Consider the following 72,089-nt stretch of genomic DNA (forward strand, 5'->3'; position numbering starts at 1 on the left):
TTCACAAATGGAAAATCGCCGGCATGCTCCACATGTAAAGCTCAAGCTAAGTGATTCTTGGGAGTATTCAGGGAGTCGGCCCTCCATGAGTGTTCAACCAGTGTAATGTGTCTAGCAAGCCACTAATAGAGCTCTCGGCAACGAATGGACAAGCATAATAGGCAACCGTATATCAAGGAAACCCGGTAGTACTGCTTGAGTGGTTGACCAGCTGCGCTAATAGGAGCAGCACATGTGGTTGACCAGATGGTATATTAAATACATAGCATGTATTTGCCACTAGCAAACGTGCATTGAACTTGGTTGTGTTGGGATAAACAACCGGCATAAGTCCGAATGATTTCAGAGCAGGCGGCCTCAAAATAACCGAGACGCTAATGCTCCTCTTTGATACAGCCGGCCCAAACATTTCAAAAATAGGCGGCCAAATGCCGAGTTTGAGGCGAGAAACCGAGCCACACTTGAGAATTGAGAATAATAGTGCGGCACTCCAAGCATTTGGCCCTTTAAGAGCAAAGCACCATATGAGTCGACTGTACGAGGCCCTGTTTCAAGGAGAAACAGGCGGCACCTACCCAGCAAAAACAACCGCAACTACATAGCAACCAAAATCAACGCGCGGTTGGTTTAATACAATCGGCTCTATAATCATTCAACGACAGCCGAGAGAATTATTTTAAAATAAAGTGCTTATCTCATACTATCAGCTAGCCTACAAGAAGGATACCGGCCATTAAAACCATTCGCAAAGAACGAAGCGGCATTCGCAACCATTGATTATTAAAAGCATAGCTAAGCTCAAGTTCTTATAACCATGGAAGCAGCCGGCCTGCTCCTCATGTAAGTTCAGGCTATGTGATTCTTGAATTTCGAAGGGTCATGGTCGAGTAAATTCAGGCTATGTAAGTTCAGACTACGAGTTTTGTGCTTGGACTGAGCAGGGGCTTGAGTAGGCGGCACCAGCCCTCATCCCAGCCAAAACATCGTTCAGCCATATTTTACCCTAAACATTCGGCTCTCCGCTATTGAAACTTGTAAGCGAGAGCTTGATGGCTCTCATCTCAAACACATACAAACGTTAAATCAAGACTCGAATGGCTCGAAACAGCCGGCACTCTTTTATGGACAGCTACAAATATCTAATGGGCAGGAACGATACGGAACAACCGTCACCTCATAACAAAACCAGCTGGCCTTCATCATAGTTGTGTTACTTGCAAATTCTACCTAGCTTGCATTAAGAAAACTAGGCAAGTCTGGAGGGCCGAGCATCTCACATCTCAATGGCCATCGCAAAAACAGTCGACTATGGTTTACAAGAGTCGTCTAGTTCATATAAGCAGGCGACATTCACAGCTAACTCAGTAAACGAATGCGGGACTATGGAATGCGTAGCATACTTCCCTACACCTGGGAGTTTAAGAGTGGTCGCACAGGTTGTGATACGGCACTTCAAGGACAAGCGTCTCTAATAAGCAGCTGAATGGCTTCGCTCATATAAACAAGGGCTATTTGATGTAATTGTCTCTCCTAGACGCCTGATATATCAAAGCTCCCAAGCAGTGTGGGTCCTACGCTCATAAAACTAAACCAATGAACCATTGAAATTGCATAAATTTGTGCCACAAGCTAGCAAGCAAAGGCACAGCAAGACAAGAGTGTGTTCGTTATGCATGGCAAAAATAAAATTTAATCATAATACACAAGACGGGAGTGGACGTCTAATCTTGAGAGTTTGTAAATTTTCATAACAGGCGGCTCTCGCTACCATCACAAGTCAGGCTATACGGCAATTAAAAACAGCCGGCACATCACGGCAGAACCAGCCGGCCTTTGAAATCATTAAGAAATTACAAGGTGGAGCATGGGCACCTATGATTAAAGCATCCGGCAGTAGCACAAGCAAGGGGCGAAAGCCGTATGTTTGATAGACTCCTTGCTGAGTGGAAAAATGAAGATGAATTAGAAACACAAGCGGCATAATAAGCCACCTGTGAATATGCAAGCTATATACAAGTGGCTCGGCAATCGACATCATACAACAGGCGGCATGCCAAATGATTATTGAAAACACCCCCTCGTATCTTGGTGCTATGAGAGAGCCAGCTCTCTTTGATCAACCACCAAAGGAGACCGGCACCATGCTTGGCCGGATGTGAAGCTTGAGCAGGCGGCATGTAAAGCGTCGTAGCTCAAGCAGCCGGCCTCAAAACCCAAAGAGTAGTCGATTGCTTGTTCATTGCAAGCATGTGTGGGGCTTGACGCCTTGCATATCGTATAAAACCTGCCGCATGATTGTTCAGGAAGTCTCATCTTATGTGTGAGTTGTCACCATAAGCACATTATCATTATTATGATTGCAAGTAAAAAAAAAATAAAAAAATAAAAAAAATAAAAATAAAAAATTGCCTAAGGTTAGTAAAACCGGCTGCTTAGGCGGCACCCTATTGAAGACCGTCTCCCTTCTGTTTAGGCGGCACCTTACTGAAGACCGTCCTCCACTTATTTGTGTGACAATCTATCAAGCAAGAGAGGCGACATGAATAGTAGTCGGCCCCCTATACGACGAAGTCTCGAAGCTATGAAAGCAGTCGACCCTCATTAATTTCACTAAGGGGCTAAAGACCGGCGGACAATGTGTGGGCCGAACAGCAAGGTCGCAAACCACATTAAAACAACTGTTCCCATTCGAAGAAAGTAGAGTCACCAATTTTCCATGGAAGGGAGCTAAGTCTTCCATGGAAGGGAGCTAAGTGATCTATCTACTCTAACACTTGAAATTATTTCAATACTTGATACTAATTCAGAGGGGCATGTCGCTTGTACCTTTACAGTCGGCTACTCTCCATTGAGTATTTCACTCTATCATCAGAGGGGCATGCTGTTGTACCTCTAAAGTCGGCTACTCTCCATTGATTATTTTACTCTATCACCAGAGGGGCATGTCGTCTGGACATATAGTTGGCTACTCTCCATAAGAAAGGGTCGACTGGTTCCAAAACAGACAGCTACTCCACTATACTCAGTTCACCAAGAACTATCAAAGGCTCATGGCTGAAATGATCAGACCAGGCGCCAAGCCAACTAATCCAAATATAAGTTTAATTCGACCTGTCCCAACATTATAGCAGGCGTCCGACGGCATCCATCCAGATGTAATTCGTCGCAGAGAGCAGCTCCCTTTTGGGTGGAACATTGTTCTATAAAATCATTACACGGCACCTATACGACTGTCCCCAAGTGCAACCACGTAGCCGCTTTTGAGACAAGGATAACTCTATCACTAACCAAACCGGTGGTAGCAGTTGACATCTGAGTCGGATGACCCCCTGTATTACTTGGGATAAATTCAGGGGGTACCTCTTGAGTTAATAGCCAACAAACATTGGCGAATCAAAAGGTTCAGCCGGCCTCCGCCGCCTGGTACCTTTACTACTCAAGCAGGAGTGACGGCGACTGAGTAACACCAAAGTTAACTCATAGTCACTCTCTCAAACTTAGTATGGAGCCTAACAGGTATGAGTTGTCCGCCTGTTTTTAGCAAACAGGGGCTCTCAACCACTACTCCTGCTAGGTTAACAACCTTTGAGTTAATAGCCAAGAAAAACTTGGCGAATCAAGGGGACTATCCGGCCCCCGCCGCCTGGTTTCCCTACCACTCAAAAAAAATAGGCAGTGATTGACTAACCGCAAGGTTAACCAGTCGCCCTCCTTAGTACGGAACCTAAAAGGTATGAGGAGTCCGCCTATTTTTTGGTAAACAGAGGTACTCGACCACTATTCTTAGTAGGTTGGCTATACTTAAAGCTGCCGTCTGTAACCCAGCAGGCGTAGCTACTTTGGTTGGACGTCCTGTCTAACGCCTGCTTCTATGCAGCCACCAAAGCAGACGACCAGCCATCCCCCAACGAAATAAACTAAGTACCAAACTTAGTATATTGAATCAAAAGAGGCCAATGGCCGAATAATGCTAAACGCTTACCCCTTATGCAATAGTTGACAGTCCACCTGATCAGGGGCTATCTGCATAGTGGGGCAAAGAATCGGCATCTGTCTAGTTCGGCGGCAATCATTATTATGATTGATTAACTTTGAAAATGTCATACCGCCCAAGGTATCAAAATTTTCTAAGTTAATCAAGTCCATCTCCCATTAGAACTAGACAAGATGCCGACCTAGCAAAGCTTCGAGGGTCTAACTTTCGAAAGGAGCAATCCCTCCTGGAAAGAGAAATTACTCCTTCCGAGGGGCAAATGTTTAGGGTAAAAATTACCCATGACAAATGGACCAATCCGGACCTGCCACGTGTCCACCACGTAGGCCAATCAGCGTCCGCCATTTGTCACCCTAAGAGGTCCAACATGGACTAATCAGGCCACGCCACGTGGCCTCCCATATGCCAAAAAGGAAAAATGGCCACCAAGGCCCAAAGTCCGAGAGAAGCCCAATTTTCCCTGGTTAACCTAAACCTAAAATTGGCACGCTTCTCAAGACTATAAATACTTAATTAATCCTCATTAAAGGGGATTCAGCAATTAATGACTCTCACCTAGAGAAAACCAAAACACATTGATCACTCCTCCCCTAGAGGAACCAGATCTCCTACCTTTACTTTCCGCATTTATCACTCCTAAAACAAGTACTAACTTGATCAACGGTCGCCTACAAGAGGCGAGGCTTTCTCACGCAGTTGAGAAGGGGGACGATTGGGCGGAGCCATGCGCCTCTCACCGAGAGCAAAATACCCCCTACTACTGCACGGTACCTCGGGGCCGGATCACGGCCATGCAAGAGAAAGTGGGGAGCTTTATCGCAAACCACACAATGGGCCCCGGCTTTTTAGTGTTCGTGCCGGATCCAGAAGACACAGTCGTCTGGCCGGCTGGTACCAGTTATGATGGCGCCTGCTTTGGCTGCTACGAGGCGGCCATCAAGGCTGGGATGCGCTTCCCACTACATCCGTGTGTTCAGCGGATCTTGGATGGGTATGAGTTGGGGTTATGGCAGTTAGCCCCGAACTCCTGGGTCAACGTACTCGGCTATGTGGCCGGGTGCGAACTCCTAACAAACAGTCGGGTACTCTCCATACTTAGTTTTCATTTTTACTTAAGAGGGGCATGCCTACTGACAAACAGTCGGCTACTCTCCATGTTTAATTTTTATTCTTACTTAACAGGGGCACGTCGCTTGTTTCACTCAACCGGCTACACTCCCATAATACAGTTCACCAAGAACTATCAAAGGCTCATAGCTAAAATGATCAGACCAGGCGCCAAGCAAACTGATCAAAATATAAAAATTCAATTCGACCTGTCCCAACGTTATAGCAGGCATCCGACGGCATCCATCCGGATGAAATTCGTCGCAGAGAGCAGCTCCCTTTTTGGGTGGAACATTGTTCTATAAAATCATTACACGGCACCTATACGACTGTCCCCAAGGGCAACCACGTAGCCGTTTTTGAGACAAGGATAACTCTATCACTAACCAAACTGGTGGTAGCAGTTGACATCTGAGTCGGATGACCCCCTGTATTACTTGGGATAAATTCAGGGGGTACCTCTTGAGTTAATAGCCAACAAACATTGGCGAATCAAAAGGTTCAGCCGGCCTCCGCCGCCTGGTACCTTTACTACTCAAGCAGGAGTGACGGCGACTGAGTAACACCAAAGTTAACTCATAGTCACTCTCTCAAACTTAGTATGGAGCCTAACAGGTATGAGTTGTCCGCCTGTTTTTAGCAAACAGGGGCTCTCAACCACTACTCCTGCTAGGTTAACAACCTTTGAGTTAATAGCCAAGAAAAACTTGGCGAATCAAGGGGACTATCTGGCCCCCGCCGCCTTGTTTCCCTACCACTCAAAAAAAATAGGCAGTGATTGACTAACCGCAAGGTTAACCAGTCGCCCTCCTTAGTACGGAACCTAAAAGATATGAGGAGTCCGCCTGTTTTTTGGTAAACAGAGGTACTCGACCACTATTCTTACTAGGTTGGCTATACTTAAAGCTGCCGTCTGTAACCCAGCAGGCGTAACTACTTTGGTTGGACGTCCTGTCTAACGCCTGCTTCTATGCAGCCACCAAAGCAGACGACCAGCCATCCCCCAACGAAATAAACTAAGTACCAAACTTAGTATATTGAATCAAAAGAGGCCAATGGCCGAATAATGCTAAACGCTTACCCCTTATGCAATAGTTGACAGTCCACCTGATCAGGGGCTATCTGCATAGTGGGGTAAAGAATCGGCATCTGTCTAGTTCGGCGGCAATCATTATTATGATTGATTAACTTTGAAAATGTCATACCGCCCAAGGTATCAAAATTTTCTAAGTTAATCAAGTCCATCTCCCATTAGAACTAGAAAAGATGCCGACCTAGGAAAGCTTCAAGGGTCTAACTTTCGAAAGGAGCAATCCCTCCTGGAAAGAGAAATTACTCCTTCCGAGGGGCAAATGTTTAGGGTAAAAATTACCCATGACAAATGGACCAATCCGGACCTGCCACTTGTCCACCACGTGGGCCAATCAGCGTCCGCCATTTGTCACCCTAAGAGGTCCAACATGGACTAATCAGGCCACGCCACGTGGCCTCCCATATGCCAAATAGGCAAAATGGCCACCAAGGCCCAAAGTCCGAGAGAAGCCCAATTTGCCCTGGTTAACCTAAACCTAAAATTGGCACGCTTCTCAAGACTATAAATACTTAATTAATCCTCATTAAAGGGGATTCAGCAATTAATGACTCTCACCTAGAGAAAACCAAAACACATTGATCACTCCTCCCTTAGAGGAACCAGATCTCCTACCTTTGCTTTCCGCATTTATCACTCCTCAAACAAGTACTAACTTGATCAACAGTCGCCTACAAGAGGCGAGGCTTTCTCACGCAGTTGAGAAGGGGGACGATTGGGCGGAGCCATCCGCCTCTCACCGAGAGCAAAATACCCCCTACTACTGCACGGTACCTCGGGGCCGGATCACGGCCATGCAAGAGAAAGTGGGGAGCTTTATCGCAAACCACACAATGGGCCCCGGCTTTTTAGTGTTCGTGCCGGATCCAGAAGACACAGCCGTCTGGCCGGCTGGTACCAGTTATGATGGCGCCTGCTTTGGCTGCTACGAGGCGGCCATCAAGGCTGGGCTGCGCTTCCCACTACATCCGTCTGTTCAGCGGATCTTGGATGGGTATGAGTTGGGGTTATGGCAGTTAGCCCCGAACTCCTGGGTCAACGTACTCGGCTATGTGGCCGGGTGCGAACTCCTAACAAACAGTCGGGTACTCTCCATACTTAGTGTTCATTTTTACTTAAGAGGGGCATGCCTACTGACAAACAGTCGGCTACTCTCCATGTTTAATTTTTATTCTTACTTAAGAGGGGCACGTCGCTTGTTTCACTCAACCGGCTACACTCCCATAATACAGTTCACCAAGAACTATCAAAGGCTCATAGCTAAAATGATTAGACCAGGCGCCAAGCCAACTGATCAAAATATAAAAATTCAATTCGACCTGTCCCAACATTATAGCAGGCGTCCGACGGCATCCATCCAGATGAAATTCGTCGCAGAGAGCAGCTCCCTTTTGGGTGGAACATTGTTCTATAAAATCATTACACGGCACCTATACGACTGTCCCCAAGTGCAACCACGTAGCCGCTTTTGAGACAAGGATAACTCTATCACTAACCAAACCGGTGGTAGCAGTTGACATCTGAGTCGGATGACCCACTGTATTACTTGGGATAAATTCAGGGGGTACCTCTTGAGTTAATAGCCAACAAACATTGGCGAATCAAAAGGTTCAGCCGGCCTCCGCCGCCTGGTACCTTTACTACTCAAGCAGGAGTGACGGCGACTGAGTAACACCAAAGTTAACTCATAGTCACTCTCTCAAACTTAGTATGGAGCCTAACAGGTATGAGTTGTCCGCCTGTTTTTAGCAAACAGGGGCTCTCAACCACTACTCCTGCTAGGTTAACAACCTTTGAGTTAATAGCCAAGAAAAACTTGGCGAATCAAGGGGACTATCCGGCCCCCGCCGCCTGGTTTCCCTACCACTCAAAAAAAATAGGCAGTGATTGACTAACCGCAAGGTTAACCAGTCGCCCTCCTTAGTACGGAACCTAAAAGGTATGAGGAGTCCGCCTGTCTTTTGGTAAACAGAGGTACTCGACCACTATTCTTACTAGGTTGGCTATACTTAAAGCTGACGTCTGTAACCCAGCAGGCGTAGCTACTTTGGTTGAACGTCCTGTCTAACGCCTGCTTCTATGCAGCCACCAAAGCAGACGACCAGCCATCCCCCAACAAAATAAACTAAGTACCAAACTTAGTATATTGAATCAAAAGAGGCCAATGGCCGAATAATGCTAAACGCTTACCCCTTATGCAATAGTTGACAGTCCACCTGATCAGGGGCTATCTGCATAGTGGGGCAAAGAATCGGCATCTGTCTAGTTCCGCGGCAATCATTATTATGATTGATTAACTTTGAAAATGTCATACCGCCCAAGGTATCAAAATTTTCTAAGTTAATCAAGTCCATCTCCCATTAGAACTAGAAAAGATGCCGACCTAGGAAAGCTTCAAGGGTCTAACTTTCGAAAGGAGCAATCCCTCCTGGAAAGAGAAATTACTCCTTCCGAGGGGCAAATGTTTAGGGTAAAAATTACCCATGACAAATGGACCAATCCGGACCTGCCACTTGTCCACCACGTGGGCCAATCAGCGTCCGCCATTTGTCACCCTAAGAGGTCCAACATGGACTAATCAGGCCACGCCACGTGGCCTCCCATATGCCAAATAGGCAAAATGGCCACCAAGGCCCAAAGTCCGAGAGAAGCCTAATTTGCCCTGGTTAACCTAAACCTAAAATTGGCACGCTTCTCAAGACTATAAATACTTAATTAATCCTCATTAAAGGGGTTTCAGCAATTAATGACTCTCACCTAGAGAGAACCAAAACAAATTGATCTCCTCCCCTAGAGGAACCAGATCTCCTACCTTTACTTTCCGCATTTATCACTCCTCAAACAAGTACTAACTTGTTCGTCGGAGGCGGAGCTCCTACCACAAGGAGTCTCTGTTTGTTTTGCAGGTACAGGCGTCCGGTTCCAGTCTCAGAATTGTAACTCTCCCGCAGGACATCAGAAAACCCCGAAACAGGTGGCCTTTAAGTATTTGGCACCGGTTTGAAGTGAACCGGGTCCTTATGTCTTGGTTCATTAACCCGCGCTTTTTTTAGCCTATTTTTGGCACCGGTTTGGCCTGAACCGGTGCCATTTGGGGGTTGCCTTTTTGTATTTTTCTACTAGTGGTAGAGTTGATTTGGTCCAAACACTCAGTTAATTATAACTTTCACGCCTTGGTTTAAGTATAGAACTTCGGGTATTGTATGGACTCCTTGGAGCGCTTAGGGGAAGTATTATGAGAGAATAGGGTGGCTAGTATTTAGGCTAAAGAGGGAGAAGAGAATTATTTTGTGATCAAGATTTTTGACAATTGAAAAAGAGGTGATATGGTCTCTATTTATAGAGAAAAAAGAAGTCCGAAGAATCAAGAAAAAGATAAGAATTCGAATCGGATAAAACTCTTGCGATAGACAGCAGCTTTGGCGCTTTTTGTTTTTATCATATCTTTTGATCCAGAAATTGTAATAAGATGAATATGGTATCATTGGAACGCTCTTAAATTCTACTTTCTAACTTAGTTAGAATCAGATTAAAATATTTTATAGAAAAAAATATATGGCCGAAATAGTGAGACGGTGTTAGTTTTTGACGGAGTTTGACATTTTATTCATATCTATTCCGTTAATGCTGGGAATTGATATTATTATATATCATTGGAAAGATAATTTCAAGGGCTATAAAACTAAATAAAATTTTGATAAAAACTATGAGACACGAAAATAATATATGTCTATCTTTGGAAAGATCTTGAAGTCTATTTTCTAAATAAATTAGAATCAGATTAAAATATTATTTGTATAATAAAATATATGTCCGAAATAATGAGATGGTGTCAATTTTGGATAGAGTTTGACATTTTATTCATATCTTTTCCGTTAATGCTCGAAATTGGTATTATAATATGTCATTGGAAAGATAATTTCAAGGTCTATACAAACATATAAAATTTGGATAAAAACTATGAGGCACGAAAATAATATCTCTCAGTCTTTGAATGTCTTTCAATTCGGATAAAATTAGGACTTTAAAAAAAAGGAGTATTATTCAATTTCAAACTCTTTAATCTTATCTTTTCAAAACGGATAATTAGGATCTTTTAGAAACTTATAAAAGCTTCCAATTAATACTAATTGGTTTAGGAATTGGATTAAATCATTTGGACCCTCCACATGATCATTTGGTCGTAGGTAAGGTGGGCTTAGGTTCGGTTTGGGTTCAGTTTAATATTTTGGTCATAACTTATTCGTTATAACTCTGATTTGGGCTTATAATATATCATTGGAAAGCTCTTTGGAATCCCCTTCCAATTATTTAATCATTGAACCCAGATAATGGACCAAAATAAACAGAAATAAACGTTTTTATAAAGAGGACATGAAATGAATGATTTTATAGGACACGAAATGAATTATTTTGGGTTTAAAGGCATGAAAAGAGGAAAATAAGTTATGGTTTGGGGAAACGGGCTAGAATTTGGGTTGGTTTATGAAATGGAAATATGGATTTAAGCACTCCAAGATTAAATACTAAACCTGACCAATAATGGCGGTGAAAGGTTGTTCATCATCGGGTTTGGATTTGGGGAGACATTTTTAGGTGTCTACAACCATGTTTCAAAGTTTTTGTCCTAAGGAGATGATAGGGGATGTTCATGGTGATCTTCAGAAGTAGGAACAACAGGAACAGTACCATTTGAAAGCTTAGCCGTTGATTCAGGAAATGGAACAGTAACTGGGGAAAATCTAGTAAATGTTACATTGGGTTTCTACTGATTTTTATTCTGAAACAGTTGATAATTATGCTGATGGGTCTTCAAATCTTCTCTAGTAACTTTACTAGCAGAAGGATGAAAAAGATGAGTAGGTGGAGTAACCAGCTCGAGTTCATCATCAACCTCTGGGATAGAGTTAGGGTTTGCAGTCACATTAACACAACTCAATCGATGAAGATCTGAGGGAGCTATGGAACCAAAAGATGGGGTTTGAGGCAAAGGAGTTGATTGCTTCTTATTGCGAGCCATGACCAATGGATGCTGAGTGAGAAAAACTAGCTTCAGCAAATCGCCATTGAAATCGCCTTAAAGGAGAGAAAGCCAACAAAAGTCAAACCCCAAAAAAGCTTTTATGTTAGAGTAGTTTATTTTCTATGGACTGGGTGTAACTTGTAAGATTGATTGATTGTGCTTAATTTGGGGATTATATTGATTAATAGTTCAGATTAAAGTGATTATAGGAAATTGTGCATATGTGTGATTCGATAGGCCTTGAGAATTATGCTAGATTGCATTGTAAGTGCTAAAGATACGAACCACTGATTTAGGAATTGTAATTGTCGATTGAGTTTGATTTGTGACTTTCCTAGTTAGTGTCTCTTGTAGTTGGCGCTAGTTAAACCTTTAGGAGATAGCTTGTCGAGCTCTTTTGATTGCTCTTACCATTAGTCTTCACAACCATTGATTTGCATCTTATTCCCGAATTGCTACAATTTTCATGATTACTTGTTGATCCATGTTCCTAGTGCGTTATTTGTTTGGTTTCTTTGTTTGGTAGTTGGTTAGTGTACTATCTTTATCTTTGTCTTTGACCTAGCTTCGGTGCATTATTGAGAGCGCTTGAACATTACCGTTCCTTTGGGTTTGACCTTGACTTGTCTCTATATTGTATTTAGGTTGGTTAAGTGTTTAAAATTTAGTTTGACCGAGGGAGGATTAGTTTCAACGACCTAGTTCCACACCCCTCGTCAAAATGGCGTCAATGTCGGGAAACGGTGTCTATGTTTGAGTGTTTTTGATTGCTTGAGTGTAGGTCTTTGTATATACTTTTCTTTTATTTTGTTTTTGTTTGCTTTGTAAAAAAATGCCATGTTTCTCACTTCCTCAATATAACAATGAGCCTTTTGTGAATGTTTCAATAGACTTTAGGGATTTCTTGACTATAATCGTTGTAGTCATTGGGAGGCTTGTGAGATTTGTCGTTTTGATTAGAATGAGGAAACTAGAGGCATAGTTGAAAGCATTTTTAATGGTAGATTTCGAGCATTGTCAATCGATGATGCTTGGGATTTTTATGTATGGTTTGCTAGAGATACGTGTGATTGTGGTCATGGTTATTCAAATGCTTCCATTGATGATTTTTATGGTCCATGTTCCATGAATGATGAATCTTGCATTCCTACTTGTTCCCCCACTCCCTAATGTGATGTATATGCTCATGATTTTAATGTTGATTCTTCCAATCTTGGTTGTACTTCTTCTTCTCTTGTTGAGCCTCAATCTTCTACTCCTTTTGAATCTCTTATTGCTACTTTGGAAACTTAAATTAGGCATATTGAGCTTAGTAATGATCTTAGGCCTAAAAAGGATTCAATTCTAAATATTATGAGAAGTCAATTGGAGATGATGAAAAAGAGTTAGGTGTGTCTTAAAAAGAGTGAGGATCATCTTAAGGAGAGAAGAAGGAGAGGTGGAGCGCTTGATGGTCAATTTTCATCTTTGATACTTGTGTGTGAAAATTTCAAATCCAATGTGTGTGTTAAGGATGATGATGATGATTTTGAGCAACTAAGAGAGTGTGAGGATACCATTGATGAGCATTTGTGTGATGGGGAAGGAGTTGAGAATAAAGAGAGTGTTCAATTTGAAAACTCCAACCCTCTCACCCATTTTGATGAGTCTCTTGTGAATGATTGTGATTCTTCTATACATGAGTATTTGGACAAGCTTGAGGTTATGGCCAATAAGTTCTTAAAGAGTCAAAAGAAAAATCATAGCCTTTTGAGCGAGTTCATTGAGAATTTTTCATGGGAGAGAGATGATTTTGAAATGAATTTGCATCCGTTCATGCATGGTTTCGAGACTTTAGGCTTTAAGGAAGTTGAGGGAGTTGTTTCATAAAGGTAGTGGAGGAGATTATGTGGTTCCTCTTGAGAGTTGGATGTTTCAAGAAGATGGTGATCATTAGTGTTCTTCTTTTGAGGATTTTATGATTGATTTCCATGCTCTTATTGGTGATTCGAGGCATGGTGGTGAGGAAGAGTTCATTTGTAAAACCATAGCCCCTATTCCCTCCTCTCATATTCCTTTTTCAAGCAATTTCAACCTTATCCCCTACACTCCTATATCCCTCCCTTCCTTTGTCAATGAGCCTATTGGGGACCCCCTTGTCTATGATGATTTGTATGTGGCTCATTTGTCCCCAATTGAGTAAAAGGGTGATGTTTCCACCCAAAATTTTGTGAGGAGAGTTTGCCTTCTTCTTCCTTTTCTTTTTCCTTTTCTTATTTTATTGAATTTTCTTTTGATTCTTCTTCTTTCTCTTGGCATCTCTTTCCTTGTAGGTGTGCACTAAGATTTTTTTCATGTCTTCTTTTTGTCATGTGCACGCTTAATTTCTTATGAAATGTGTAGTAGTGCATTTGACAAGCTCTTGCGATCATTGTAATACTATTTTACTAGAGCGGTCAAGCTTGGACCTTAAGCGAGCCTTTCTCGGGAAGTAACCCGTGTTTATTGCTTTCATTTTCTTTTCTTTATAGAAAATATATTTTCTCTCATGGAAATGTTTGTGTTCCTTTTTCTAGGTACATGACTTGATATACTTTCGTGCTTCGATTTGGATCAAGAATCAAGGAAGATTGACTCCTATTTTGCTAGCACATGGAAAACAATACTCAATTCTAGATGAACTTAGCTTTGAAATATTAATTGGGTTATTTGCGTGTATTTACACCCACCTAACATCCGGTAATATCTTTCCTTTCTCTTTTTCTAATAGTTGATGCCTTTTTGGACATGTGTTGGTATTGTTGGATTGATCTCTTTGTTTTCCCCTCCCTTGGATTATTCTATTTGTGTTTGAGCATATTTTCTTATTCAAGCTTGGGGGAGGGTATTCTATCATGTTTGATGGGATATTGATTCATATATGCTATGCACCTTTGTATATGACTTTCCATGTTCTTACATTTTGAAAAACTCCAAAAAGATGTTTGTTTCTATCAAGGAAAATTTGCATTGTGTTTTGTTTTGTTCTTGCTTTAGACATAATACTTTTGGACTTGTATAGTTGAATGCTTTTCTTCTTAAATGGTAACAGTGTGCACGATTTGAGAGTATGTTAGGTTAACTCTAGGATAGAGTATGCTAAGGTAGTTGCTTAGAACTTTTGGGATCTTAAAGCCGGATTCTATTTGTTTATGAAAATTTTCAATTGCTCCCTTTTGGTGAATTTGAAGCTAAGAGCAAGTTTTTGCTACAACCATGAGAGGTTTCATTATTTTCAAGCCTTCTACATATTTTGCATGAGCAACTTGGATCCTTGACTATTGCGGACTTAATCTTGAATCTTGACTCATAATTCTCAAACACGAGACCGAACCATCTAGGGAGGAAAAGGCATCTTTTCGGGGTGGTAATTTTTTTTTTCTAGGTTAATCTTCTTTCTTTTTAGTTCATTGGGTTTACATTTTCCTACTTGCTAACCATTTGAGCATTTTCCCTTCTTTTCAAGCCACATCTTTAGAACTTTGAGCCTTTTGTTTCTTTTTGTTCCATTTTTGGTTTTTGTGAAGAAAATGACCATGTTCTTGGAGATTGTGGTATATGAGTTTTGATATTGGTCCTTATTTCTAAGCAAGCTTGTGTTTTGTATATCTTGTGAATAATGGCAAGTGAATAAATGAAAAAGCCGTCCAAAGTTAAAAAAAGGCAAGGACAATGAATAAAGTGAAAAATGAAAACAAAAATTGAAAACAAAAATGAGAAAAAGGAAATAAAATTCAAAAAGCTTTGGGAAAAATTGAAAAAAATAAAATGAAAAATGAAAAGTTCAAAAACATTTTGATGTAGATGTTTCACCCTATGTTAAGAATTAAGGACAATGCTTTGTTCAAGCTTAGAGGAAAGCGTTCTTACGCTTTTTGTATATATGATTGTGGTTATAGCTTTAAATAAGCTTGAGGGTGTTATTTTGTTTTTGTTTTTTGAATACTTGGTTAAGAGGAGAAGGTTTGATCACACTTTTTCTTCACAAATTAGGAATACCACCAAATTCTAAAATTTAAGCCTACCCTCACCTTTTTGCCCTTATATTAAAACCTTTGGGAAAGACCTTATGACCTAGAGGTTGAGTCACATATCGGGGGAAGGCATTATGAATTTAAGCCTAAGGCGAGGGGATCAGAGTCAAGATGTCAAAAAACCTCAAATCTATTTGTTTTTTTCGGTTCCTTCGAGGAACTATAGAGATGCTCACTAAAAGGAGATTTGAAGCTAGTTAGGAGAATGTACTAAAATATTTTGAGGTGAAAGTAAATTGCGTTTCTTTAGTTCTCTATGCTTAGCATGTCCTATGTTTCAATCAACCTTATATATCTTAGAACGTGCACTCCCTTACTTGTTTAAAAAGATTTGCATTCACTTGTGTTTGTACATTTGGAAAAGTCCTTTCATGAACATTTGTTTTCTTTTCTTGTATTTTGGTTTCTTTTTCATGCTTTTCCTTGTTTGTATTATTAAAAGAGTTATAGGTTAATCTCTTAGGAAACTTTTACGAAAGCATTACTCGTCCTCTATGGTGATCTACAGGTTTAAATTGCTGGTCTTTAATTGCTAACATTGAGTATTATTCCTACGAAAGTGAGTTAGTCTATATTCTTGTCTCTTCTCTTCTTTTTGTTTGTTTGAATAAGCTCAGCATTTCTCCCTTGGTTTTGTTTTGCTCGAGGATGAGAAAAAGGTAAGCTTGGGGGTATTTAATGGGTGTCATAAATTGGCACCCATTTGATGAGCATTAAGGTTATTTTATTCCTCTTTTCATAGCTTTCATGCTCAACAAATGCCTAGTTTTTTTTGCATGTGGTCTTGGTTTTACCTTTCCTCTCTTATTTTGCACCTTTTGTGCATTTTGTTGGTTTTTCTACTCTTTTCTCCTTTATTTGCTCTATTTTTGTGGTTGTAGGTTTTGTACTAGATCCGGGTCTTGAAATTGGTGATTTACTAAGGTGAAAGATGCTTTTGGAGAAAGCTCATGGCAATTGAAAAGCTCAAGATGCAAGGAAATGGATTCTCCAATTTCTAGCTCTTGCGCTCTCAAGCCGTGCTCTCATGAAGATGGGTTGTTGAACCCACTGTCAAGTGCTTTTTGGTACTACCACTCTTAGTGTTCATCATCATCATCATCATATTGCACGTTCATCTGAAGACCTTAGCGAACGCACAAAACCGCAAGAAGAGCCGAAGAAACCCAGAGAAGCGGGGCGCGCAAGGAAAGAGCCTGGGCCACCAACGGTCGCGGGCGCGTCACCTACCAGCGCGGGCGAGCATCCTTGCCCGCTCGGGCGCGCTCTCCTGGGTATTTACTAGCTCGGTTTTTGCTTTGCGCCTCCTATTTATACCTCTTTATAACACGATTTTGGAAGAACTTAATTCACAATTTTTAGGTCATAATTTTATCTTATTTGAGAGCTTCTCTGTCTAGTTTTAGGGTAAGATTAGGAGTATATTTTAGAGAGATAAAGTGAGGAATTTCAATGGTGTTTGAGAGATTGAAGATTCAATGGTGACAGTTATGTTGGAGATCTTCTCTATTATCAATGAGCATTTCTAAACTCTATCTCATTTATTGCTTTGTTTAATATTCTTGTTTGTTTGGATTGATTTTGATGTTAGATGCTTGATTAGTGTAGTTGTTCTTCATATATTGTTGATTCTTGATTCCTTTAGTTGATTGTTGAAACATGATAATGTTAGAGTAGTTGTTTGGCTAGGGATTGTGTGAAACTTGTATGATTGATTAATTGTGCTTAGTTTGGGGATTATGCTGATTAATTGTTGAGATTAAAGTGATTAATGGAAATTTTTCATGTGTTTGATTCGATAGGCCTTGAGAATTATGCTAGATTGCATTGTAATGGCTAAAGATACGGACCATTGATTTAGGAATTGCAATAGTCAATTGAGTTTGATGACGTTCCTAGTTAGTGTCTCTCGTAGTTAGCGCTAGTTAGACCTGTAGGAGATAGCTTGTCGAGCTCTTAATATTGCTCTTACCATTAGTCTTCGCAACCATTGATTTGCATCTTGTTCCTGAATTGCTACTGATTAGGGGATTTTTCCCCACCAATCACCATCTGACAAGTGGACCAATCAGGTTCCGCCATGTGTCCGTCACATGGGCCAATAGGAGCCTGCCACGTGTCAAGCAATGATCCATCCACAATGGACCAATTACGACACGACACGTGTCCTTCCCATGACACCTGGGATAACCGGTCACCTAGGCCCAACTTCCGAGGGAAGCCCAATCAGCCCAAGGTTAACCTAAACCTAGATTGGCACGTTTCCCGAGGTTATAAATACCTCCCTTAATCCTCATTAAGGGGGGGACGCAAAAAAAACGCAGATTACACACATTAAACACTCTCACCTAGAGAGACCCAATCACTTTAATTTCCGCATTAATTACTCCTTAATCAAGTACTAACTTCACCGTCGGAGGCGGATCTCCAATCATCCGGAGCATCCGTTTGTTTTGCAGGTACAGGCGTCCGGTTCCAGTCTCAAAATTGTAACTCTCCCGCAGGACATCAGAAAACCCCGAAACATCTTGGCGCCGTCTGTGGGGAGAGTACTTCTGAGATGGCATCCACGTTTGTACCGGCTCCTGAAGAGAGACGTCCCCTGGACGACCCTCTAGTTCAGTCGGACCACGATACTGAGAATGAATTTGAAGTTGAAGCTCACACAGCTTCAGACGGGACCCTAAGGGCCCGACGTACCCGTCATACCGAAAGGAGGGAACGGGAACATCTTCAAACTGGAAGCGAGCCAGCAGGCGCACCGCCTGTTCGGCAGCAGCCGACTGATGGGTCTGCTCCCATCACAAGGAACGAACTCATGACCTTCATGAGGGACTTCAAGGGAGAAATTCAAGAGTTGATCAACAAGAAGCCGCCTGCTCTGGACAAGGAGCAGTCGGCTAAGAAACCCTCCACTTCACGGAAGAGGAAGCCAGTTCAAGGGCGAGAGGCGACCCCTCATCCTAAATCTAGGAAGTGGGAGCCACCTGCCCTTGATTTCACAAAATACCGTTTTCCTACTCCAGGAAATAGGAAACCTGTTCGTCATATTCAAGCGGACGGGTCGAGGAAAACATACACAGACGCTCGGCTACTGCTAGAGCAGAAGAAGAGTGACCGATTGTCAGAGTCGGCCTCTACTTCAAACTTCCAAGACAGTCTGCGAAATACCTCGATGAGGCATACTCTGTCGTATCATGAGAGTCAGTCAGGCGGCACCTCCCGTCAGTCCGACTTTCATAGCGACCAGGCGGTACCAAACTTACCGTTTGTACCGCAACAACTGTATTTTTACAGCCACCTCCGTTTGGTGGACATGCAGCAAAAAATGTCCAACCTATGGACTGGCAGGTACGGTTGCTTAGATTTGGTGAACAGCCGTCGGCCTTCTCCAAGGAAATTACTGAAGCCGCTCAGCCAGCCAAAGTGAAAAATGTATTAGTAGGCGCCTATGACGGCACTACTAACCCAGAAGACCATCTGATGGCATTCATCAACCTGATGTACCTTCAAGGGTTGGATGATCCCACTTGGTGCAAGTGTTTCCCAGCGACTCTCAAAGGAATCGCACAACAATGGTTCGGAAACCTGCCGACTGGTTGTGTAAATAACTTCAAGACGCTTGCTTACTTATTCACCTCCAACTTCGCCATGAACATCCCTGCGAAGAAGACGACCCTTGATTTAGGAACAATTCAGCAGGGCAAGAAGGAGGGGCTTCGTTCTTACATCAGGCGGTTTAACCTGATGAGAATACAGATTCAAGGGTTACCGGATGAAGTAGCCTATACTGACTTTTTCAGAGGTCTCAAAGACGGGTCGACCTTCAAATTTGATTTGGTCCGAAAGAGGGTGGCGACTCTTCAAGAGGCCTTGATTGAAGCGGAAGCCTATATACAAGCGACTGATCTTTGTAGTACGGTAAAACAGTCAGACGGGAAAAGGTCCGACAAAAGAGAAGGACGACAGAAGCAGTCGTCAAACAAATACGAGAAGAGAAAAGAGGTATGGGCAACTGATTCCTCTAAACAGTCGTCCCAGAAAAAGAAAAAAGAATTCAAACCATACTCCCCAAAGTATGTGTTTAACAAGGATAGCCAATTTATCCTAAAGGAAATCAAGGGACGGATCTCAATTGAGAAGCCGGTCCCCATGAAGGGTTCTGCAAACAATCGGAACCAAGAAAAATTCTGTGATTATCATGAAGATGTTGGTCATCACACCAATGAATGCATCAGTCTCATGCGGTATCTGGACCGCCTGGCTGAGCAAGGTGATCTTGACACTTATGTCAAGAAATCTACGGGGAACACTTCCTCGAAAAAGCAGTCGACCAAAAAGAATCAACAGGCCGACAGCTCCGATACAGATGATGCAGTCGTCTACACCATTGCAGGCGGCTTCTCAGGAGGCGGCCCCACTATTAGGGGCAACAAAGACAATATCAGACGGTTAGATGTAAATTCCGTTCACCAAGAACGGACCTCCAAATATTCATTTCCTGAGATTGTCATCTCTGAAGAAGATCTAGGAGGGGTAAGAGGGCCGCATGACGACCCTATCGTTATTGAATGTAAAGTGGCCAACCAGAGAGTTGGCCGAATCCTCATAGATACCGGAAACTCCTCAGATCTCATCAGTAGCAAATGTCTGTCGAAACTAAAATATCGGACTGATTGCATACATCCGGCATCCCACCCTTTAGTAGGGTTTGGAGGAGGAGGAGTCCACCCAGTGGGACGAGTGGATTTACCCATCCGCCTGGGCGAAAAAGGGGAAGGGCGACACATGGTAGTCCGGTTCCTGGTAGTAGAAGAACTCTCGGCCTACAACATGATTCTGGGACGACCAACCCTGAATAATTCCAAGGCTGTTATAATCCCATCTCTTATGTTGCTCAAGTTTGAGAGGGATAATGGAACAGTCGGGTCCCTAAGGGGAGATCAGAGGATGGCCCGAGAGTGTTATCTCTCGGATGTCAAGCCCACTGTTATGGCCACTATGTCGAGCGGTGGAAAAATAGACCTTGACAATGTCAAGGAGAGTGCGCCTGTTCAAGAAGCAGGCGGCAAGAAGAGAAAGGCATCCCAGACAGGGGCCGCAAGAAAAGACAAAAAATAGCAATCATTGGCAGAGGAGCGGTCAGATGAATTCCGCCCTCAGCCAGCTGGTGAGCATACGGACCTGATCTTAGATGACTCGCGTCCTGACAGAACAATCAAGGTTGGGACGACTGCTCTAAGGGACCTGGGTGACGACTTTCACAAAGTATTGAAAGAATACAAGGACATCTTTACATTCGAAGTCCATGAAATGCCAGGCATTAGTCCTGATCTGACGGTACATAAACTGGCCGTGGATCCAAAAAAGAGCCGGTACGGCAGAAGAAGCGGAACCATGGCGAAGAAAGAAGTCAGGCGGCAGCCGCCAAAGTTAAAAAATTACTTGATGCAGGGTTCATTCGGCAATGTTACTTCCCAGACTGGGTTGCAAATGTGGTGCTTGTTAAAAAGCCGAATGGCACCTGGCGAATGTGTGTAGACTACACAAACTTAAACAAGGCGTGCCCCAAAGACAGTTACCCTCTGCCTAAAATTGATAACCTGGTCAAAAGCCGGCCATGCTTTGATGAGCTTTATGGACGCCTACTCTGGTTTCCATCAAATTCCTTTATGGGAGAAAGATCAGGAGAAGACGGCCTTCGTCACTGATCAGGGGTTATACTGTTACACGGTCATGTCGTTTGGTCTTAAGAATGCCCCGGCCACTTTCCAGCGAATGATAAACACTGTGTTCTTTGATCAGATTGGGAGAAATGTCGAGGCATATATTGATGATATGATTGTCAAGTCTAAACTTCAGAAAGATCATCTGTCGGACCTCCGAGAAACTTTCGCCACACTCAGGCGGCACCATGTCATGCTCAATCCCAAGAAATGTGTCTTTGGAGTTGAGTCTGGGAAATTTCTCGGATTCCTTATCAATCAGAGAGGAATAGAGGCGAACCCTGAGAAGGTGCAGGCGGTCATCGACATGCAGTCGCCTCGTACCATCCGAGAGGTTCAGAAGTTAACAGGTTGTCTGGCGGCCTTGGGAAGATTTCTAAGCCGATCAGGCGACAAATGCCTATACTTTTTCCAGGCAATTAAGAAAAAGGCAAGGTTTGAATGGGGGCCGGATGCTGAGGCGGCCTTCCAGAAATTGAAAGTTCACTTGCATTCCTTGCCGAGGCTGGTCAGCCCTTTGCCCAAAGAAGTACTCTACATGTACCTGGTCGTCTCTGATCATGCGTTAAGCGTTGTTCTCCTTGCTGAAAGAGACGGCTGTCAGCTCCCGGTCTACTTTGTCAGTCATCTACTAAAAAATGTCGAGTTGAGGTATCCCTTAGTGGAGAAATTTGGTCTTGCACTCTTCATGGCTGTTAAAAAATTGAAGCCCTACTTTTTGGCACATGCAGTTGTCGTGTATACAGACCAACCTATCAAGCGGCCACTGACCATCATGGAGTCGTCAGGCCGAATGATCAAATGGGCCATAGAAATACAGAGCCTCGAAGTTACTTTCGAGCCTAGAAAAGCAGTGAAGGGGCAAGCCTTTGCTGACTTTATTGTTGAGATGACTCGTCCTCCTGACTCTCAAGTTACAGACCAAGTCTGGAAGGTATATGTGGATGAAAGCTCTACTTCAAATGGTTGTGGAGCAGGAGTCATATGTCAGTCGCCAGAGGGCGACAGGTACGAGTATGCTTTACGCTTCAGTTTTCAGGCCTCAAACAATGAGGCAGAATATGAAGCTTTACTAGCCGGAATCCGCATGTGCAAGGCGGCAGGAGCAAGAAAAATAAACGCCTGTTCCGATTCACAATTGATAGTGAGTCAGTACAATGGCGAATACGAAGCAACCCATCCGGTCATGATCAAGTATTTACAGGCGGTCCGACAAGCAGTCGGCTCCCTTGAGGATTTCCATCTGACCCAAGTGCCGAGATCAGAAAACAACCAGGCGGATGCACTTTCAAAATTAGCATCATCCGCCTCCTGTGATACTCCTCGAACTGTTTTTTGGGAAGTAATGGAGAGGAGAAGCATTGAGGATGAACCTATTGGAATCCTAGACAGAAGCTCAACCTGGATGGATCCAATCAGGGCATATCTGACAAATGGTACCCTGCCGGATGATCATCAACAGGCGGCAGCACTGAAAAAACGAGCAACCAGTTTTGAAATAATGAAGGGAGAACTTCACAAAAGGGGGTACCTTCAACCCTTCTTAAAGTTTGTTACTCCAGAAAAGGGACGAGAGATACTAGACGATCTTCACTCTGGTTACTGTGCTTCCCATATAGGTGGTAGGACGCTTGCTCAATGGGCAAGACGGCAGGGCTACTTTTGGCCTACTTTAGAAGCAGATGCAATGGAGATGGTGAAAAAATGTGACAAGTGCCAAAGGTTTGGCAAGCTAATTCACCGTCCGGCTACTGACCTCACTACCATTCATAGCCCACTACCGTTTGCTAAGTGGGGCATGGATATTCTGGGTCCATATACGCCTGCTACAGGCGGAAGGAGGTACATACTTGTTGCCGTCGACTACTTCACTAAATGGGTAGAGGCGGAGGCTGTAAAGGGAATCAAGACGAAGGATGTAATTTCATTCATCTGGAAAAATGTCATCACTCGGTTCGGGGTTCCCATGTCTATGGTTTTTGATAATGGTCCCCAATTTGAGACGTCTGTTCTCAAAAGCTGGTTGGGTGACCAAGGAATTGCACACTACTTTGCATCTGTCGGTCGTCCACAAGCAAACGGCCAGGTAGAAGCCTTTAATAAAATCATCTCAGACGGTCTCAAAAAAAAGATTGAACGAGCAGGCGGCCTATGGGCGGATGAATTACCACATGTTCTCTGGGCCATTAGGACGACTTAAAAAGGGGCGACTGGAGAAACTCCATTCCTCCTAACTTATGGTGCGGAAGCTGTTCTTCCAATAGAACACGACGAGCCGACTCTTCGAGTAATGCTATATGACGAAGAGGCAAACTGGGAAGTCATGCGCTTGGCATTAGACTCACTTCCTGAAAGGAGGGGCAATGCTGTCTTGCGCCATGAAATTTACCGCCTAAGAATGACTAGATCATACAACAAAAAAGTACACAGGCGTCCACTCAAAGTGGGGGACTTTGTACTTAGAAAAATGGAAGTAGTTGGTAGGGCTAATGAGTCTGGCAAACTAACTCCCAACTGGGAAGGACCCTACCGAATCTGTGAAGAGGTCAGGGACGGTACCTACCGTCTGGGAACACCAGACGGACAACCGTTGCCTCGAACTTGGAATGTAGATAATCTTAAGAAATATTTCTTTTGAATGATATAAATAGTCAAGGGCTACTTAATTAAAGTTTGTTGTTTCATTCAATTTTGTACTAAGAGGGGCACGCCTACTAACAAACAAACGGCTACTCTCCATACTCAGTTTTCATTTTTACTGAAGAGGGGCATGCCTACTGACAAACAGTCGGCTACTCTCCATGTTCAATTTTTATTCTTACTTAAGAGGGGCAGGCCGCCTATACATTTACAGTCGCCTACTCTCCTTTGAGTATTTCACTTTATCTTCAGAGGGGCATGTCGCCTGTACCTTTACAGTCGGCTACTCTCCATTGAGTATTTTACTCTATCTTCAGAGGGGCATGCCGCCTGTACCTTTACAGTCGGCTACTCTCCATTGAATATTTTACTCTATCACCATAGGGGCATGCCGTCTGGACATATAGTCGGCTACTCTCCATAGAAGAGGGCCGACTAGTTCCAAAGCACACGGCCACCCCCCTTATACTTAGCTAAAAATGATCAGGGCCTGGCCGACCCTGTGCCTAAACAGGCGGCTACCCTCCTCTTACTTAGCACATACGTTCACCAAGAACTAACCAAGGCCACAAGCCGAATGATCATTCCAGGCGCCAAGCCAACTGATCCAATCTTTAAACTAATACGACCTGTCCCAACATCATAGCAGGCGTCCGGCGGCATCCCTCCGGATGAAATTCGTCGCAAAGAGCAGCTCCCTTTTGGGTGGAACATTGCTCTATAAACAAATTACACGGCACCTATACGACTGTCCCCAAGGGCAACCACGTAGCCGTTTTTGAGACAAGGATAACTCTATCACTAACCAAACCAGTGGTAGCAGTTGACATCTGAGTCTGATGACCGCCTGTATTACTTGGGATAAATGTAGGGGGTACCTCTTGAGTTAATAGCCAACAAACATTGGCGAATCAAAAGGTTCAGCCGGCCTCCGCCGCCTGGTACCTTTACTACTCAAGCAGGAGTGACGGCGACTGAGTAACACCAAAGTTAACTCATAGTCACTCTCTCAAACTTAGTATGGAGCCTAAAAGGTATGAGTCGTCCGCCTGTTTTTAGCAAACAGGGGCTCTCAACCACTACTCCTGCTAGGTTAACAACCTATGAGTTAAAAGCCAACAAACATTGGCGAATAAAGGGGAACAACCGGTACCCACCGCTTTATACCTCTACTACTCAGTTACTTGGCGACTAGGTAACAATCATGTTTACTTGGTCACTCCTTAAAAATTTAGTATGAAACTAAAAAGGTGTTCATACAGCACCTGTTCACACTAGATTAAATATGGCGGGGAACAGTCGGCCTAGACGGCCCAAAGTCTCTAGCCTAAAAGCATGACAAGTAGGAAACCACTTTCCTACTTGGTTAATTTTACAAATGACAGGACCGCCTGCCTAAAGGGGATTCAGTCTTTAAAATGTTTCGAATACCGATTGGATAAATGGCCGACTGATCGTTTAGCCTGGAAACAGACAACCAGTCGTCCAGGGGCATAGGCGACGTGACTAACTATCCGTACCTGTCTGCAACTATCGGCCATGTAAAACAGTCGGTATAGTGTACAATTGGATATCAGAATATTCAATACTTAAACAAATTTGAAGCAAAACAAAAATATTCATTAAAAGGAAGCCGGTCATTAAAGACCGGCAAAATATTCAGAGCCCCGGCCCCCTGGCCGGGTAAATACAAACAAACGGCACGCAGGCCGTGGAAAGAAGACATAAAGCTTAAGAAGGGGGCAGATCTTCAATATTAGCAGCTGCCGCCTGGTCAGCACTCTTCTTGCTGGACTCGGCTTCAGCTGCATCCTTCTTTGATGCATTACCCCCAAGCGGCACAAGCGCCACTACCGGCTGCTCCTCCTCCTCCAACGCCTCTTCCTCAGCAACCGCCAGGATCTCTTGATTATATCTATCAGAACATTGGCGGTACGTTTTTTCCCATGAGGCAAAGTCGGCATTGGGGAAGAGGCGGCCCCAAGTCATGCGTTGGATTTAAGCAGAGTCTTCCATCATCTCCCGGACCAGCTCTTTCTTTTCTTTCTCGGCCTTTTCTGAGAGCTCCTGAGTAAGACTCTTCTCCTGGGTCACCAGGCGTTCCTTTACGCTCGCCAAGGATTTCTCCAAGGTTTCGTATGAGGACATCTTTTGGCAAAGAGGTCTCAGCTCGGCCTTGAGGTTGTTGATGGTCGCCTCCAGCTCGCTATTCCTCTTCTGGGCCGCCTCTAACTGAGCCCGGATAGCGGCGGTAGCCTGCGCCTGATAATAAAGAATATCAATGGTCAGAACTTCATTTTGGGCAATTTGAAACATTGCCTTATCACAGTCAGAGGCGGCCATAGCTTTTGCAGCCTTTACCTCTTTGTTCTTCCGGTCAAGGGGCTTGCGAAGGCTGTTCACTCGGAGCAAGGCCTAAGTAAAAAGGGGAACAGGCGTCAGTTTCCAAACAAAAAAGAAAACAGGCGTCCTGGAATTCAAATACTCAAAAATATGCTAAGTATACCTCAGCAAGGACCCCTGCAATCCCGTCTAGGTCAAGGGTGCCGACACCCCTGACCGCCTCCCTTTCAGCTGGAGGAACGGCCTTGATCATAGACTTGGCCACCTCGACCAAGTCAGGCTCCTGAGGACCGGCTGCATCAAGCATAAACAAACGGATTAGACCTAGTAAAGAAGGGAGCAAGTCTAAAATTTACAAGGATAATTTCATACTTCTAGGTGGCCCAGCTGGAGTTTTAGAAGAAGTGGCCGGCTGTTTCTCAGCCGCCGCATGTTTCCTGGCAAAACCAGGAGAGCTCGCAACAGTCGTCCTCCGGGCCTTGGGGTCCGGCTGTTGGGAAGAAGAAGCTCTTGGAGCGCCCGTCTAAAAAAGAATAAAAGAGTCAGTATATGCATAAACACAACTCCAAAAAGAGGGTGAAAGGTTCGAAGCCCACCAAGGGTGCCCCCTTGTTGGGGGAGTCGGTTGAAGACTGTTGCATGATGGAGGCCCGCAACATGGCCGCCGCAGTCTTGGAGGCGGTAATTTTGCTCATGGCGTCCGCTGCAAAAACAAATAGCAAAGTTAATAAAAGTCATAACAAGAAATGCATGGAACAACAGAGTATTCGACAGGCCGGCTACCTCTTGAGCACCGACTGCTGAGGCCACAGGCGGCCAAAAAGTACTCGTCGTAGAGCCATTTGAAGCTCGAAACGCAGAGCAGGGGTACTTGCTCTCGTACCCCTGAAGTAGAGTTCACCTTCGACTCTACTTTGAAGAGTCCTTTATCTAGGATCTCTTTCTTAGCCTTGGGGGGAACAGGCGGCATGCTGCGGCCGCCTACAAGAAGGGGCGGATTCTTGTTCCACCTGTTGAAGCGCTTGTTCAGCTCTGTGTCTGAACTCTCAATGATAAGGAAGGTGCTCCGCCAGTCCTTCAATTTGTTTGCTTTACCTCTCGTCATGAGGTAGCCCCTGTGGCTCGTCAATTGATACCAGCCGGTACCGCCTGCCTTAGGGGTCCGGCTGAGGTAGTTCATGTGGGTGAAAGCCTCGAAGTTCGGCTCCACCCCGTGCAGTTCGCACCCGGCCACATAGCCGAGTACGTTGACCCAGGAGTTCGGGGCTAACTGCCATAACCCCAACTCATACCCATCCAAGATCCGCTAAACAGCCGGATGTAGTGGGAAGCGCAGCCCAGCCTTGATGACCGCCTCGTAGCAGCCAAAGCAGGCGCCATCATAACTGGTACCAGCCGGCCAGACGATTGTGTCTTCTGGATCCGGCACGAACACTAAAAAGTCGGGGCCCATTGTGTGGTTTGCGATAAAGCTCTCCACTTTCTCTTGCATGGCTGTGATCCGGCCCCGAGGTACCGTGCAGTAGTAGGGGGTATTTTGCTCTCGGTGAGAGGCGGATGGCTCCGCCCAATCGTCCCCCTTCTCAACTGCGTGACAAAACCTCGCCTCTTGTAGGCGACTGTTTTTCTCTTCTGTGTCCAGAGAAGCATGGCCAGAAGAGCTAGACTCGGAATCGTCCTCTGACGAGTCCGAAGAGGACGACCCCTCCCCTCTCCCGGAGGGGCCCGCCTCCTCTCCTTTAAAAGGAGCAGGAGAGAATGTAGAATTGTCAACTGTAAAATGGGAAGGGGTCACTTTGACTCCTCCCTCAGAACTGCCGGCTTTCAAGCCGCTTTGTTTCACTACCACATCTGGCGCCTGGTCAGATGTTTCACTAATCGGCACCCTGTGGGAGGAGCCGTCTGAGTTTGAGATCCTGGCAGTCTTTTTTGTTCTGGCCATCATGCTCTGCATAGACACAGATACAGTCGGACTTTGTATAAAGGGCAAAGATGGGTCCAGAAAAGGGCAGGCGGCACTCCTAGTCCTAGATTCAGCCGTCCCCGGTGACCGGCTGATCACTAACCTAGGTCGTGTCGTGTGCTTCCGTGGTGCCATTTCAAAAAAGAATAAAGTAAAGAGAAAATTAAGAGTAAGAGAACCGACGGTTACCTGAACGAGTGACAATTGATGAAGTTCTGAAAATCCTTTGTAGTCGGCTTGTCAGAGCAGGCGGTAGGCAGAAAGGGTCCAAAATGTCAGAGCAAGTTCAGGGGTCCGAATGTTCTCTCACAAAGTTTTCAAGTGTGAAAATGACCGAAGTCAACACTCCTTTATATAGGCGAAGTGAGAAGGCGAAGGGTCACTTCCAGAATTCAAAACTTTGGCGGGAGAATCTCTCTGCCTCTCGCCAAGTGACACCTGTAGCAGGCCGTCGCCTGTTACAGGGCGATACCTGTCACATATAACACGTGACCAGTCACGTGCCACCTGTGAGGGGCAAATGATTAGTGGATTTTTCCCCACCAATCACCATCTGACAAGTGGACCAATCAGGTTCCGCCATGTGTCCGTCACATGGGCCAATAGGAGCCTGCCACGTGTCAAGCAATGATCCATCCACAATGGACCAATTACGACACGACACGTGTCCTTCCCATGACACCTGGGATAACCGGTCACCTAGGCCCAACTTCCGAGGGAAGCCCAATCAGCCCAAGGTTAACCTAAACCTAGATTGGCACGTTTCCCGAGGTTATAAATACCTCCCTTAATCCTCATTAAGGGGGGGACGCAAAAAAAAACGCAGATTACACACATTAAACACTCTCACCTAGAGAGACCCAATCACTTTAATTTCCGCATTAATTACTCCTTAATCAAGTACTAACTTCACCGTCGGAGGCGGATCTCCAATCATCCGGAGCATCCGTTTGTTTTGCAGGTACAGGCGTCCGGTTCCAGTCTCAAAATTGTAACTCTCCCGCAGGACATCAGAAAACCCCGAAATAGCTACAATTTTCATGATTACTTGTTGATCCCCGTTCCTATTGCTTTATTTGTTTGGTTTCTTTGTTTAGTGGTTAGTGTTCTCTCTTTATCTTTGTCTCCGAGCTAGCTTAGGGTCATAATTGAGAGCACTTGAACATTACTGTTCCTTTGGGTTCTGACGAGAGGAAAAACTAGGTCGTCATCTAATTCTCTCTTGGTTAAACTAAATTTATAATCACTTAACAAACCTTATACAAGTATGCGGTAGGTCAAGGGTCGAACCCAAAAGAATGAGTAGGAACTATGCTATAGTCTAATATCAAGATAAATTGAAGTATATCAATGGTTGAGGTTGTAACTAGAATATTAAGAAGATAGACAAATCAAAGAATTCAATCAATATGCTAAACACTAGGGATATAGGTTCCACATGCAAGCTCAATTATTATGCTAATTGATAGATCGCTTAATTGATTCAAGCATTACAAGGGACAAACAATAGTTGCAATCAAAGGGATTCAAAGGCCATCTCTTATAAGCAAAGATAGGGTTCACTATGAATGGCTAACAAGAAGAATCACAATCAAATTCAATCAATTAAAGCAATTCTCAAATCAAGGGTTCATGTCATTGAAATTTGCAATGCAATCTATATTAATCTTATAGGTTGATCACTCCTAGTCTAATTAATCACATGCACAACTATGTCAACCAATTTAATTGCAACAATTCAATCAATCTATGATCATCAACTAGCAAAAATCATCAATCAAGCATGCTTCCCCTTCTCCCTAGCAACTATCCACTCACTAATCATGGTGAAATTGAAAGACAAAACAAATTCAATCACAAACATATTCATTTCATGCTAAATCAAAAGGAAAATCAATCAATCAACAAATTCTCAAAACTAAATAAAAATCCAAATCAAACATTCAAGCATAAAAGAAAATTGCAATTGAAGTAAATTCAAATGAAAGAAATCTTACAAACTTTCATTGATAATGAAGAAGAAATCCAAACTTGATTGAAGCAATGTTGTAATATAAGTCACATCCAAGAATTCCAATCTCTACTTTCTCTCTAACTTCTCTAGTTTCTCTCTCTAAAAACTAAGCAAATGAAATATTATCTATAAGTTGGCCTTAAAAAGGATTTACAAGAGTATTTGTAGACAAAGAAGAAAAACTGATCGGTCGCTCCCTCTCCAAGAATATCCCGCGGGTGAGGAGAAATGGGTACGGAACCCATAACTATCTCCGCGGGCAATCTGGGCAAGACCCGCGCCCACGAGTACCGTAGCCTGTGCCTGCGGCGAAGACACCTGCGCCCGCGGCTAAGGGCGCGACAGATGCCCTGTTCCGGTCAGGGGGCTAGACTGCGGCTAGGGCACGGTGAGTTCTTGCCAAAAATCATCAACTTGATGCACTTTATCCGCACCCGCGGCCCTTAGGACCCGCGCCCGCGGCAATGAGTAAATGTAGAGCGCCCTCTTCGTGCCCTCTCCGTGCCCTCTCCAAGGAGCTTGATTTTTCTTAACTTAGCTCTTTTTGCTCTTCTTGATTCCTTTGCAAAGACAACTCCTCAAGCACCTACAAAAGTAACCAAAGAGAGAAAATAGAAGAGTAAAAGAGAAATATAAATGGGAAACACGAAGAAAACCACATAAAGGAAAGTAAAACACGAAGAAAGAAGAAATAGAGAAACTAAAGGATAAAAGACCAAAATGATAAAACAAAACCATGAAAAAATAGGGTGAAAACATCCTAAAAGACTACCCTATGAGTGCCATAAATGAAACTCATCAAATTCCCCCAAGCTAGACTTTTTCTCGTCTTGAGCAAAACAAAAGCTAAAAAGGAATAAGGAGGGTTTATTTAGAAAAGAAAAAGAGAGAAGAAGAATATACACTAAGACTCACTAAGGTAGGAATCACTGTTGTTTTTAGCTACAACAAGCCCTTTAAACCCGAAAGTCGCCTATGAGGACAAGTGAGGTCTCGTAAGGGTTTCCTAAGAGCTTAACCCACAACTTTTTGAAATAAAATGAGGCAAAATCATTTAAAAAGAATAGAAGGTGAAACAAAAATTCAAACAAATAACAAAAATAGGTTTGACTTTGCGTTGACTTTTCTCTCTTCTTTTTCCTCCCATGGCGATTTGAGTTTGCTGGTTTTCCTTCAGCTTAGTTGAGTCTTAATGGCGAAGAAGAAGAGGCAATCTACTCCTAAACCTTTAAATAACTTGAATCACCCTTCCAAATCTTCTTTATCTTTGTTCAATGATGGTGTTAATCGATTGAATGTTTCTATGTTTTCTGGATCTGCTTCAATTCCAGAAGTTGATGAGGACCCTGATGAACTTGTCACTCCACCTTCTCATTTGAGTCGATTCTCAACTGAGAAGATTACTAGAGCTGAGCTTAAAGCTCTTGAGGATTTTCATGGCCGATTGATCAAAGCTAATAAAACAGTACCCCAATCTACTGTTCCATTGGATTTCAGAGCTACCCCTTCTGGTTTTAATGCAGGCAGTGCTTCGAAGGATGATTCTAAGATGGATGAATGTAATCCTGTCCTCAATTTTGGATCAGTTCCTCGAATCCCAAACACAACAGTGCCTAGGGTTTCCGAACGTACTATTCCATTGATTTTTGTGCTCGATTATGCTCCAATTGCTGACCCGATTACTCTTGAGAATGATGAGGTGCCTCCTCAATCTGATACTATTCCTGCTGCTAAGCCAGGGTCTGATAAGCTCACAGCTAAGGGCTCTTCCCTCTCTTTTGTAGCTCCTGTGCTCAAAGATGGCAAGTCTATTGACATATTACAACAAGCTGAAATTAATGAAGGTAATCTCAAGTTGAAGAATTATGTACTTTTTTATATAATAGGTTATTATCTTACTATTGCTCTGTTCATAGATATATTGCTGAGAATTGGAGTGTTGTAGCTAAACATGATGTGTTTTGCCATGATGATGGCTACTTTCTGATTAAAATGCAAAACTCTAATGATATGAATGTTGTTCTTAGTGTTAGTCCACATATGTTCTTTGGTAAGGCAACTACTGTTCAGCCTTGGTCTGAGAAATTTGACTTTCATACTGAGTTTTTGAGAATTGTTCCTATATGGGTTAAGTTACCTAACTTACCTTTGAATTGCTGGGGTGTGGACACTTTGAGCAAACTGGGAAGTGTCTTAGGAGTTCCTTTATGTGCCAATGAATGTACTTCAAAACAGTTGAGGGTCTCTTTTGCTAGATTGCTCATTGAAGTTGATGTAACCAAGGCTTTGTCAAAGACTATCTGGTTTGAGAGTCCAGATGGTGTTTTGATTGAACAAAAAGTTGTTTTTGAATGGACACCCCCCTTTTGTAGCAAATGTAACAAAGTGGGCCATGACTATACTATTCCTAGGAAGATTCAGCCTCAAAAGAAGCAGGTGGCTTCTAAGGAGCAGCCTAAGCAGCAAGCAAAGGTTTGGGTTGCTAAGCCCCAACCTGCCACTGTTCCTGCACCTGAACCTAGTGTGCCTGAATCTGGGGGTAATGGTTCTGTTCATAGTGCTGGTGTTTTCACTCCTGCCCCAACTACTTTGCAAGCTAATTCTGATGATGATTGGAGAGTGGTGGGAAGGAAACATAGAAGTCATAGTAATCCTCCTGTCTTTACTAATGTTCCTAATTCTAATACCTATGTTGCTCTGATTAAGGATGGTGATGGTGCTAGAGATCTTGTTCCTGTCGGGGGGTGATGGTAATCCCCCTCTGGGGTCATGATTATCATATCATGGAATATCAGGGGTCTTAATGATCCCTACAAAGTAGTTTCTGTTAAGAAACTGCTAGCTGAACAGTTTGTGGATGTTATTGGTATCATGGATACTAAGGTTAAATGTGATAAGAGTGTTAATATTTAGAAGAAATTTGGACCTGCTTGGTCTTGGTTTTGTAACTACTCATCTTCACATAGGGGTAGACTCTGGGTTGGCTGGTTGCATGACAAGGTTAATCTCTTAGTCCTCTCCTCTCATGAGCAGTTCATTCATGTCAAATTAGCTCTAAAGATCTTCAGCATCAGATTTTTTGTACCTTTCTGTATGGCTTGCATTCTATTCATGACAGGTTACCTCTTTGGGATGGTATTTCTAGTCTTGGAGCTGTTTCTGGGCCTTGGATTATTATTGGTGACTTTAATTCTGTTCTCAATTCTTAAGATAGAATTAATGGTAATGCTGTCACTGATTATGAGGTTAATCATTTCAGAAGTTTTGTTGACAATCTTGATCTTTGTGAAATCACGAGCAAAGGTTCTTTCTACTCTTGGTCTAATAAGGGCCATGGTGCTACTCTACAGGAGGCTAGTGAATCAGGCTTGGTTGAACAAGTATGCTCATGTTGAATCCATCTATCTTCCTCCCCTTCTTTCTGATCATAATCCTCTATTGGTTGAAGTGTGTAGATTTGTTCCTGCTAAGGGGAGACCTTTTAGGTTTCTCAATTGCCTAGCTGATCATGTTGTTTTTTGTTCTATTGTGGAAAACAGCTGGCATAGTGTTACAGATTCTTCTGCTATGGTTACTATTTGGCAGAATTTAAAAACTGTGAAAAAGAACCTGAAAGATTTGAACCCTAAGTATTTTGCTAATGTTGATGAGAAAGTTGATGTGGCTCTTGCCTCTTTGAAAGCTATTCAAGACCAGCTTGCTGTGGACTATTCTAATTCTGACCTTCATGTTAAAGAGGCTGAAGCTGTAAATATGGTGAAGCATTGGATGTATATCCAGGAGTCCATTTATAAGCAAAAATCTAGGGTTGATTGGATTAAGCTGGGGGACTCTAGTTCTCACTACTTCTTTTCTGTTATGAAGCACAGGCAAGGTAGAAATAGAATTGATTCTATCTTCACTGAGGATGATGTCCTTTTGAAAGATCCTGTGCTTATTGAAAATGAGATTGTGGGATTTTACAAAGGACTCCTTGGTTCTAGTGCTAGTTCTCTGCCTGTTGTTGACTTGGCCACTATTAGGAGAGGTTCTCAACTTAGTTCTGGCTCCATTGACATTTTGACTGCTGTTGTTACTACTTCTGAGATTGATAATGCTCTAGCTCAGATTTGAGATGAGAAGGCGCCTGGGATTGATGGTTTCAATGTTGTTTTCTTCAAAAAGGCTTGGCCTATGATCAAAACTGATATTTATGCTGCTATCTTCTCTTTCTTTGAGACTGGTATCATTGTTAAGCAGTGGAATTGTACAACAATCACCTTAGTGCCTAAGGTTCAACATCCTTCTTATGTCAAAGAGTTTAGGCCTCTTGCTTGTTGTACCATGTTGTACAAGTTGATCTCTAAATTTCTCACAAACAGGATTTCTAAAGTGGTGGGGACAGTTATTAATGATGCTCAAGCTGGATTTATCCCGGGTAAGCACATTGGTGACAATATTCTTTTGGCTACTGAATTTATCAAAGGTTACTCTCATAAGTTTGTTTCTCCTAAGTACATGATCAAGATTGACTTGAGAAAGGCCTATGACTCTATTTAATGGCCCTTTTTGCAGACTGTTTTAGAAGAGCTTGGTTTTCCCTCATTCTGTTGTGAAGTGGATTATGACTTGTGTCTGTTCTATTTCTTACTCTGTGATGGTTAATGGTTTTCCTGTTAAGCCTTTTCCTGCAAAAAAGGGTCTTAGACAAGGAGATACTATGTCTCCTTTTCTCTTTTCTCTATGTATGGAGTACCTATCTAGGTGCCTTAAGGAAATGACTGGGAATCCTAATTTCAATTTTCATCCTAGATGTGAGAAATTAGGTATTACCCACATGATTTTTGCATATGATCTTCTCCTCTTCTCTAGGGCTGATTCCATCTCTATTCAGCTTCTCTTGCAGGCTTTCCAGAAATTCTCTTGTGCTTCTGGTCTGATGGCTAATTTAAGTAAGAGTGAGGTTTATTTTGGAGGCATCTCTGATTTTGATAAAGATCAGTTGCAAACTGCTCTTGGCATGAGTAGAGGTAGCTTGCCTTTTAGATATCTTGGGGTGCCTTTGTCTTTTAAAAAGCTTATTGTTGCTCAGTGTAGGCCTTTGGTTGAAAGGGTTACTACTAGGATTGGATGCTGGACTTCTAGAAACTTGTCTTATGATGGTAGGTTACAGCTTATCAAAAGTGTTCTCGTTGGTATTCAGGCTTATTGGGCTCAGATTTTCATCTTACCTAAGAAGATTCTTAGGGAAATTGAATCTAAGTTCAGGATTTTTCTTTAAACTGGGAAGAACACTTATGCAAAAAAGGCCCCTGTCTCCTGGCGTCATATGACTCTTCCTAAGGTGTGTGGTGGCTGGAATATTACCTCTCTTGGTGATTGGAATAAAGCTGCTATCTCTATGATTCTTTGGGATCTTGCTCATAAATCTAACAATATGTGGATGAAATGGGTGCATACCTATTATTTCAGCAATAGAAATATTTGGACTGCTACTATTCCCAAGAAATGCTTCTGGGTTTTGAAGAAAATCTAGACTTGCAGAGATATTATTGATGATATTGGTGGTTGGTCATCTATTATGAAATGGAAAATGAGTATTGCTAAACTTTATGCCCGGATTCGACCTCATGTAAAGTAGGGTGGAAAAGAATTGTTTGCTATAACCAAGCTGCTCCTAAGAGTATTTTCATTACTTGGTTAGCTTTGCATGATAAACTTCCCACTAAGGACATAATTGTTAAGTGGAATGCAAGTTGTGATCCTATTTGCTTTTTCTGCCAGAACTCTTGTGAAACTGTTTCTCACTTGTTCTTTTGTTGTCCTTACTCTAAGACTATTTGGGAACAGATTTTGAAGCTTCTTGATGTGAAAAAAATCAATTCAACCTTTTCACATTGAACAGCAATTGATAGTTAAGAATTGCAGGAAGTCTAGCAGCTAGGGAAGAGTATACTCCATGTGTTTTGCTGAGGCTATTTACAGTATATGGCTGCAAAGGAATAGTTTGATGTTTACAGGTGATTGTAAACCTGCAGAATCTGTTTTTAAAGACATTATTTTTCATGTTGCTGTTAGGTGCAATGGAGAAGACAAGAAGCTGCTTTTGCTTCACTGATTTTCTATTTTGTAGTAGTCTGATTTCAGATCTGCCAGGTTGCTGGTGCTATTCTGGTTTTCTGAAGTCTGCAGCAGCTTGGTTTTGTTGTTTCTGTTTGTTGCAGCTTGTTTGTTTTTGGGTGGCAGCTGGTTTTCAGGTCAGGTTGCTGTTGTTGCTCCCCTGGTTATAGCTCTGTGTCTGTTGTTCTGTCTGCAGTCTTCAGCAGCTTGGATTTCCTTAGTTGGCAGCTGAAGGTTTTGTTTTCTGGCAGCTGTTTTGTTTGTTTTGGGTGCTGATTTGGTTTTATCTTGCAGCTTTCAGTTTCTGTTCAGCTCTTTGTTTTATTTTGCTTGCTGTCTTTGTTGTTCTTGTCTGGTCCTTGCTCTCAGAACCCTTCCTAGAAGGTCGCTGTGAGTTCGAGTCCAGTAGGTGTCCTTTGGTCTCTCGAGCCCCCTTCCTAGAAGGTGGTTTGGGCAGATTATTGGACTTTTGGTGTTATGTGGCCTGTTTTGGTCTGTGGTGTTTGGTGTTTGTTACAACTTAGCTTTTTTTAAGTTTGTAACTCTCTCTATTTTTGGTAATAAAATATTATATTTACCCAAAAAAAAGAATTCAAACAAATAGCTCTTAATAAGGATTTTCACAAACGGTCAATTGCAAATGAATGAACACTTTTCTATATGAAATGTGTATGCATGCTTCAAGATATTTACGGTTGATTGAAACATAAGGTATGCTAAGCGTAGAGAACTAATGAGGCGCAATCCACTTTCATCCCAACCAATCTAACCGTGTTCTCCCTATGGCTTCAAATCTTCCCTTAGTAAGCGTCTCTATATTTCCTCGAAGGAACCGGAAAAAGAGTAAAATTTGAGGGTTTCTCGACATATTGACCTTGCATTCCTTTTCCTTAGGCTTTAACTCTTAATGCTCTCCCTCGGTATATGACTCAACAACTAGGTTAAAAGGACTTTCCCAAAGGTTGTAACGTAAGGGCAAAAGGTTAGGTGTAGGCTAAAATTTTAAAATTTGGTGGTACACCTAGGTTATGAAGCAAAGATTGGCCAAACCTCAACACCAACACCGAGAAGTCACCAAACAAAAACAAACTAACACCTCCAAGATTATTCAAAGCTATAACCATAAGCATATATGCAAAAAGCGTAAATGCTTCTCCCCCAAGCTAAAAGGAAGCATTGGCCTCAATTCTTGAAAAGGCAAAAGAAATTACATCAAAATATTTATGAATTTTCTCATTTTCACTTCTTTTTCTTTTTTTTTTTCTTTTTTTCTTTTCACTTCTTTCAAAGCAATTGCCCATGCCTATTTAACTTAGGACAAATTTTACAATTTTGCATTTGCTTTGTCCTTGCCTTTTTTATATAAGTTTGGAAGGCTTTTTCATTTATTCATTTTCCATTATTCACACAAATATCACAACATAATCTTGCTTTCAGGAGAACCAAATATCCAAACTCCTCCATCATAAACTCCAACAATAATGATCAATTTCTTCACATAAACCAAGAATGGAAACGAAAATGAAACAAAAGGCTCAAATGGTTAGCAAGAAGGCAAATGTAAACCCAATGAACTAAAAAAAAAAAAGAAGATTAACCTAGAAAAGAAAAATTATCACCCCGAAAAGATGTCTTTGTCCTTCCTAGTTGGTTCTGTCTCGTGTTTGGGAATTATGAGTCAAGATTAAAGATTAGGTATGAAAAGGTCAAGGATCCACGCCGCACAATCAAAAAATGATGAAGGCTTGAAAAAGAAAAATCCTCACACGGTTGTAGCGAAAATTTACTAAAGGTGTCAAATCCACCAAAGAAAGCAACTCCGTCTTACCACAAACAAAAAGAATCTGGCTTCAAGTCCCCAAAAGGTCTAAATCGCTACCTTAGCATACCCTATCCTAAATTCAACAACAAATACTCTCAAAGTATGCATACCGATAAAACATAGGAAAGCATACATTCAAAGGCAAAATTCCAAATTATAGAATGTCCAAAGATCAGAACTAAACAAGCAAGAAGAAAAAGAATAGCCTCAAAAATGTTTTTTTTTTTATTTTAAAGAAAGAAAATAACTAAAAATCAAAATAAAGAGAGAAAAGCACAAGAATGCAAGCAATCACAAGTAATACCCAATCGTCAAACAAGCGGTCATTTGACAACAACGCCAATGACCCCAAACACGCTAGGTTTTACAAGGAAAACATCCTCGAACCATTCAACTCATCCTAAAGCTAATCCTAATCTAAGAAACCAAGAAAAGAAAGGGAAGAGAAATAGAAAGATCTCACCAGGTGCTAAAGCTATGTTACATAAATAAAGGTGATAGAGCACCTTACGAATCGTCGAAATCCAAAGCATAAGCAATAGAGCAAGGGGAGAAATAAAGAACTATATACAAAGAAAATTGTTTGTAACTTCCAAATAAAAGCAAACAAAAGAAAACTTATTAAAAAACTATATACAAAAACCTAGAAAAACATCATCATCATCAATGGTGGAAATCCCAAAACATCATCATCAAAAGTAAGACAACATAACAGACAACATACCAACTGGACTAACAAAAGAAAAGCAAGAAAACCGACCAAAACCTTTTCAAACATATCCATGAAAGTCCAAGGTGCCTCCCCAAAACCTACCCTAAAACACCCTTTTCGACACCCCCCCTCACACAAAGGAAACTATAGGAGAGGTATCAAAAAGGGGTAAATAAAAAACCCAAGGGGGGCTAATGGCCACTAGGCCCAGCACCACCATCACCCGCATCCCCATCATAAGAGAAGCCCGATGGGGGGCCATAGGGATCCCAACCACCGGTGTAACCGAGTGGCCACCCATAATGACCTTTAAAAAGGTCAAGTTGGGATGCGGACAACTGGTCATAAGGCTCGGGTTGGATGCAAAGCTCGGGGTGAATGGGGTGAACATAGGGGTTTGGATCACCCCTATAGTCACTCCCCCCCCCCCGAAACCCGGTAGTCATAATGAACGGACTCTTCGGGGAAATTGCGCCTAGGCACATCGGGGTTTGAGACCCCTTGCCAATAAGGGTACATACGAAGGTTGTCACCACCCCAAGATGGCACGGGCCCTAGTTGGGCCAGCTCATAAGGGTAGTTAACCGGAGGAGTGACCTTCCCCCTTACGTACACTAGCATCGTATAAGGCGCTAGTTTGAAAAGCCAAGTTTTGGTTCTCGGCATACATACCTTGCATGCTTAATTGCATGCGCTCCATTTTCTCTCACATGGCCGTCATTTCCCTAAGATAGGGATCTTGTTGGTAGTCATGTTGTTGTCGATGTTTTCTTCAACCTCGATGTTGTTGAAAGAATTGTTATTGTTGTTGTTGTTGTTGTTGTTCCTCATCACCATCACCATCACCATCTTCATTTACATCCTCATCCTCCTCCATATCCACTACTACTTGCCCCCTATCCCTAATGGGAATCCAAACATTCCTAGCCTCCCTACTAATAGAAGTTGTGGTTGAGTTTGGAAGCAAGCAATAGTGCTCATTTCGCACTAACCAAGAATAAACATCGGCGTTCCTTGTACTAGTAATGAATCGTAAAGTGTTAAGTTGCTTCAAATTTGGTAACATGTCTTCACTCCCTCCAACCGGAGTGCAAGACCTCATGAACGCGTCTAGTTTGAAATGAGTTATTAAACTCTTCACCATTCTTCCACAAAATCCGACTTGGTGGCCATCCAAAGAACCATAATCTCTTCCCTTGAAAGCTTACCAAGATCTTGCTTGTTGAATACGGCATAACCAAGGGCCCTATGAAGAATCCTAAGGGCTGGGTGAATAATTTCACTATCAATTCAATTCTTGGAGTCAAAAGTTCTTTTATGGGCAATGGTTCTCCACCAAGTAACCTCATTGTAAGTAGCCGGGTTGAAAAGGAGTGGCTCTAAAATATCTACATGAGGGTTGAATCCAAGACCTTCATTGAATTTAAAGAGGGTTAAAGTGTGTTTGACATTGAACAATTGGAATGAAATGAGATAATCTGTATCCCCCACCCTATTATATTCAAATGTAGAGAAAAATTCAATGGTGGGTTCCAAGTATGTTATAGGAGAAGTTTGAACAAACTCAGTGAAACGGAGATTGTGGAGAAGGATTTGAAGGTCAGATTAAATTCCTAACTTGACCATGTCATCACGATGGTAATTTCTTGCTGGTCTAAACTTTCGGGATTTCATTTTATTATATGAGGGAGCTTGTTTAGACCGATTGTAAAATTTGAGAGGTGGAACAGGTGGAAGTGGGTTAGTTTCTTGAGGAGTGGGGTTGGGAGGAGATTTGCTTTGAGAAGATTGGCCATGAGAAGATTGGTCGGGAAATTGGTGAGAAATCTTCTTGCTACTCTTGGCTTTTCTCAACAAATCCATGATTACCAAATAAAAAACACCAAGTAGCTCAAAGGAATTCACACGAACAACTTCTCAACATTAATGCTACCATTAATACTCCACACAAATTCGCAACAACCCCCAATACTACAAAGTACCTGTTTCAAACAACAAAACAACCAAAATACAAACAACAACCAACAAAATTAACAATCAATATCAAAAGTAAACCCAATTTACTCAAAACAATTTCAAAATCACCAAACAATTAACCATAGTCATCATATGCATTCAAAACCAAGGTAAATCAAAATAAATGCACAAAATAATTAAAACTTGACAAAAATAGAGCATGGATTAGGATTATACCAAAGTTGTAGACACAAAGAAGCACAAGAACACCAAAATGGACTTAGCACCAAACAAGCTTGAAATTGCTTCAAAAACCCGAATTTTCTCGAAAAACAACGAGAAAAAAATTCCAAACTTAATGACAAGTAAGAGATTAAGGTGAAAATTTGAGTGAAATCAAGGAATTTGATGTGAAAATTATGAACTAGGGGTTAGGGTTTGAGAGGACGATGAGAGAGAAAGAGGGTAAAATATGAGTGAAAGAAAAAAAGAGAGGAGGGAGAACAAGAGAGCAACCGTGCATAATTAACCTCATCACGCCGCGCCCGCTCCCAAAATCGCCATGCCCGCGGGGAGTTCACAGACAGCCTGCGGCAAGTTCTTGGAAGATTTAGTTAAAAATTACCTTAATGAGGATCCGCGGGCTCTCCAGAAAGACGCACCCGCTCGAGCATCACCATATCCGCGGGTAGCCCGCGGCTACAAACTAATTGGTTTTCTACATTTTTGCCATATTAATGAGCCGCGCCCTCTCTATATCACCCGTGGCCTCTCTCCTTCACCTAGTAGTCCGCGGGGAAACCGCGGTGAGTTCCTGGTCGAAATATGCAAAATTTATCATTTTAAAACTCAAAACCCCCGCGGCCTCTCCATGTCCACGGGATGTCCTCTCCCTTGCATCATAGACTCTTCTTGTACTCTTCTCATCATTCACCCTAAATCCGTAGTTGATGATGGAAAGAAAACTACAAAACAAATCAAAAACAAGAAAAATAGTAAAAACAAAGACTAACAAACAAAAATAAAAGAGAGAAAAGAAAAGAGAAAAGAGGTTGAGAATCCGGGTTGCCTCCCGTAAGCGGTTTTGTTTATCGTCGTTAGCTCGACGATTACCACCCATTCAAGGTGGTTGTAGGAGAAGCAATGAATGAACAAAGCCAACAAAAGCATCATCGAAATACTTCATTAGACGATTGCCATTGGCCTTGAACGGAGAAGGAGAATCTTTCATTGAGACTTTTACAAAACCATTTAGAAAAACTCTCTTGGCCAAATTAGGACCGCTCCATCTTGATCCCTTGATGCTAAGGTGTGATAGAAGAGATTTGAGCTCAACCATAGGTACACCTTTACCTTCCTTCGAAGTGGCGGCTTGTAAAGCTTCTTGGCTTGAAATATTCATGCACATATGCTCATCCACTTCCTCAATGCCTCCATTTAGCAAATCCTCATACATTGTCGTTTCCTTGATAGCAGCACCTATTTTATCCTTGTTCAACAAGACATTCTCAATAGGATCATTAGAAGTGAGCAAGTTCTCATGCATGGAAGACACAACAAGATCAAGAGAATCAATCAACATGCAATTTTCTACATAAGAACATGGATACTTCATGCTTTCATTCAAGTCAAATTTAATGACCTCTTCTCCTACCTTGTCTGAAATTTTTGCACTCTTTTGACAAGGGAATAAACGCGTCGTCAATTGTCTATCCTTAGATCAAATACAATTTATTCAACCTAAACAAACCTAATACGAGTATAAGGCAAGCATAGGGGTCGAACCATAGGGAACGAATAAACACCACCAAATGTTATCGACAATTAAGCTAGTCCGGAATAAGAGATAACTAAACTATAGTCTAAAGATGCTAAAACAAGAAAAAAAACATTAAGGGAAATGGTTTAGGTATAGCATTCACTTGAACATAAACAAAGGCATAGAAATTGAATTAATTATGAACTAAACATGCTCGATTATCGAAGTAAAGAATCCAATCTAGCCGCCTTCCGGGGTCAATTAGCTTCTCCTAACATAGCCTCTATGTTTCCACATTAGAACCTTATACTAGGAGGTACTATTAAATAAGAATCGATAGTAATGAACCTTAACTAAGTTAACTTCCGTTCCTTGTTAGCAAAGATTCACCTTTAATCAACCAACAATGTGCACTTGCAAGAAGATTAAAGAATATCAAGCATATAAAGACATTAATCACAAATAAATCAATTCTAAACCCTAGAACATGCTCAAGATCCAACTACACCACAACCATCCCCTTAATGGGGAAATTACTCACTAATCATGCTAGAAACAAGATTAACTAACAAATAATCAAGAATAAACATGATTAACAAGCAATACCAACAACTACAATTATAATCAAAATAAAGCAAATAAAAATAGAGGAGAGAAAGTTAGAGATTCTCATTGATTGAATGTGAAAATCTACAAGCAAGATGATCAATCTTCCTCTTCAATATCCAAGCTCAACAATGGTAAAAGCCTTACTTTCTCTCTCTAAACTACTCTAATCCTACCCTAAACCTAGAGAGAGAAGCTCTCCTAAAACTAATTATAGAGTTGAATAAATGGTAATTGTTTTTCCTATCCTTTTTTAATTACCCCAAAAACGGGTATATATACCAAGCTAATAAAATAATAAGTAAATAAAAGAAAATAAAATAAAGTAAAAAGGAAAAATAAAATAAGAAACTACTTATAAAAATAAAAGAAAGAAATAAGAAAAGGGAAAAGAAAAGAAAGAAAAATAAATAAAAGAAAAAAATTAAAACAAAATCCCCCTAACAAAACCAATTAGACCCCAAAGTTCTTCTTCGACTTTTCTTGGCTGCTCAATTTCATCACCACTGCACACCATCATCACCGCACATCATCATCACAAATCGAAGATCAACCGCAATCACCAAGCTTCAATTGTTTGATCTCATTAATTATCACGCGCGAAGCTCGTGAAATGGTTCAATCGAACCATGGGTTGGTGTGGCCGAACTACGGGGTTGGTTCAGTCGAATCATGGGTGTGTTCAACCACACCTCTTCAAATTACAAAACCTTAAAAGTTTCTGACTCTTTTAGCACTTTGACCGAACTCCTCAACGGTTTGCTCGAACTCGATCAATTTGCGATTTACTCTGATTTTGGTGTGGATGTGCTAAGGTTTGGGCTGGTGGAGATGCAGCGCCGCTCTTTTGGTGGTGAGAGTGGTTGATTGCGGTGGTCTGGGTTGCAGCTCGTGTTGCTGTGGGGCTGCTCTGGTTTTGGTGGCGATTGAAGGCAGCAGCGGTGGCTAGTGCAGGTGCTATACCGGTGTAGCTGTTGTGGGATGGTTGGTGTGAGAGATGTTTGCGGGGTGTTGGTTGCATAGGAGCTAGAGTGGAATTGGTGGGTGATGGTGGTTCAGATGCGGTTAGTTGGAGATGGTTGTAATTGCGGTTATGCTTTAGTGTTGACGGGGTGGCTGTGACGGCTGCTGTAATGGTTTGTTGTTGTTCGGATTGGAACAGGGGAATTGCGTGGTTGTTGTTGTCTGGAATTGTTGGATGCGAATTGGAGCAGGGGAACGTAGTGGTTGATGGTGGAGGTTGGTGCAGCAAAGGTGAAGAAGAGTTGGAACAAGGGAGGCTGTTTTAGTGTGGTGTAGGATAAGGGGAAATAGAGAGGGAGTGTGTGGTGTAGGATAGGAAATGGTGGAAGGTAAGGTGGCAGCATGCTTGTGAAATGGGCATTTGGTGTTTGACTCAAATTAGGACCCGAATTCACTTGACATAAAACCCGAACCCTTACACACAAAACCGAAGGAAGGAATTGGAATAAATAAAATAAAATTAATAAAATGGAAATAAATAAAATAAAAAATAAGAGGAATAAACTAAAACTAGCAAAATTAAATAAAACTATACAAGCAAATAAAATAAAATAAAGGAAAAGTACACTTTAATAATCCCAACTATGGGCTATTTACCTAAAATAATCCCAACTAATGTTTATTCTACAATAATCCTAAACATTAAGTCAGTTTTCCTCCAGCAGTCCTAAAAACTGGTTACCTACTGAAATGGTAAACTTTTTTTTTGGTTTTTTAATTGCCACATGTCAGAACATGATTGGCTTAATTTAAAAGAAATTAAAAAAAAAAGAAAAATCAGCTCAGCCTAGCCCGCCACCCCTCCTCCCTTCAGCCACGACAACCACCCTTTATTCCCAAATCTGACCACCGGGAGATCGACCATCCCGAATCCCAGCCCCGTAGCTAACATCCGACCACCGCCTGCGATCTCGCGAAGCAATTTTCGACGGAGTGTCACGGATTCAAGCTCCAATCAGTTCACGGTAAGGGTTTCGGGGTGATTTGGAGCTGCTGGTGGTTTCACAGGCAAGGGTTTCGGGGGTGCGGCTGGTCGTGACGCGCAAGGGTTTCACGGGCAAGGGGGTGTTGGTGGTGCGATTTAGGTGTTTCGGGGGTGCGGTTGGTGGTGCGATTTAGGGGTTTCGGGGATGTTGGTGGTGCAATTTAGGGGTTTCGGGGTTGTTGGTGGTACGATTTAGGGGTTTCGGGGTTGTTGGTGATGCGATTTAGGGGTTTCGGGGGTGTTGGTGGTGCGATTCAGGGGTTTCGAGGGTGTTGGTGCTGGAGGTGGTGCAATTTAGGTGGTCGGCAGGAGGTGGAGGTGGTGGTTAGGACTGGAGGTGGTGCGATTTAGGTGTTCGGCAGGAGGTGGAGGTGGTGGTTAGGGCTGGAGGTGGTGTTTGGGAGGCAGGTGGTAGAGGTGGCTGCCAGATTTTTTTTTTTAGTTTTCTTTTTTTTTGTATTTTTTTTGGAACCACTCACACGCTGACACGTGTCAAACAACCTACAATAATAGGTTATTGACTTTTGTTGACAGGTTTGGGACCGGTGGAGGAAAACCGACCTAATAGTTGGGTTTATTGTAGAATAAACTGTAGTTGGGATTATTGTAGGTAAATCGCCCATAGTTGGGATTATTAAAGTGTATTTTTCCTAAAATAAAATAACAAAATAAACATAAAGCTAATTAAAACTACGAAAGTAACAAAGAAAAGGAAAGAAACAAAATAAATCGAAAGCAAATAAAATACGAAAATAAACTAGAAACCAATTAAATAAAGAAATTAAATTAAAACATACTAAATCTAAGAAATAAACTATAAACTTTATTAAAAAGAAAACAAGAAAATAAAAGGGAAAATAAACACGAAAATGACTCTAAAAATACTTCCTAAGAGTGACATAATTGTCACTCATCAAATTCCCCCAAGCTAAACCTTTGCTCGTCCTCGAGAAAAGCTAAGGCACAAGAGAACAAGATGGAATTATTGAAAGCAAAAGAAACAAAACAGAAACAAAGAGAAAGAATGTACACTAACTCACTGCTGTAGGAATCACGGATGCATTTAGCGTATGCATCAAGCCCTTTAAACCCCCATGTCGCCAAAGAGGACGAGTAAGCTCTCGCGAGGGTTTCCTAAGAGGTTTAACCCACAACTCTTGGCAATACATAACATTCAAGGCAAAGGTGAAATCAAGAAAACTCGAGTTTTGACATTTCAAACCAAACACAAAAAACTGGCTAAGTGCACAAGAATACAATCCTTTCTAGACATTAAAAGTAGCCAAGCAAAAGAATAGCTAAGGTTGGTACACACATAAAGCATGCAAAGGGTAGAGAACTTAGAGGGACTTACATTCCTCCTTATCTCCAACCAAACTTCCGCGTCCTCACTAGTTTTGCATCCACTTTCAAGGTGATATACCGAGATTCCTCAAAGGAACCGGAAGAAATAAACAATGAAAAACATTTAGGCTACCCGACATCTTGGCATCGATAGCTCGCTCAATAGGCTTGGCTTGACTACCCTCCACCAGTAGTAACTAAACCTCACTAAGGTCAAAAGGTCTTAAAAGGGTTGAAACGTTTAGGCTAGGGTAAAGGGCGTGGAAATAAATTTGGAAATTGGTGGTAAACTTAGAAGTGAAGCAAGGTTGATCATTCCTTAATTCAAACTCAATAAACTACCAACTTTCAGATAAAAAATTCTAGCAACTCCTCCCCCAAGCTTATTCTTTTTCAACCAAACAACAAGTATTTTTGTATTTTCTCAATATTTTTTTCTCTTTTTTTCTCTTTTTTTTCTCTTTTTTTTTCATTTCTTTTCATTCTTTGCTCTCGCCTCTTTTAACTTTGAGCGGATTTTTCTTTTATTTCCTTTATTTTCTTCTCATTTGCTCAAATCGTTCAACATAACAAATATAATAACAAGTACCAAAATTTGAGTTTTCACTTCTTTTTCATTCTTTTTCTCACTTTCATTAACCAAAAATACAAATCAAGTCCCAAGAATGCTTCACAAAAACTAATAAAGGTGAAAATAAAGCAAAGGTCCATGGTTTATAATGTGGTTATGCCAAAGAAGGGAAAATGGATCAAATTGGGTTACTAAATGAGAAAATGCAAAAGGAAGATAAAAGAATAGAAAATAATAAAACAATACAAAAATCCTAATTGCCTTCGTCTTCCCCTAGGTTGGTTCGGTCTCTATCTCGGGTAGAATTAAGTCAAATTCTCGATATGAGCTAGCAATGCCAAGGATCCAAACGCCACACATGCAAGAAATGTAGAAGGCTAGAACAATATAGACACATCCTCACAAGAATGACGGTAGTGGAATAGCAAAAATCACCTTTAAAGCTTCAACTAGCTAGAGAGCGACAACCATCTTACCACAAACCAAGTGAGCTAAGGTCTCATAGCCCTTAAATTCTACTACCTTGGCAACGCTATATGTGTGAACCAACCCCGACATCCAAGTGCACGAAAACCTCTAACAACTAGGAAAGAGAGTATTCTAGGTGCTAAAGCCCAAATATGTCCAATATTGAAACAAAACATTTTGAAACCTTGACTTGAATGCCATGGAAAGACACTATACACACGAATATTCACAAAACCAACAGTACTCGAGAATACATATACAATTGTGCAAGATGAAAGCATGAACAATCAAAGCTCCAAATACGAAAAGTCAACTCAATAAGGCGCTCATGGCCATCTAAACATAAAAAACCAATCTCAATAATAGACTTTGGCAAGTATGAGAGAAATAAATTAAGCAATCATGAGACTATGGATTAAGAAACCACCAAGAGATATAGATAACCCCCCAAGCTAGCGAATAGCTACTCCCCCAAGCTAGAATGGAGCATTGTCCCCAATGCTCAAAATAAAGGCACAAAGGGGGAAGGGAGGGGAAGAAAGAAACCATATCCACACAAAAAATCATATTCATTCAATCCAAATGCATATAAGAAAGTAAATTTAAGATGAGGGAAGAAGGAAAGAATAAACCAAATGTGAGGTGGGTGTTGAAACCCGTAATTGAGCACATTGTCCACATTTTCATCTAATTCCTCGTCTTTGTTGCTTTTCCAAAGGCAAGCAATCATTGGTGTGCTTCTTCTCAAGAAACTCAATCCAAAATCCTTGCACATGAGTATATGCATCAAGTACCTATAAAAATAGACAAAAGAGTAAAAAAAATGAGAAACGTAAAAAAAAAGAAAAAGAATGCAATAAAACACGGGTTACTTCCCGAGAAAGGCTTGCTTAACGCCCAAGCATGACCAATCTAGTAAATAACCCGACAAAGAATGCAAAAGCTTGTCATATGCACTAGAAAACATATCAAGAAATAGAGCATATGCGATGCTCATATGACAAACAAACATAAAGTACAAGGAGACTTTATGCTTGGGAGAAGGGAGAAAAGAAAAAGTAAAAGAATAAAAAGAAAAATCAAGAAAATAAGAAGAAAAGGTAGAAGAATAAAAAGAAAGATAGGAAGGCAAACTCTCCTCAAAAAAATCATTTTGGTTGGCATTATAACTCTTTTCCTCATCAACAATGAAAGAGTTGGGGGCTTCGGAATCATGAATAGGAAAAGGATCCCTAAGAGGCTCTTTGAGAAAAGAAGGGAGGAACATAGGATAGTAGGAGATATGGTTAAACCTTTGGAAGAAAGGTGCATGAGAAAGGGAAAAAGGGGTACCTAATCCCTCATCACAAGATATCACATCACTAATGAGGGAATGAAAATCAATCATGGAATCCTCAAATGAATAACCCTCACGTTCTACATCTCCCTTAAGCTCAAAAACTCCAAATGATTCAACCTCATCCTCCTCTTCACAACCTTGAACAACATCTCCCTTAAATTTTGCAAGGCCTACCATCTCAAAATCAAGAGTGAATGGGGGAATATTTCTCTCAAACTCATCTCTTTCTAATGAAGCCTTATCAATGAACTCACTCATAAGGTTATGGGCTACCGTTTGAAACTCAAGAAACATTTGGGCCATAATCTCAAATTAGTACAAATCATCATGGATAGACGAGTCAAAAGCATGCTCATTGGAATCATAGGGACTATGGGGCACACCTTTAGAATTCATGAAAAAATCGGATGCAATATGAGAAAGAACATGCACTTCATCATCATTAGAATGTACCTCATTACATTGAGCTATAGAGGGAGGGGAGTTGAAATCATGCATCACATGGTCACTATGGGGAGCATCAAGCACATCATGGGAATTCATATTAGACAAATCATGACAATTAGCATCAACATTGAAAGCATGAGAATCCTGAACATAAGTCTCATGATTGGCCCTCTCCCAATCATAATTATACTTATCTAACCATGAATGGAAATCCCAAGCTTCATCTGAAGACATGTCTTGAAATCTACCATTTAACATATTGTCAACTACTCCTCTAAAATACTCACTTAATCCCAATTTAATGATTTCACAATAATCACCCTTGGTAAAACCTTTAACAACATCTAGGAAATCCTCAAGTCTATTGAAATACACCCAAAACGGTTCATTATCGAATTGAGGTATAGAAATATAAGCCATTTTTTTCAAATAAAGCAACACAAATAAAAACCAACAAATAGAATGAAAATTATAAACAATGGACTAGTCTCAATAAGATAACACAACGGTAATGGAAGTCGTTCCCCGGCAACGGCGCCAATTTGACAATGGAATAAACGCGTCGACAATTGTCTATCCCTAGATCCAATACAATTTATCCAACCTAAACAAACCTAATACGAGTATAAGGCAAGCATAGGGGTCGAACCACAGGGAACGAAAAAACACCACAAAATGTTATCGACAATTAAGCTAGTCCGGAATAAGAGATAAATAAACTAAAGTCTAAAGATTCTAAAACAAGAAATAAAACATTAAGGGAAATGGTTTAGTTATAACATTCACTTAAACATAAACAAAGGCATAGTAATTGAATTAATTATGAACTAAACATGCTCGATTATTGAAGTAAAGAATCCAATCTAGCCGCCTTCTAGGGTCAATTGGCTTCTCCTAACATAGCCTCTATGTTTGCACATTAGAACCATATACTAGGAGGTACTATTAAATAACAATCAATAGTAATGAACCTTAACTAAGTCAACTTCCGTTCCTTGTTAGCAAAGAGTCACCTTTAATCAACCAACAATGTGCACTTGCAACAAGATTAAAGAATATCAAGCATATAAAGACTTTAATCACAAATAAATAAATTCTAAACCCTAGAACATGCTCAAGATCCAACTACACCACAACCATCCCCTTAATGGGGAAATTACTCACTAATCATGCTAATAACAAGATTAATTAACAAATAATCAAGAATAAACATGATTAACAAGCAATACCAACAACTAAAATAATAATCAAAATAAAGAAAATAAAAATAGAGGAGAGAAGAGTTAGAGATTCTCATTGATTGAATGTGAAAATCTACAAGCAAGATGATCAATCTTCCTCTTCAATATCCAAGCTCAACAATGGTGAAACCCTTACTTTCTCTCTCTAAACTACTCTAATCCTACCCTAAACCTAGAGAGAAAATCTCTCCTAAAACTAATTAGAGAGTTGAATAAATGGTGATTGTATTTCCTCTCCTTTTTCTAATTACCCCAAAAATGGGTATATATACCAAGCTAATAAAATACTAATTAAATAAAAGAAAAGAAAATAAAGTAAAAAGGAAAAATAAAATAAGAAACTACTTATAAAAATAAAAGAAAGAAATAAGAAAAGGGAAAAGAAAATAAAGAAAAATACATAAAAGAAAAAGAAAAAATTAAAACAAAATCCCCCCAACAAAACCAATAAGACCCCAGTGTTCTTCTTCGACTTTTCTTGTCTTCTGAACTTCATCACCACTCCAAACCATCATCACCGCACATCATCATCACAAATCGAAGATCAACGAAAATCATCAAGCTTCAATTGTTTGATCTCATTAACTATCACGCGCGAAGCTCGTGAAATGGTTCGGTCGAACCATGGGTTGGTGTGGCCAAACTAAGGGTTGGTTCGGTCGAATCATGGGTTTGTTCAACCACACCTCTGCAAATTACAAAACCTTAAAAGTTTCTAACTCTTTTGGCACTTTGACCGAACACCTCAACGGTTTGCTCGAACTCGATCAATTTGCAATTTACTCTTATTTTGGTGCGGATGTGCTAAGGTTTGGGCTGGTGGAGATGCGGCATTGCTCTTTTGGTGGTGAGAGTGGTTGATTGCGGTGGTCTGGGTTGCAGCTCGTATTGCTAAGGGGCTGCTCTGGTTTTGGTGGCGATTGAAGGCAGCAGCGGTGGCTGGTGCAGGTGTTATACCGGTGTAGCTGTTGCAGGATGGTTGGTGTGAGGGATGTTGCGGGGTGTTGGTTGCGTGGGAGATGGAGTGGAATTGGTGGGTGATGGTGGTTTAGGTGCAGTTAATTGGAGATGGTTGCAATTGCGGTTGTGCTTTGGTGTTGACGGGGTGGATGTGATGGCTGCTATAATGGCTTCCTGCTGTTCGAATTGGAACAGGGGAATTGCGTGGTTGTTGTTGGCTGGAATTGCTGGATGCGAATTGGAGCAGGGGAGCTTAGTGGTTGATGGTGGAGGTTGGTGCAGTAAAGGTGAAGAAGAGTTGGATCAAGGGACGCTGTTTTAGTGTGGTGTAGAATAAGGGGAATAGAGAGGGAGTGTGTGGTGTAGGATAGGAGATGGTGGGAGGTAAGCTGGCAGCATGCTTGTGAAATGGGCATTTAGCGTTTGACTCAAATTGGGACCCAAATTCACTTTATTTAAAAGAAAACAAGAGTATAAAAGGGAAAATAAACACGAAAATGACTCTAAAAATACTTCCTAAGAGTGACATAAATGTCACTCATCATCTTTACGTCAATCATGGCACCCGAAGTAGCAAGAAAAGGTCTACCAAGAATAATGGGAATGGTAGCATCTTCATCCATTTCAAGAACCACAAAATCTACTGGAATTACAAACATCCATACTCTCAAAGGAACATCCTCCACCTTACCCTTAGGAATCTTAATTAACCTATCGGCCAATTTCAAGGTAATTTTGGAAGGCATAAGTTCCCCTTACTCAAGTCTTTGATAAACCGAATATGGCATTAGGCTAACACTAGCTCCTAAGTCACATAAGGCATTATCAATTTACATCTTATTACTAGCACAAGGAATAGAGAAGTTTCCGGGATCTTTCAACTTGGGTGGCATCTTTTTCATTATAATTGCACTACAATTCTCGGTCAAGTTGACTATCTCAACCACATCACAAGTCCTCCTACCACTCAAAATTTCTTTGAGAAATTTTTTATAGTTGGGTATTTGGGTAACAACTTCGGTAAATGGTAGAGAAAGATGAAGTTGCTTAAAAATATCAATAAATCTTCCATATTGTTCATCCAACTTAAGTCTCATAACTTTTTGTGGATATGGAAGCTTGGGTTTCACAATTTCTTTCTCCACTCTCACCTCTCTAGGTGTCTCAATCACAACCTCTCTCAAAGATGCACCATCTCTCTCATCCTCTACCAAGACCTCCTTGGGGACCTCCTTAGTTTCACTCTTCCTAGGCAAAATCTCCTCAAGAACCTTACCACTCCTTGTAACAATAGCATTCACGGGTCTCTTAGGATCTAAGCCTTGAGAAGGTAAAGAAGAAAGACTAGCATGGTCTTTCAAAGCATTGGCAAGTTGCGAAATTTGGTTTTTAAGCATATTATTATGAGTCATCACCTCATTAAATTTCTTTTCACTTACGGCCATGTAAGTGCTCAAAAACTTTGTTTGTTTTCCAATGATTTCCTCCATATTAGTCCTAGAAGAAGGGGAATATAAATAGGAATTATCAACTTGAGTCTTTGGAGCAAATCCGGGTGGAGGGCCTCTTTGAGCATTATTTTTAAAATTGCCTCCCCCTTTATTGTTCCAATTACCCCTATTTTGATTTTGACCATAACCATGATTATGGTTACCACCACCTTGATTTATGATATCCATAACCTTGGTTTTGATTACTATAATTTTGATTTTGATTTTGGCTACTATAAACTTGATTGTTATAGTTACCTCGAGAACCTTGGTTCCCTTGGTTCCTATAATCACCACCTTGGTTATAGTTGTCAAAATTACCATGGTTTTGGTAACTCCTATTCCATTGACCCCTTTGGTTATCAAACCTTTGCACATTATTATTGTTTGACACATAGTTCACATGTTCACTCTCATTATTATCGAAATCATCATTACCATCCGGAAAAGTATGAGGGCAATTACTATAATCATGATCATATGAACAACACCATCAAAAAACAATGAACCACTAGGCATGTTATTAGAAGAAGGAGGGGGATGAGTGTAAGAAGGAGTACCTCTCCCCTTCAATTGTGAGGGAAGACTTGGAACTTAGGAAGAAGAACTCTCCAATTTTTCCTTGATTGCATTCACTTCCTTCCCCAAGTTTGTCATTTGTGAGGAGAGATAGTTAATTGCATTTAAATGATCAACCGAGTACACCGAAGAGCTACTCTTGCTAGTTGAATCCCTCTCACCATCTTGCCAATCTCTGTTATACCTCACAACATCCTCAATGATATCTACCACTTCTTCTTCCGTCCTATTCATGATGGGACCTCCGGCTCCCCCATCAAGGCATGACTTCCCTTGGGGACTTAGGCCTCCATAGACAATTTGAATAATTTGATAGGTTGGAATTCCGTGGTGAGGACACTTCCATTGATACTCCTTATATCTCTCCTACGCTTCATAGAGGCTCTCACCTGGCTTTTGTTTGAAGCCTTGAATCAAAGCTCTTGCCTCCGCCGTTTTCTTTTGTGGATACAAACGAGATAGAAATTCTTTTGTAACCTCGTCCCATGTTGTTAGAGAATTTGTCTTAACCTCCTTATCTATCCATTCCAAAGCACGCCCAATGAGAGAATATGGAAAGAGCTTGAGGCGAATGAATTCTTGGGAAATGACGAGCGCTAGAACGGTCGCACATTCCACACTCAATCAAATAAATTTATAAATCCTAAAACTAACCCCTAAACAAGTCTAGTGGTAAGTTCGGAGTCGAACCACAAGGAACGGTAATGCTAGATTGTTCTTAATCTAATGCCTAAGCTATGCCGAAGTCGATTTACGGATAAAGGACACTACAACTACACTAAAACACATATAAAGAACAAGGTATGATAAAGTCTACTAGGGGAAAAGATCCACTTAGAACAATTAATAAGCTAATGAGAATCCATTTGATAATCAATCATGCAAAGAAAGAATTATAATGAGAATTAACTACACTCAAAAGTAATCTCTCAAATTCCTAGCCTAGATCCCTCATTGACTAGGTGCATAGAAGAAAATTACCCAAAATGCAATCAAATATATCAATTCTAATTCACAATCCCTTGTCAAACTAAAACCAATATGCAATTAAGTGTGCTATCATGGGAGATCAATCCAATCTAAAACAAACAACATGCCAACATCAATTCAATCAATTTAATCACACAATTATCATCAAATTTATCTCAAATAACTCAAATAATCATTACAAAGCATCACTCAACACCTAGTAGAAGGGAAACTACTAAAGCATACTGAAAGCAACTAAATAAAGCAATAAGAGAAGAGAAAGTAAGAAATGCTCATTGATATAAGGTGGAGATCTTCAAATTCCTCATTTGATTATCCAAAATCCATGAAAACCATTGTGCTCCTCACTTTCTCTCTCTAAAATTTTGAGAGTTTCTCTCTCTAAAACCTAAAACTAACCTAAAATCTATTCTAAACTGAAAAATCCTGTTCTTTAATGAGCAAAAAAAATCTATTTATACCCCTTACAAAATTGCTTAGGAAGCTCCGCAAAAAGTCAGCTGAAACGGGAAAAGGTCCGACCGAACTCTGGGTAGGTTCGGTCGGACTCAGGGAAGATTCGGCCGAACTCAGGGTAGGTTCGGTTGAACCTCCCTGATCCTTGTTTGGTCGAACTTTCCTGGTTCGACCCCTCCTGTAAACATGCTGAAAACTTGGTTGAAACTGCCTTGGAGGTTCGGTCGAACTTTTCAAAAGTTTGACCACACCTTGGTTCAACCGAACCTCTTAGAGGTTCGGCCACACCTCCTCTTGAACTTCCTCTTCTTGCTTCCTCTCCTTCCCTTTTGCTCCTCTTGTCTTTGTCCATGCCTCCATACTTGGCCAAGGGGCCTCCTACCGTGCTTAGGACCGCCATGGAACCTGCAAAAGATAGCAAAGATCACGAGAGCATGGGGATGATAAAATTATGCATAAAGATTATCAAAACAAGCGCAAATAAGCATACTTTTCATCCATAAAAAAAAAGGAAGCCATAAGAGGAGAAAAGAGGTAGAAAAACCTAAGAAAAACAGGAGAAAAGAGACCAATACACTACTCCTAAGGGTAACATAAATGTCACTCATCAGGAAACGTCGTTCACTTTGATAGTATTGCAATATTTTTCAAATTCCTTGAGATGATTTAGCGGGCTCTCATGCTTGGCTCCACTAAATCGTCGCCTCTCTATCTAAGTGACCATAGCCGGCCTAATTTCAAAATCATTTTCCGGTGTTATAGGTGGAGCAATTCCACTCTCAAATCTATATGCACCGGGAATCCTCAATTCTTTCAACGCCACTCTCATATTCTTGCTTGTTCCTCCCATTCTTGCTTGTTCCTCTAATAGCGGTTCTTCCTCACTTGTAATGCTAGAGCTCAAGGATTTCCTAGCAACCCTTAATCTTGTAATAGTCTTCTCAATCTCCGGATCAAATGGCACTAGGAAAATATTTTTGTCTTTTTTTTAGAATGAAATAGACTCAATAACTATAACAAAGCACCAATGTCATTCCCCGGCAACGGCGCCATTTTGACGAGAGGATAAACTAGGTCGTCATCTAATTCTCCCTTGGTCAAACTAAATTTATAAACACTAAACAAACCTTATACAAGTATGCGGTAAATCAAGGGTCGAACCCAAAGGAATGAGTAGGAACTATAGTCTATTGTCAAGCTAAATCAAAGTATATCAATGGTTGGGTCGGTAACTAGAATATCAAGAAGATAGAAAAATCAAAGAATTCAATCAATATGCTTAACACTAGGGATATAGGTTCCAAATGCATGCTCAATGATTATGCTAATTGATAGATCACTTAATTGATTCAAGCATTACAAGGGACAAACAATAGTTGCAATCAAAAGAATTGAAAGGCTATCTCCTATAAGCAAAGCAAGGGTTCACTATAAATGGCTGACAAGGTGAAGTAGTATCCCCTAATCAAAAGTAATTCCTAAATCCTCTAACTAATGTAGATAGGGAAGTAGGATCGAATCCACAGAGGAACGAGTCTTTCTATTCCTAATTAATTAATGTAATCTAGATTATAAAGTAACCAAATTATAATAATCGAAGGAAACTAAACTACAAAGAGTAAAAGTGGGAAAGAATAAAAGTAGGAGGAGAAACAATGAATAAAAGGCCTAGGGCATAGGTTTGCCAATAAATAACATTCCAGGGTAAAACATAATAATTAATCATCAATGCATCAATTAATCAGATCATAAAGGGCTTTCGCTACGTAATACAATCACATAATTAATCTACCGGTATTAAATCTCATCTCTCGAATCTCGACTTAACCATTTATAAATTAACCTGCCTATTGAAACTAGACCTAAACATCAATTCTCATCTGTCGAATCTCGAATTAATATTGTTAAACTCATGCATAGAAGATCTGCGCAAATCTACTCACAGAGCATTAAATCAATCAGTAGGAAATTAATCTAGCATTGACAATTAACAACAATAAATTACCCCTTCATATTATTTATGGATCCCCACAACCCTAGAAAGAAAAAAACTCGCACATAATTAAATCAAAACTAAACAAAACAATTAAAGGAGACATGATAAAAAAAACGAGAGTAATTTACTGAAATTAAATCCAGAGTTGTAGAGAGAGAAAACAAGAGAAAAAATAATACTAAGAGTTTAATTAAGAGGAGATAGAAAGAAAAGTTAGAGAGAGAAAGAAAAGAAAACTAAAACTAAACTAAAGAAAAGAAAACTAAACTAATTAATCGAAAAGCTACCTAATGATAGCATATCCCCGTAACTACTACTACTACTACTCCCTTTTTATAAGGAAAAGGAATCTTATTAAGAAACAAAAAGATAATCCTAGCTTAACTCAAAGTCTTAAACTATGATAAAATTGCCAAATTAATCAGGGAATCAAAGTCACAAAATCAGCTCAGCAATCATGCGCATTCTGTGGCCCAAAATGATTCTTGATTGATTGGGCCCGCCAGACATTACGCCCAACAATCAATCTCGTGGCTTTTTGAGCTGCTCTTTTGGGATTGGGCTCCTCAAGCTTGGACCCAATTTTCTTCTTTTTTGGTCCGTAATAAAATAACTTGTAACACGATGGACTTCTTCACATATCGAGCTCTTAATCACCGGATTAAATTAATCTAACTCGGACTTGGGCTTAAAATATTTGGTCATAAAATACAATCTGACTCCATTGTCTTTGTAGTGGCTCAATAAGCACAAGAATTGTCGTAAATCTGCAAATTCAAACAAAATAATACTAACTCTACAAAAACACTAGAAAACGTACATTAGTAATAAAAATAGCTCCGCAGAGCTCAAATAAGCACAAATATGACCGTGGGACGGGGAATAAAAATATATATATAAAATAGACTTATCAAACTCCCCCAAGCCAAACCTTTGCTTGTCCCTAAGCAAAACAATGAATAAATAAATCAAACTTCACCCCAAAAATAATTTAAAATCAATAAATATAATTCAAGATAAATCTAACAAACATGTATCAAAGTCAACCAATCAAATCCATCCAACTACCAATCTTCTCTAACAATTGTCAAATAGAGCAAACCACATTGCTCTTTTGAACATTGAACACTTTTTTTTCTTTTTTTTTGTGCTCTTTTTTTTTCTATTGAAATTCACTTATTTTTTTCATTCATTTTTTTTCTTGAACTTCTCTTTCTCTTTTTTTTCATAACATCATGCTTTATTTTTTTAAGAAAATATAACTCTCAAGCTCATCAAAAATAATTATAATAAAAAACAAAACTACTTCTCAAAAACCACCCAAATTGTGCAAATAATAAGCACACTACAGACTCCCTCACCTCACTCACTAATAGCTCCCCCAAGCCAAGCTTGGGACTAGTAACCAATGGGGAAAAATAGGCTTGTAATGTGGCTAATAAACAACAAAAAGTCAACGCAACAACATGGGTAGATAGAAGGGAACAAATGTATCTACAATCATCTGGAGGCTAGCTAAAAAATGAACGTCTTCGTCCTCCTCAATGTGCATAATAATGAATCATACAAACATTACTTATAGTTGCAAATCAATACTCAAATTCTTTGACATACCAGGAACTATCACACATTCCTAACCAAATCAACTAGTCAAGCACTATATTCACAAATAGTTGGCAAAATTGACGCATGTTAAGGTTTCAAGGCAATCAAACATCAAATCATGATCAACTAATCCTCAATATTTATCATCAATAACCAAGAATCAAAACAATTTCAAAAAATTTAAGAAAAAAAGGGCACATGGAAGCATGATTCATAATTCATTGGAATAAAACTAACCTAAGGAAGCAATAAAATCTATACTAAGAAAAATAAAAATAAAAAGAGAAGAGAGAGAGTGAAAGATGTACCATACAAACACGAGAACCTCCCCCCAATCTAAATCAGACAATGTCCTCATTGTCCTAAAGGGAAGCTAGTAGTCAAGGTGACTACTCTTCATCATCACTACATCAATGTCACCAAAGCCTCAAGGATTGCAATGCATCTATATGGAACAAAATTGGGCAAGAAAGAAACAAAGTGTTAGTGGGAAAAAGTTCAAATTTGAATCAGGTGCACTATTCTGATCATAACTTTTGATATATAAATGATAATATAGTGATTTAAATTAAATTGGAAACTAGACTTGAAAAGCTTTCCAACGACAGGTTACACGCAAAAATCGGATAAGAAACGCAAAACTTATGGCCTGTCAAATTTGACAAAGTTTGCTGACGCGTACGCGCGCCCGATCGGGCGAGCTCTGCCCGATCGAATACGAGTGCAGTTCCAGCGTGGATGAAGCCTTTTCTGGCTCAAAATTTGCACAAAAACAAACTCCCACAAGCATAAGTTACACTCTCCTTACCTCTCTAAAAGAAAAAAATTAATAAATAAAATAAAATAAAACACACACAGACACAAAATAAGAAAAAACTAAAAGCAAAATAAAGTACGGGTTGCCTCCCGCAAAACGCTATTTCATCAAGGTCCCGCTCGACCATACTCCTTTTCTCAATCGGAAGAATTAAACGCGTTGAGTAACTTATCAAACACTCCTACAAACATTTCATTAAACACTATATAGGGCTTAATTGCAAGCACATTAATCCCAACAAAGAAAAGGTTAGGAGCGCATAAAGAGAACTCAAGATAGAAGGAAAAATCAAAAGAGAGAGATGAAAATACAACACAACCTTCTACTTCCTCCGTTAAACTTTAGAATTAATAGAACGAACATGGAGGTAGTCATTGTCTTTATCATCCAATAATGACTTGAAAATTTTACCCTCACTAATAACCTCATCATCAACAAAGGAATTTCAACCACCGTTTCTACAACTAATGATTTTTCAACCACCGGTTCGTCAACCAATGATGTTTCAACCACAAATTCTATAGCCGACGGTTCTTCATCCTCAATAACATTCACATTATTATAGTGTCCATAGACTTTTTCATCAAGAGCCTTCCAATAACTTTCATTAGCAACTAATCGTTTCCGAATATGATCATATGTATATGGAAAGACTCTAAAATCATCCGGAGCACGCATAAAAAACTCACTATAAGGGCATTCAGGATTTTCATGACAAAGACGTTGACAACTACAGTAGTTAGGTGCTGCATAAAAATTATATAATTCTTGTAGTGACGTCAGCATGGATATTTTCAACTCATAAAAGAAAATAAAAACTAAAAAAAAAATTAAAAATAATCTAGACTCTAATAATTTTTATAAATAAAAATAAAATCATTTCCCCTGCAACAGCGCCAAATTTTGACAGGGTAAAGTCGTATCCCCTAATCAAAAGTAATTCCTAAATCCTCTAACTAATGTAGATAGGGAAGTAGGGTCGAATCCACAGAGAAACGAGTCTTTCTATTCCTAATTAATTAATATAATCTAGATTATAAAGTAACCAAAATATAATAATCGAAGGAAACTAAACTACTAAGAGTAAAAGTGGGAAAGAATAAAAGTAGGAGGAGAAACAATGAATAAAAGGCCTAGGGCATAGGTTCACCAATAAATAACATTCCAGGGTAAAACATAATAATCAATCATCAATGCATCAATTAATGAGATCATAAAGGGCTTTCGCTACGTATTATAATCACATAATTAATCTACCGGTATTAAATCTCACCTCTCGAATCTCGACTTAACCATTTATAAATTAACTTGCCTATTGAAACTAGACCTAAACATCAATTTTCATCTGTCGAATCTCGAATCAATATTGTTAAACTCATGCATAAAAGATCTGCGCAAATCTAGTCACAGAGCATTAAATCAATCAATAGAAAGTTAATCTAGCATTGACAATTAACAACAATAAATTACCCCTTCATATTATTTATGGATCCCCACAACCCTAAAAAGAAAACTACTCGCACATAATTAAATCTAAACTAAACAAAACAATTAAAGGAGACATGATAAAAAAAAGAGAATAAATTTTTGAAATTAAATCAAAAGTTGTAGAGAGAGAAAACAAGAGAAAAAATAATACTAAGAGTTTAATTAAGAGTAGATAGAAAGAAAAGTTAGAGAGAGAAAGAAAAAAGAAAAATAAACTAAACTAAAGAAAAGAAAACTAAACTAATTAATCTAAAAGCTACCTAATGATAGCCTATCCCCGTAACTACTACTACTACTCCCTTTTTACAAGGAAAAGGAATCTTATTAAGAAACAAAAAGATAATCCTAGCTTAACTCAAAGTCTCAAACTATGATAAAATTGCCAAAATTAATCTAGGAATCAAAGTCCCAGAATCAGCTCAGCAATCATGCGCATTCCGTGGCCCAAAATTATTCTTGATTGATTGGGCCCGCCAGACATTACGCCTAACAATCAATCTCGTGGCTTCTTGAGCTGCTCTTTTGGGATTGGGCTCTTCAAGCTTGGACCCAATTTTCTTCCTTTTTTGGTCCGTAATAAAATAACTTGTAACATGATGGACCTCTTCACATATCGAGCCCTTAATCACCGGATTAAATTAATCTAACTCGGCATTGGGTTTAAAATAATTGGTCATAACATACGATCAAACTTCATTGTCTTTGTAGTGGCTCAATAAGCTCAGGAATTATCGTAAATCTGTAAATTCCTACAAAATAATACCAACTCTACAAAAACACTAGAAAACGTATATTAGTAATAAAAATAGCTCTGCAGAGCACAAATAAGCACAAATATGACCGTGGGACGGGGAACAAAAATATATATAAAATAGACTTATCAAACTCCCCCAAGCCAAACCTTTGCTTGTCCCTAAGCAAAGCAATGAATAAATAAATCAAACTTCACCCCAAAAATAATTTAAAATCAATAAATATAATTCAAGGTAAATCTGACAAACATGTATCAAAGTCAACCAATCAAATCCATCCAACTACCAATCTTCTCTAACAATTGTCAAATAGAGCAAACCACAGAAGCATGTAGAATTCAAGACTAGTGCTCACACACTCAACTCTCATTTATGTGGCGAGTAAAAGATATACTCGATCGCTCTCCAACCAACCCCTTTAATGTGAACAATGCCCTCCCAACTCACACTCTCGTGTGTATAAAAAATTTACACTCAACCTACTAGTCGACTCGAAATATGTCAAATCATAACTTGCATTGATAAACAACACTTTCACATTCATACAACTCCAAGCACAAAGGTCGGAAGATCTTTAAAGCTTGTAGTGTAAGGTTAGGGTAAAGGGTAGGATAAATTTGGGCATAAGTGAGAGAAAATATATGCTTAAGGGAGCAAATCCTAATAAAGCCCATGATCAAAATAAATAATGACCAACATCTCATACATAACCAACTCTAACATCAATCCACCAAATATACTCTAATCATAATAAACAATCCCAACACTTACAATCTAATATCAGTCATAAAATATAATAACGAAGAAGTGGAGTGAATAAACAAACTTTATTTCCAAACTTGAATTTTTCCATTGAAGCTCTATTTTTATCTTTTCTTTTGATCAACCTCCAACTAGAACATTTGAACATTGAACACTTTTTTTTTTTTTTTTTTTGCTCTTTTTTTTTTGCTATTGAAGTTCACTTATTTTTTTCATTCATTTTTTTTCTTGAACTTCTCTTTCTCTTTTTTTTCATAACATCATGCTTTATTTTTTCAAGAAAATATAACTTTCAAACTCATCTCAAATAAACATAATAAAAAACAAAACTACTTCTCAAAACCTACCCAAATTGTGCAAATAATAAGCACACTATAGACTCCCTCACCTCACTCACTAATAGCTCCCCCAAGCCAAGCTTGGGACTAGTAACCAATGGGGAAAAATAGGCTTGTAATGTGGCTAATAAACAATAAAAAGTCAAGGCAACAACATGGGTAGCAAGAAGGGAAAAAATGTATCTACAATCATCTGGAGGCTACCTAAAAGAATGAACGCCTTCGTCCTCCTCAATGTGCATAATAATGAATCATACAAACATTACTTATAGTTGCAAATCAATACTCAAATTCCTTGACATACTAGGAACTATCAGACATTCCTAACCAAATCAACTAGTCAAGCACTATATTCACAAATAGTTGGAAAAATTGACACATGTTAAGGTTTCAAGGCAATCAAACATCAAATCATGATCAACTAATCCTCAATATTTATCACCAATAACCAAGAATCAAAACAATTTCGAAAAATTTCAAATAAAAAGGGCACATGGAAGCAGGATTCATAATTCATTGGAATAAAACTAACCTAAGGAAGCAATAAAATCTATACTAAGAAAAATAAAAATAAAAAGAGAAGAGATAGAGTGAAAGATGTACCATACAAACACGAGAACCTCCCCCAAGCTAAATCAGACAATGTCCTCATTGTTCTAAAGGTAAGCTAGTAGTCAAGGTGACTACTCTTCATCATCACAACATCAATGTCACCAAAGCCTAAAGGATTGCAATGCATCTCTTTGGAACAAAATTGGGCAAGAAAGAAACAAAGTGTTAGTGGGAAAAAGTTCAAATTTAAGTCAGGTGCACTATTCTGATCATAACTTTTGATATATAAATGATAATACAGTGATTCTAATTGAATTGGAAACTAGACTTAAAGAGCTTTCCAATGACAGGTCACACGCAAAAATCAGATAAGAAACGCAAAAGTTATAGCGTGTCAAATTGACAAAGTTTGCTGACGTGGACGAGCTTTGCCCGATCGAATATGAGTGCAGTTCCAACGTGGATGAAGCATTCTCTAGCTCAAAATTTGCACAAAAACAAACTCCTACAAGCATAAGTTAAACTCTCCTTACCTCTCTTAAAGAAAAAAATTAATAAATAAAATAAAATAAAACACACACACACACAAAATAAGAAAAAACTAAAAGCAAAATAAAGTACGGGTTGCCTCCCGCAAAGCACTAGTTTATCAAGGTCCCGCTCGACCATACTCCTTCTCTCAATCAGAAGAATTAAATGCCTTGAGTAACTTATCAAACACTCCTGCAAACATTTCATTAAACACTATATAGGGCTTAATTGCAAGCACATTAATCCCTACAAAGAAAAGGTTAGGAGCGCATAAAGAGAACTTAAGGTAGAAGGAAAAATCAAAAGAGAGAGATGAAAATACAACACAACCTTCTACCTCCTCCGTTAAAATTTAGAATTAATAGAACGAACATGGAGGTAGTCATTGTCTTTATCATCCAATAATGACTTGAAAATTTTACCCTCACTAATAACCTTATCATCAACAAAGGAATTTCAACCACCGTTTCTACAACTAATAATTTTTCAATCACCGGTTCGTCAACCAATGATGTTTCAACCACAAATTCTATAACCGATGGTTCTTCATCCTCAATAACATTCACATTATTATAGTGTCCATAGACTTTTTCATCAAGAGCCTTCCAATAACTTTCATGAGCAACTAATCATTTCCGAATATGATCATATGTATATGGAAAGACTCTAAAATCATCCGGAGCACGCACAAAAAACTCACTATAAGGGCATTCAGGATTTTCATGACAAAGACGTTGACAACTACAGTAGTTAGGTGCTGCTTAAAATATTATATAATTCTTGTAGTGACGTAAGCATGGATATTTTCAACTCATAAAAAAATTAAAAATTAAAAAAAAAATTAAAAATAATCTAGACTCTAATAATAATTAGAAATAAAAATAAAATCATTTCCCCGGGAACAACGCCAAATTTTGACAGGGTAAAGTCGTATCCCCTAATCAAAAGTAATTCCTAAATCCTCTAACTAATGTAGATAGGGAAATAGGGCCGAATCCACAGAGAAACGAGTCTTTCTATTCTTAATTAATTAATATAATCTAGATTATAAAGTAACCAAAATATAATAATCGAAGGAAACTAAACTACTAAGAGTAAAAGTGGGAAAGAATAAAAGTAGGACGAGAAACAATGAATAAAAGGCCTAGGGCATAGGTTCACCAATAAATAACATTCCAGGGTAAAACATAATAATCAATCATCAATGCATCAATTAATGAGATCATAAAGGGCTTTCGCTACGTATTATAATCACATAATTAATCTACCGGTATTAAATCTCACCTCTCGAATCTCGACTTAACCATTTATAAATTAACTTGCCTATTGAAACTAGACCTAAACATCAATTTTCATCTGTCGAATCTCGAATCAATATTGTTAAACTCATTCATAAAAGATCTGCGCAAATCTAGTCACAGAGCATTAAATCAATCAATAGAAAGTTAATCTAACATTGACAATTAACAACAATAAATTACCCTTTCATATTATTTATGGATCCCCACAACCCTATAAAGAAAACTACTCGCACATAATTAAATCTAAACTAAACAAAACAATTAAAGGAGACATGATAAAAAAAAGAGAATAAATTTTTGAAATTAAATCAAGAGTTGTAGAGAGAGAAAACAAAAAAAAATAATACTAAGAGTTTGATTAAGAGGAGAGAGAAAGAAAAGTTAGAGAGAGAAAGAGAAAAGAAAACTAAAACTAAACTAAAGAAAAGAAAACTAAACTAATTAATCTAAAAGCTACGTAATGATAGCCTATCCCGGTAACTACTACTACTACTCCTCCCTTTTTATAAGGAAAAGGAATCTTATTAAGATACAAAAAGATAATCTAGGAATCAAAGTCCCAGAATCAGCTCAGCAATCATGCGCATTCCGTAGCCCAAAATGATTCTTGATTGATTGGGCCCGCCAGACATTACGCCTAACAATCAATCTCGTGGCTTCTTGAGCTGCTCTTTTGGGATTGGGCTCCTCAATCTTTGGACCCAATTTTTTCCTTTTTTGGTCCGTAATAAAGTAACTTGTAAGATGATGGACCTCTTCACATATCGAGTCCTTAATCACCGGATTAAATTAATCTAACTCGGCCTTGGGCTTAAAATATTTGGTCATAAAATACGATCAGACTCCATTGTCTTTGTAGTGGCTCAATAAGCTCAGGAATTGTCGTAAATCTGCAAATTTCTACAAAATAATACCAACTCTACAAAAACACTAGAAAACGTATATTAGTAATAAAAATAGCTCCGCAGAGCTCAAATAAGCACAAATATGACCGTGGGACGGGGAATAAAAAATATATAAAATAGATTTATCAAACTCCCCCAAGCCAAACCTTTGCTTGTCCCTAAGCAAAGCAATGAATAAATAAATCAAACTTCACCCCAAAAATAATTTAAAATCAATAAATATAATTCAAGGTAAATCTGACAAACATGTATCAAAGTCAACCAATCAAATCCATCCAACTACCAATCTTCTCTAACAATTGTTAAATAGAGCAAACCACAAGAGCATGTAGAATACATGACTAGTGCACACACACTCAACTCTCATTTATGTGGCGATTAAAAGATGTACTCGATCGCTCTCCAACCAACCCCTTTAATGTGAGCAATGCCTTCCCAACTCACACTCTCGTGTGTATAAAAAGATGTACACTCAACCTACTAGTCGACTCGAAATATGTTAAATCATAACTTGCATTGATAAACAACACTTTCACATTCATACAACTCTAAGCACAAAGGTCGGAAGGTCTTTAAAGCTTGTAATGTAAGGTTAGGGTAAATGGTATGATAAATTTGGGAATAAGTGAGAGAAAAGCTATGGTTAAGGGAGAAAATCCTAATAAAGCCCATGATCAAAATAAATAATGATCAACATCTCCTACATAACCAACTCTAACATCAATCCACCAAATATACTCCAATCATAATAAACAATCCCAACACTTACAATCTAATATCAATCATAAAATATAATAATGAAGAAGTGGAGTGAATAAACAAACTTTATTTCCAAACTTGAATTTTTCCATTGAAGCTCTATTTTTATCTTTTCTTTTGATCTACCTCCAACTAGAACATTTGAACATTGAACATTTTTTTTTTTTTTGCTCTTTTTTTTGCTATTGAAGTTCACTTATTTTTTTCATTCATTTTTTTTCTTGAACTTCTCTTTCTCTTTTTTATTTCATAACATCATGCTTTATTTTTTCAAGAAAATATAACTCTCAAACTCATCAAAAATAAACATAATAAAAAACAAAACTACTTCTCAAAACCCACCCAAATTGTGCAAATAATAAGCACACTATAGAATCCCTCACCTCACTCACTAATAGCTCCCCCAAGCCAAGCTTGGGACTAGTAACCAATGGGGAAAAATAGGCTTGTAATGTGGCTAATAAACAACAAAAAGTCAAGACAACAACATGGGTAGCAAGAAGGGAACAAATGTATCTACAATCATCTGGAGGCTACCTAAAAGAATGAACGCCTTCGTCCTCCTCAATGTGCATAATAATGAATCATATAAACATTACTTATAGTTGCAAATCAATACTCAAATTCCTTGACATACCAGGAACTATCAGACATTCCTAACCAAATCAACTAGTCAAGCACTATATTCACAAATAGTTGGCAAAATTGACGCATGTTAAGGTTTCAAGGCAATCAAATATCAAATCATGATCAACTAATCCTCAATATTTATCATCAATAACCAAGAATCAAAACAATTTCGAATTTTTTTTTAAAAAAAGGGCACATGGAAGCATGATTCATAATTCATTGGAATAAAACTAACCTAAGAAAGCAATAAAATCTATACTAAGAAAAATAAAAATAAAAAGAGAAGAGAGAGTGAAAGATGTACCATACAAACACGAGAACCTCCCCCCAAGCTAAATCAGACAATGTCCTCATTGTCCTAAAGGGAAGCTAGTAGTCAACGTGACTACTCTTCATCATTACCACATCAATATCACCAAAACCTCGAGGATTGCAATGCATCACTTTGAAACAAAATTGCGCAAGAAAGAAACAAAGTGTTATTGGGAAAAAGTTCAAATTTGAGTCAGGTGCACTATTCTAATCATAACGTTTTATATATAAATAATAATACAGTGATTCTAATTGCATTGGAAACTAGACTTGAAGAGCTTTCCAACGAAATGTCACACACAAAAATCGGATAAGAAACGCAAAAGTTATGGCCTGTCAAATTTGACAAAGTTTGCTGACACGTACGTGCGCCCGATCGGGCGAGCTCTGCCCGATCGAATACGAGTGCAGTTCCAGCGTGGATGAAGCCTTTTCTGGCTCAAAATTTGCACAAAAACAAACTCCCACAAGCATAAGATACACTCTCCTTACCTCTCTAAAAGAAAAAAATTAATAAATAAAATAAAATAAAACACACACACACAAAAATAAGAAAAAACTAAAAGCAAAATAAAGTACGGGTTGCCTCCCGCAAAACGCTATTTCATCAAGGTCCCGCTCGACCATACTCCTTTTCTCAATCGGAAGAATTAAACGCGTTGAGTAACTTATCAAACACTCCTACAAACATTTCATTAAACACTATATAGGGCTTAATTGCAAGCACATTAATCCCTACAAAGAAAAGGTTAGGAGCGCATAAAGAGAACTCAAGATAGAAGGAAAAATCAAAAGAGAGAGATGAAAATACAACACAACCTTCTACTTCCTCCGTTAAACTTTAGAATTAATAGAACGAACATGGAGGTAGTCATTGTCTTTATCATCCAATAATGACTTGAAAATTTTACCCTCACTAATAACCTCATCATCAACAAAGGAATTTCAACCACCGTTTCTACAACTAATGATTTTTCAACCACCGGTTCGTCAACCAATGATGTTTCAACCACAAATTCTATAGCCGATGGTTCTTCATCCTCAATAACATTCACATTATTATAGGGTCCATAGACTTTTTCATCAAGAGCCTTCCAATAACTTTCATTAGCAACTAATCATTTCCGAATATGGTCATATGTATATGGAAAGACTCTAAAATTATCCGGAGCACGCACAAAAAACTCACTATAAGGGCATTCAGGATTTTCATGACAAAGACGTTGACAACTACAGTAGTTAGGTGCTGCATAAAAATTATATAATTCTTGTAGTGACGTAAGCATGAGTATTTTCAACTCATAAAAAAAAAAATTAAAAATAATCTAGACTCTAATAATAATTAGAAATAAAAAATAAAATCATTTCCCCGGCAACGGCGCCAAATTTTGACAGGGTAAAGTCGTATTCCCTAATCAAAAGTAATTCCTAAATCCTCTAACTTTTGTAGATAGGGAAGTAGGGTCGAATCCACAGAAAAACAAGTCTTTCTATTCCTAATTAATTAATATAATCTAGATTATAAAGTAACCAAAATATAATAGTCGAAGGAAACTAAACTACTAAGAGTAAAAGTGGGAAAGAATAAAAGTAGGAGGAGAAACAGTGAATAAAAGGCCTAGGGCATAGGTTCACCAATAAATAACATTTCAGGGTAAAACATAATAATCAATCATCAATGCATCAATTAATCAGATCATAAAGCGCTTTCGCTACGTATTACAATCACATAATTAATCTACCGGTATTAAATCTCATCTCTCGAATCGCGACTTAACCATTTATAAATTAACCTGTTTATTGAAACTAGACCTAAACATCAATTCTCATCTGTCGAATCTCGAATCAATATTGTTAAACTCATTCATAAAAGATCTGCGCAAATCTAGTCACAGAGCATTAAACCAATCAATAGGAAATTAATCTAGCATTGACAATTAACAACAATAAATTACCCCTTTATATTATTTATGGATCCCCACAACCCTATAAAGAAAACTACTCGCACATAATTAAATCTAAACTAAACAAAACAATTAAAGGAGACATGATAAAAAAAAGAGAATAAATTTCTGAAATTAAATCAAGAGTTGTAGAGAGAGAAAACAAGAGAAAAAATAATACTAAGAGTTTAATTAAGAGGAGAGAGAAAGAAAAGTTGGAGAGAGAAAGAGAAAAGAAAACTAAAACTAAACTAAAGAAAAGAAAACTAAACTAATTAATCTAAAAGCTACCTAATGATAGCCTATCCCCGTAACTACTACTACTACTACTACTACTCCCTTTTTATAAGGAAAAGGAATCTTATTAAGAAACAAAAAGATGATCCTAGCTTAACTCAAAGTCTCAAACTATGATAAAATTGCCAAAATTAATCTGGGAATCAAAGTCCCAGAATCAGCTCAGCAATCATGCGCATTCCGTGGCCCAAAATGATTCTTGATTGATTGGGCCCGCCAGACATTACGCCACACAATCAATCTCGTGGCTTCTTGAGCTGCTCTTTTGGGATTGGGCTCCTCAAGCTTGGACCCAATTTTCTTCCTTGTTTGGTCCGTAATAAAATAACTTGTAAGATGATGGACCTCTTCACATATCGAGCCCTTAATCACCGGATTAAATTAATCTAACTCGGCCTTGGGCTTAAAATATTTGGTGATAAAATACGATCAGACTCCATTGTCTTTGCAGTGGCTCAATAAGCTCAGGAATTGTCGTAAATCTGCAAATTTCTACAAAATAATACCAACTCTACAAAAACACTAGAAAACGTATATTAGTAATAAAAAGAGCTCTGCAGAGCTCAAATAAGCACAAATATGACCGTTGGACGGGGAATAAATATATATATATAATAGACTTATCAATGGCTAACAAGAAGAATTACAATCGAATTCAATCAATTTAAGCAATTCTCAAATCAAGGGTTCATGTCATTGAAATTTGCAATGCAATCTAGATAAATCTTATATGTTGATCACTCCTAGTCTAATTAATCACATGCACAACTAAGTCAACCAATTTAATTGCAACAATTTAATCAATCAATGATCATCAACTAGCAAAAATCATTAATCAAGCATGCTCCCCCTTCTCCCTAGCAACTAATATACTCACTAATCATGGTGAAATTGAAAGACAAGACAAATTCAATCACAAACATATTCATTTCAAGCTAAATCAAAAGGAAAATCAATCAATCAATTAACAAATTCTCAAACCTCAATCAAAATCCAAATCAAACATTCAATCATAAGAGAAAATTGCAATTGAAGTAAATTCAAAGGAAAGAAATCTCACAAACTTTCATTGATAATGAAGATGAAATCCAAACTTGATTGAAGCAATGTTGTAATACAAATCAAATCCAAGAATTCCAATCTCTACTTTCTCTCTTACTTCTCTCTACTTTCTCTCCCTAAAAACTAAGCAAAAGAAATATTATCTAAAAGTTGGCCTTAAAAAGGATTTACAAGAGTATTTATAGACAAAGAAGAAAAACTGATCAGCTGCGCCTCTCCAAGAATAATATCCCGTGGGGGCGGAGAAATGGGTACAGAACTCATAACTAACTCCGCGGGCAATTTAGGCAAGACCCGCGCCCGCGGTGTTGTATATTTGGAGTAGCACTCGAAATACACAAGGGTTAAATCAAAGGATAGTTAAGGCTAAACAACCAAAGGCTTCTTAGATAAAGTCACACCACTAAGAAACGGTTTGGATTCCTAAGATCACAAGCTAACTAGTAGCCTAAGCTAGCTAAATAAGCAAAGGAACGAAATTCCAAATCCAAGAATTTCTGATTTTTTTGTATCTAATCCAAGAAATGAATGTAAGACAAGTTTGTTTGTTTGAATAATCTGCTTTTTTCATTCACATTTGCTTGCTATTTATAGTAAACAAGCATCCTTAAGTACAAGCTAACTTAAGTGGCTTTTCAGCTCACTTGTTACACGCCTAAGCTAAGTACAAATCAGCTTTTTGTTGTCTAGGTACATTAATAAAAGAAGGCTTATTTAACTAGATACATCAAAGAGAAAATGGTGGTTTGTAACCTCCAAATTATGGCTGAAATAAAATCAGAAATAAGAGAGTGTAACTCCCCCTTGATTCACGCCCAACAAAGCAGCAATTTGGAGATGTATCAACCCCTTTATTCACGCCGAAATTCAAACAGCAAAGAAGTGTAACTCCTCCTTATTCAAGCCTTGAAATAAGCTTGAATGTATGTGGACAAGGATGTACTTGGACGCCCTTTAGATGCTCCAATGCTGACTGAAATAAACGGCCACTTGAAGGCTGAATTGAAGGCTTCTAATTCCTCATTGAAACTGATTGTAACACCCAAGTCAAAGCTTTGAAATTCCTTTTAAAAGGATTTCGGATTCCATACTTCTTCATAAGCTTAAATGGCTGCCTTCTTGATGTATCTTGCACTTGTACTTTATGTGAATGTGACATTATATTTTCGAACTAAAATCAGCTAAAACGAACTAAGAAAAATATAACTAATTTGCGAACTTAAAATATGACTAAAGTTTA

The 72,089-nt window shown here is 39.6% G+C and overlaps 2 protein-coding genes across 2 annotated transcripts; one reads left to right on the top strand and one right to left on the bottom strand.

The window, feature by feature from the left end:
• The first annotated feature begins 34,555 nt into the window (after window positions 1-34,555).
• LOC110704045 (uncharacterized mitochondrial protein AtMg01250-like) lies at window positions 34,556-35,212 on the top strand. The gene has a single exon (XM_021881833.1). The coding sequence runs from the start codon at window positions 34,556-34,558 to the stop codon at window positions 35,210-35,212; it is 657 nt and encodes a 218-aa protein (XP_021737525.1).
• A 16,902-nt stretch (window positions 35,213-52,114) lies between these two features.
• LOC110704046 lies at window positions 52,115-52,774 on the bottom strand. Its single transcript, XM_021881834.1, has one exon. The coding sequence runs from the start codon at window positions 52,772-52,774 to the stop codon at window positions 52,115-52,117; it is 660 nt and encodes a 219-aa protein (XP_021737526.1).
• Window positions 52,775-72,089: the final 19,315 nt, after the last annotated feature.

This window comes from Chenopodium quinoa, unplaced genomic scaffold (assembly GCF_001683475.1).
Source record: "Chenopodium quinoa cultivar QQ74 unplaced genomic scaffold, ASM168347v1, whole genome shotgun sequence".
NCBI lineage: Eukaryota > Viridiplantae > Streptophyta > Magnoliopsida > Caryophyllales > Amaranthaceae > Chenopodium > Chenopodium quinoa.

Coding starts and splice junctions, on each gene's coding strand:
- LOC110704045 (XM_021881833.1), top strand. CDS start 34,556: ATGACTTGTGTCTGTTCTATTTCTTACTCTGTGATGGTTAATGGTTTT.
- LOC110704046 (XM_021881834.1), bottom strand. CDS start 52,774: ATGGAGGAAATCATTGGAAAACAAACAAAGTTTTTGAGCACTTACATG.